This window comes from Glycine soja, chromosome 6 (genome assembly GCF_004193775.1).
Source record: "Glycine soja cultivar W05 chromosome 6, ASM419377v2, whole genome shotgun sequence".
NCBI lineage: Eukaryota > Viridiplantae > Streptophyta > Magnoliopsida > Fabales > Fabaceae > Glycine > Glycine soja.
Window position 1 is genome coordinate 14564526 of NC_041007.1, and position 72089 is coordinate 14636614.

Consider the following 72089-nt stretch of genomic DNA (forward strand, 5'->3'; position numbering starts at 1 on the left):
AAATACCTACTAATAGTCCTTGGGTTTAGTTTCTTCTCTTGTGGGTTATAAACTCTCACTTCAAATGGGCATCCCCAAACGCGTATATGTCGCAAACTCAGTTTCCAACCTTTGAATAACTCGAAAGGTGTCCTTAAGACAGCTTTGGTTGGAACTCGGTTTAATATATACACAACCATCTTTAATGCTTCAATCCACAAGAATTGAGGAAGTTTTTAATTACTTCTCATACTTCTTACCATGTCCATTACAGTTCAGTTTTTTCTTTCTGCCACACCATTCTGATCCGAAGAACCAGACATAGTGTACTGGACAACAATCTCATGTTCCTGAAGAAACTTCGCAAACAAACCAGGTGCTTGTCCATTCTCCATGTATCTACCATAGTACTCTCCACCTCGATCAAATCTCACGATCTTAATTTGCTTTCCACATTGTTTCTTGACTTCAGCCTTGAAAATTTTAAAGGCATCCAAAGCTTCATCCTTAGTACGAAGTAAGTAGAGATACATATATCATGAATAATCATCTATATAGGAGATAAAGTATTTCGGACTACTTGCATCCATATATGGATAACAAATATCGATATGTATGATTTCTAATAGGTTTTAGCTCCTCTTTGCACCCTTTTTAGACTTGTTAGTTTGCTTACCCTTAATGCAATCCACACAAGTCTCAAAATCAGCAAAATCCAAAGTACTAAGTACCCCTTCATTTACCAATCTCTTAACTCTCTCGATAGAGATGTGTCCTAATCTATGGTGCCACAACATAAAGGATTCCTCATTCACAACACATCGTTTAACCCCGACGGTAACATGCATAGAATTATAAGCAGCATCATTTTGCAATTCAATATAGTAAAGATCATCGAGTAATGCACCAGAACCAATAATTCTAGATTTATTAATTAAAGTAAAACCAGAATCCGAAATATTAAAAGAAAAATCCAATGGCGCAAGTCTCAATATAGAAATCAAATTCTTAGAAAAACTTGGAACATAAAAAATCTTTTCTAAACGTAAAATGAAACCGCTACTTAAAACCAAATTGCACGTCCCAATGGACTCCACATGTGAGCTCATCTTGCCTCCTAAATAGATGTGTTGCTCACTTCCCACTAGCTTCCTTAGGTTTTCCATACCCTACAAGGTATTAGAAACATGGATTGTAGAACCAGAATCAATCCACCATGTGTTATGATTAATACTAACCATATTAGATTCATAACAAACAAAATCAAATAGAGTACCTTTCTTGTGCATCCAACTCTTAAACTTTAAGCAATCTTTCTTCATGTGCCATTTCTTCTTGCAAAAGAAACACTTGGACTCTTTCTTTATGATTGGCTGAGCATGAATCTTGCCCTTGTTTTTGGGTTGATCCCTTTTCTTCTTTCCATGAACGGTTAAGTTCACCCTTTTGCCCTCTTTCACAATTAACCTTTCCTCTTCTTGAACACACATGGTCATCAATTCATTAATTGACCATTTGTCTTTATGTGTGTTATAAGAGATTTTGAAGGGAGCATATTGTAAGGGCAGAGAACACAAAATATAGTGTACTAGGAAAGAATCAGACATGGTAACCTCCAAGGCTTTTTGTTGAGCCACTATATCTCTCATGTGCATAATGTGATCACGTACACCCCTTATCCCTTGGAGTTTTAAGGATGAGAACTGCATTATAAGGGTGCTGGCAAGGGCCTTATAAGATGTAATAAACTGATCATCAATGGCCTTCAAAAGATCCTTGACTTTTTCATGCTGATCGACAGAACTATGGATACTAGCAGATATATTAGTCTTTGTGAACATTACAGACAGACAATTAGATCTCTCATACTTTTCATAAAGATTGACAGCGTCTGGAGTGCTAGTTTCAGTAATGCCTAGTGGTTCGTCTTTCCTAATAGTATAGTCAATATCCATCTAGCCTAAATGAAGGAGAATTCTCTCCCTCCAAACCTTATAATTGTCCTCTTTCAATTTGGGAATATCACACTTAATCTCAGAAATGTTTGTAGATTGATTAACTGCAAAGTTCAAGAATACATTCTCATTATTCATAATTTAAGACTCAATAAATTGTCATGTTTTACCAATGTAAAATATGTATTAGTTCATGAACCTAGTGACATACAACTTGCCTGTGAGCCAAAGTCTTACTCAATTAGACTCATACTTATGATAAAACTATCAAATTATGTTCCTTTTTCTCAATTCCTGTGGGTAAATTAAGAAATATAACTTGATGTTTTATCCTAATTAATCATACAAATATAACAAAATTCTTGTGGGTATATTTTATCACATTAAATATGATTAATCGCAACCAATGTTTTTTTTTAAATGTGATTTTTTTACACTTAATATATGAACCTAATCAATTAAAGATGTTGTGACTATTCTTTAATTAATTAAATCATATTAATCACTTAACATTAATTCTTAATAAGAGCTAAATATTTACATAATATTCTAAATAAATTGAATAACATTGCATAAAAATATTCAAGATAACTTCGCATGTATAAAATCATAAAATCATACACACAAAACTTCAAAAGTAAATAAATAATATATGCATACGATTATCCAATATTTGAAACATATAAGCTCTTAACCATTAAATTTAATGTGCATAAATTATTTAACTTAATATTGCATGCTTAAATACCAAAAATAAACATACAATTAATCTTAATAAATAATTCAAACACACTAAAAGGCACTTAATAACTCACATTTAAATCATATTGATTAAGTAGATAAATAATAAATTAATGTCTTTTCCTATAGGTGAAAAATGGCCTTATAAACTATCACAGCTCAATCAAAGTTTCTAAATTTTCGTTGATGCAACAAAATCTCATTTAAAACATTGATAGCCTGGCGTAGTAAAACACCGCTTTACATGATAAATTATTGAGATTTATCAGGACCTCTTATGTTAAAAGTAGGAGAGGATCCATAATCTTCTTTTCTTTTTTTTTTGTTAATTTTAATATATAAAAGTTTATGCTTTCAAACTTCCATGATATTTCTTCCAACGGTGTCATATTATACCTTATTCTAAAATGACCATTAAAGGGTACATCTTTCTTCTCTACTTTTCTTTCCATATTGAATAGAACAGTGTTACTTCATATAATTCTAAAACAGAAGCAAGGCAGAGGCATTTTTAGCTCTAATACCAAATGTAATTAATATATACATACTGATTTAAACATGTAAATGAATTTAAATGTCATATTCAAATCAAACAGCGGAAGCTAAAAAAAGAGCACAAGCATATCTCGAGACATTGCAGATCAAACACGAAGCGGCGCAAACACGAACCCGAAGGCAGCTTTGTTTTTCCAGACCCTTACCCACTCTGAATCGAAGGTATATTTTTCTGAATAGAAAAGTAGACTTGGTGATACAAAACTAGGAACACCCCATCCTATTTATTTATAGAGTCTGTCCATCAGAAAGTTCAACCAATTTGTAAATCAAAACATGGGTTTGAGAGGATAAGGATGTGAGATTGTTAATGAACGTGATAGAGATAAGGGTTGAATATGGGAGAAAAATAGACCAAATTCAAAAAACAAATTCCCAAAAAAACTGTAACGAAAAAAAAAAAACAGGTGGAAGGAGAACGTGGACCCATCCGAAATTCTATCATCCCTGACCAGGTTGTCTAATACACATAAAAACACGATAAAAAATCCACTTGAATAAACATAGAGTGCCACATGTAAAAAAACAATCCAATAAAAATAAATTTGTGGTAAAGAAACAATCGTTTTTTTTAATCAGCAGATTATCGGTTGTGATATTGAAGCATGGCCTCTTTTGATTCATAGATGCTAGATCTAACTAAGATCATGATAAAAAAAACTCCAAAGACTTAGCAAAAGTCTCTTATTTGATTACATTCATATTAAAGATTTAAATAATATGACAAAGAAGTCAAGCATGACCCAGCAATATAACTCAGTCTGTTGTAGTGTTGTGGAAAATACCACAGATATGATCTCAACCCCAAACTAGATGTACAAGTTGTAAATTGTTTTTGATCATGCCGTTCCTTTAATGTGCAGTAGATTTTTTTTTATTCCTTCTTAATACAAACGGGAACGGGGTACACAGTAATGGAGAATACCATAAGAGAATGATTTCAACTCCAAGGCACAGGAAGAAAATGCGGTTCTGCCTTACTCTCTGTTGGGAAGGATCCCTGGTTTAGGGATTTTGTGAGGGATATATATCGTTAATTGAAGACAAAATACACATGGTATAGTTAATGATGTGTCAACATTTTATTGGTGGGGCAGAAATTGAGATTCAAAAGTAAGACCGGTGATTCAAAACTAAGATGGGTTTGACCCACTCAATAGTTTATTAAAAAAATCATTTATATAAAAAATATTTTTTTATATAAATTAAAAAAAAATACTTTTTAGTACTTCTTACATAAAAAAATCGTTACAAGTTGTGTAACAAAATGACCAAAAATTAGTCGAGAGGAACTAAAATAAGCATTTAAAAAATTTAAGAGATTAAAAATACAAATTTATATTAGCAACTAAAAATATATTAAACCAAACATCCCAACAAAGTATCAAACTATCAATGTTGTTTTGTAACAAGTGTGTGCACAAGTAACATGAGAGACAACTTACGCATAGGAGTAATTGTCAGTTACTTCAACTTGATACATGTTCACTTCTTTCCAAATTAATGTGCTAACAAACATCTAAAACATGTTAGTGTCGCTGTTAAATCATGTTCAACACGTCTCGAAAAAACATAATCAAGCTAAAAGAAATACACTTCGTTTATTGAAAGGAAAACAAAGATATTTTACTACTTAATCAGATCAAAGAGTACAAGATGTACCATGACCATTTTCACTCAATTATATTGCATTTGTTGTCTCATGCCTTATGCATAAGAAGAGTGCATACTGTACGGATACTTTTTATCAGTTCATTTATTAATTTTTACTAACATGCTATAGACATGTACTTACAGTGTATAACCAACATTTACTCAGAACCTGATCCTGCGTGCCTCAACTTCACACACATTCTATCTTCCAGCCTTTTTCATGCCATTGGCTCGTAATCGGCAAGTATGCGTGACACCACGCCTAATGCATTGTTGTCTGTAATAAAAGCAATACTCTAATTCCCCGACGTCTTACTTCCTCTCCATGAATCAAACCTTAATGGTTACATGTAAAAATATTTACAAATAGATAAGATAAAAATAGAGATGAAAGGAGTATTTATCCACAAATTTTAACGAGAATGGATGTAAATATATATCTTCTAGTATATACTTGCACATATATAATAATTTTAATAATATATATATATATATATATATATATATATATATTTCAATTTATTGTTAGCTATCCATACATTCTCAGGTTTTAAAAGTAATTTGAATATAATAATATCTTTCTCACTAGAGGAGCTTTTCAATACTAAGTACTTGTAAGAAAAAAAATTATGAATAGTTATTTTTTTGTCTTATCTTTTTCATTATAATTGCTTATAAAGAAACTTATTTAGACTGGATTAAAATTTAGGCGGGTATAAATGGTTAATGTAAATATTGTAATTTTATGTTAAATAAAAATTAATAAATTAACAAAAAGATGTGATAACAAAATATAACATACATTTTGTCATACTTTGCATGTGTAGAATTTTAAAAGAATAAAGATATAAATGTAGCATAAATAAATTTTAAATATTACAGAATTAATAGAATATTTATAATCTTATTGTGATATTTAACAAATAGTAAAAAAAATATTTATAAATGTATAGAAAGATCAAGTAAAGGATATTATAACCATTTTAATCTATTAATTGTTCCCACAAAAAAAAAACTAAAAATAATACATATACAGAGTGTCATGCGATAGATAGTTGTATTGGCTGAAGATTCGAAATGTTGGCTGAAGATTCGAAATATCAATGACATTGTAATGCACTGAAGGAAAAGTTATGTTGAATTATTTGTATGACATGATGATGTTCACTCAAAAAATTTAGACGCTTAGTGCAAGCTTACCGGTTTGTTGTAGGCTAACTAATCATCATTATTATCATAGTTGTCAATACCGGCATAAGGGACCGTCAACCCCAAACAAATTTGGAATAGTGAGATAGCAGATAGTGAAATGACCGTTATTTTAATGCTTTTTTTATATGTTAAATAATTAGCAATATGTATATATAAGTGCAAAAACAGAATTAAATACAAAAAAAGTTCTAGTTATTTTAATCTTTTTTTATCACATTATAAATCCTATCCTACTTATATTTTTCTATTTTTTCTGTTCTATTTTATGAATAAAAACAAGTATCTACATTGCAAAGGTCAAAATAGCACCCCACCTATCTCATAAGGGGAGCAATTAAATCTTCTCTGGAAATTTCTTCTGTGGAGGGCTTCAAACAGTTTAATAAAAAAGATCACTAAAGTTGTGGGAAAGGCTTCAAACAGTTTAATAGAAAAGATCACTAAAGCCGCAGGAGATGGACGGGGAGATGTAATACAAGAAGCAAAATACTAAAAATATCCTCACTTTTCCGCATTAAGTGAGGGCATTTCTGAAATTTCCACAGTGTCAACGTAGCCGCGCAAACATCCGGTTCAGATCCTGCATCACTCCGCCACTCCGACCCCGCCGCGACATCCGCGACATTGAACCGCGCCACTACGACCCTCTTCGTCGCGGATGGGTGCCGCTCCGTCGCGATAGCGGCAACACCCGCTGTTAATAACTATGATTGTTATCAATCAAAGATGCTGTACACATCATGTGTTCCTAAAGATATAACCTTAAGGCTGTTACCATTCATCAGAAGGATTTTTAACTATACTAATCAGTTAAAACGGGGAATCCAATGTACAAATATTATTATTGCCTCCCATTCATAAGTAATTATAATTATTTATTATCCATTCATAAAAAAATTAATTAAATAATCTGATTCATTTTAAAATTGAATAACTGAATAAGACACCTAAATAGACTACTAGAAGAATTAAGAATATCACGTCCATCTAGCATTGGATAAACATCAGAAACCCACCAAATTGACCCGAACTAGGAATAAACAACAGTCTTGACCTTCTTCATGAAATGTGAATGAATGACTGGTCCAACTTGATTTGCTCACTCAAACCAGCTGATTTTTTTCTTTCAAAATGGTACAAAACTATTAAAATAGAATCAAACACCTGAATTAAACAAAACCTAAAATTATAGCAACATGGAGAAAATTAATTGGAATGAAATGTCGATAGTGAAGAGCAAAACTACTTCAAGATAGCTATAAAGGTAACAAGATAAGCAAGATGTCTGCTCACGGAATGCACAGTGAAGAAAAGATCCATAGGGACAGTCATACAGGGAATTTAGAAACTCTGAAATAAATGGATCTTGTCCATTACTATCAAGATATCATGTGCATCCACTACCTCACATGGACAAAGTAAAGTTAACAACATGAAATATGAAACATAGAGGAAAAAGATAAAATAGAGTGAGAACAACCTTCCGCTTCAAAGAAACTCCATCCAACGGTACAATGGTTGTCAAAACAGTGTAAAATATAAAAGTGTCACAAGTGAAAAGTTCATAAAATGTAAAGGTTGAAATAGAATCCAAGAACATTGGCAGCCCTCTTGAAATTTAGAATTGACATGAAGTACAGGCAGGCCGTACTTTCAGCCAATTCTTTCTCTCCCAATCACCACCTTCTTCACACAAACTGTCACCATGACACAAGTTAGAAAACCAAGAGTGATCTACAACACAAGCCAAAGATAAGAGCTACGATTATTTACATGTTTACACCCAATAATTACCTTTCAACTTTCTCATTGCCTTTAGCATTGAGATCAAAATCCATGTCAACAAAACCAAGCTGCAATGTATAAAACAGCAAGGCATCTTCTGTCCAACTACAACGGTCTTGCTTGTCACCTTGAGATGTTCCAAGTCTTTCTCCTAAGCAACAACATCAAAAAAGGAATTAGATTACAACATTTGACAGGAAAAGAACAATAAATTATAATAGGATATACCTTGTCATCAATATGAAAAAAAATAACGATTTTGCCAACCTCTCAAACTTCATTAACTCTCACCTAAATTTTACTCAGCATTAGTAATCCTGAAATAAAGCAACAATATTGATTATTATAAGTACACGGATTACAAAACTTTACAATTATTCAGTTATGAACATATCTGGAAATCACAAAATGGAAAATGCATTCATTATGATCCATCCCACGGCTTTAAAAAGCCCAATATCGTAATTTCTCCTACCGAGATAAGGACACAACTCGATTATACTAAGATTCTAGTGTTGTGTATTGTGTACACATGACATGGTGACATGTTTTGCCGGCAAGCAAACTGATCATATGGCTCTCACGGCCTCTTATGTGATGGTTTCAACTTGTTGTGTTTGGCTTTGATGGAAATGTGGATGTGTTGTGGCTGAGGGTTGACGCTATGATGGGTTCATGGAGGAGGTGGCGAGTGAGTTGTGTTGTGCCAGTATTATTGAGTGAAAATCATGATCTGCACCTGTTGCTTTTTTTCTTCTTCTTATGGTTTTGGTATACATAATATATATAAAAATAAAAAAAATAAAAAAAATAACTTACAAGCGATTATACCATCAAAAAGTGTATAAGCAGCACATGTGTATTGCTTAACCGTTTGACAGTATTAGTCTCAATTTAGATGAAAAGACTTTGAACCAATTTTATAAACTACATACCATCAAATTAAACCATTTAAAAATCAGGGGACCAAATCATATTGTTATTATTAACTAATATTTATTAGAATAAATTACAAGAATTACTATTAAATTAGGAAAAAATTATATTGTTTTAATCAATGATCAAGAATCCAATTAAAAGCTTGTGTCAACAAAGAAATTATAAAGTGCTCTAAAATCACCACATCATCCATGATCCTCACCAGTAATCATGTGACACATAAATAACTTAATATTTTAAATTGATTAAGATCTCTTAAATTAAGGAAAAACACAATATTCTTGTTAGATAGTTATCAAGTGTATCTTTGATTTAGTGAATATATTTTTTCATTGTCCATTTATCACATGATTATTGGTCGGGATCATAAAAGACGTGGTAGTCCTAAACCACCTAATAATTTCTTGTGTCGATGAAATTAACTGTATTGTTAATATTTTTCTTTACCCTGCAATGTGTTTGTGTCCAAATTGTCCCAAGTTGATTCTAATTGAGCTCAAGTTAGATCTTGAATGAGGTAATGCTCCCCTTTTGAGGTCTGAGTTGTATAGTTGTACATGTAATTAGCCTCACATAGTGAGGTAAGGCGATATGTTATCCATATAGTCCGTCACACGTAGTGAGATCACAATGACAAATACTCAACAATTCTCTATAATTATGAAATACAAAACTAACAAAAGAGAAGCATATTGAGAAGATGGTGAAAATAAACTCACCATAATCACTCAAGTCACATGACATTACTTGAAGAAAATCATGTTATTATGAACTACTCCGAAGTAATGAAAAGTTGATGTTTTTCATTATCATGTTTAAGACACCCCCAGTTTTCATTATCATCAATAGCATTATTAGCAATCTGCTAAACTCTACATTTATGCCAAAAATTATCAACCACGCTAACATAAATACTGTTTTTATGAATTTGAACAAGATTTAACAACTGTACAAATAGAAGCAAATTAGTAGTGTAAACATCAATTCCAGAACAGAATATAATTCCAATAGAGTTGAACTACATGCATAGAAGAGAGTACCCTCTCTAATAGAAGAAACTTCTAAGTTATGCTTGCCTCCTATTATCCTATATGAACAAATCCCCCCGTTACCAATACAATATAATCAGTCAACAATAAAGTATGTTAGATCTAATCACTAGTCTGGTCAAGTTTGGGGACATCTAATTCAGTGAACCAAGTCTCTCATAAAACCTATCTAGGTCTTCAAAGGTAAACCAATCTTTTTTCATCTGCAGCATGTCAATGTCAAACATAACTGAATCAAAATGCATGTTTTAATAAATAAATTTCAAGAACAGCAAATGAGATAACTTACAAAGGGTATCCCTCCATGCTAAAGTTATCAGGCGCACACTCCAAAAACAAATTAATGAAATAGAGGATGAAAAATCCACATTCATTACCATCTCTTTGTTGTGGCACCTACAATAATTTGTTTTTTCTTCAATATTTGGTTACACTGGAGATGAAAATAATAGAAAGGGTGATAATTACCTTGGGCACCAAAAAAGGAATTCGAGATATGAGATGCTTAGCCTCAGGCCTGTCCCCTGTTCTATAAATATCTAATACAAATCTGAAAATGAACATAAAAAGTTTGCATGTCTTAAATACTCCACAACTAGACAATAATGTCTGATCAAAATAAAGCGATATTGTTGAGGAATGACACACCTTCTAATCTTAGGTTTGAGCCGTCTTGGATTGGCCATTTCAAGAGAATCCAGCAACAACATGCACCGTGATCTGGTAGTTGATTCCAAGCTTTCACCAAAATGGCACGAGGCTCCAATGACCCCTATAACATGGATTAATATTTGACTAATAAAGAAATGGCTCTTTGGCAATAAACAGGAAATTGAGTGCATTTACCAGCAGACTATAGGAACACAAAAACATATGACTTTGAGAAAATAGGTTCTTTTTTAATCCAAGTCAACACTTTGTCTTTAGATGAAGAGGTCCTGTAGAGACTAAACCATAAGCTGTCAGTATGTACAATGCCTCAACCTATCTTCTGAGAAAATCTTCCATATTTTCCTGCCACAAAAATTATATTTAGAAATAAGGCATCAATTTTGAAGTTGCTCCTTTCACATCATAAATCATTAGACAGTAACTCACTTCAAGTAAATATCAAAATCTCCACTGTTTAGCTTTTCCTTGGATCTAGAAAGTGCTTCCTTCAGTGTAGAAAGCGCTTTCTTGGGTGTAGAAAGTGCTTTATTGGGTCTAGAATGTGCTTTATTGGGTCTAGAATGTGCTTCCTTCGGTTTAGAAAGAGCTTCCTTGGGTGCAGAAAGTGCTTCATTGGATCTAGAAAGTGCTTCCTTCGTTTTAGAAAGCACTGCCTTCGATGTAGAAAGTGCTCCCTTGCCATTGAATTTACTCTTCCTCTTTGTTTGCAATCGCTGGGGAACGTTGCTCCAAAAACCACTTTCCATCACATGTTTTAAAAGCTTTATTTCCTTTCGTTGAGGAGCATCCGTAAAATTGTTTCTTTCTTGCTTCACAGAAACCACTGAGAAGGGCAATGATAGAAATTATCAACTTCTACATTTGGTTCCCAAAGTATATCAGGTCTCAAAACACCATCATGCCATGGTTTTGAAACCCCAATAAACACATTAAACATAAATTTTACTAAAGCTCCCCCACAATTTTTCCAAAAATAAGAAAAGAAAAAAAAACCATATGTTTGCAAATTAAGCCACACATATAACGTATCTAACAAATTTACAAGTTCACAAATAAAACAACTAAGATGATGTAGTTCATAAACCAAAAAACACAAACTAATTACGTCCCTTTTTTACACATTTTATTTGTTACAGAAATAAAGGGCATAATTCTATTATACTAAACTTCTGGTGTTGTGTACACATGACACAGTGACATGTTTTACCAGCAAAACAAACCGATGACATGGCTCGCAACTATGATTATACAAACTGCACCATAATATGCCGTAAAAATGGGGGAAAATAGAAACCCTTACGGATGGAAGTACTGACCTTCGTTGTCACCGAGTTTGCTAGTGTTCAATGATGCTGAGCGCAGTTTCTTCTTCTACTAAAGCAGAGTGTGTTTCCTTTTGAGAATAACGTTCGAGAAGAATAATCAAAGGAGTAACCAGGTAGTAATTTGTAGCGCTCAGAGCACTGTAATAGTGTATGGTTGGAACTGTGTGATGATAATCAGATGGCTCACGGTTTGAGTGAGTTTTTTTAATCTGATTTATCGATATTGAAACTTGGGCCTTTTAATCTTGATCGAACGCTCCGATTTAAGTGATTGCTGAGTGCCTGATCTTGTGACTGCATAGAAACGAAGCCGAATCCATTTGGTTGGGACAAATTCACTTTTTTGTTGTGACAAAAACAAACAGAAAAACAAAATGTGACAAATAAAGCGGTTAAATTTTATTTTTTTGTATTTGTTCATTTTAATTATAATAATATCACTTTTTTTTCTTTTCCCTCTTTGCAAATTAAAAAGAGTCTCTTTCATTTATTTTCTTTGCAAAGTAAGCAAATGGCCCATTTCCTTCACACTTTTTTTAGTGCTCATTTCCTTCAAACATATAATGTACTTAAGCGGCTTAACCTCTCACATTGCAATTGCTAAATGCACCTCCATTGTTTACTAAATGTGCTTCACTTGGGTATTTTTTGACATTTATATCTCTAAATTACCCACTGTTTAGAATGTAAAGTGAAAGAAGAAATCAGGGTGTTTGGATTGCAAGATATGAAGAAGGTTGACGGAGGTGGTAAAAAATGAAGGGTTGGAGTTGACAGTGAGTGGATTGTGATAGCAATCTCAACAACTCCATCATTTGTGATAACGCAAAGTGTAGGAAATCGATCTCTTATTCAATTACGCACACGTCGACAACAAAAAGGAACAGGTGGGCACGGTGGCGTTGTTGACAATGGAGTGATACTCAACAGATGTACTGCAGGGAGGGATTTGTCAGAGATGCAGGCGAAGAGGCAAATCCAGATCTTGGAGGGTCGACGATGCAGACAAGGTTGAGGGCGAAGTAACACGTGCGACAACAAGGGGCATGTAGGGGAGCATTGGCATCAACCTCATCCCCTTGTCAGAATATAGAACCTAAAAAATACAAATTTCTTACAAAAACATGGACCCAATAAAACATTAAATTAATATTGAGTAGCAGAAATAATTAGCAGTTTAGCACGTTTAGAATTTATATTCTGGGCTAGAAGCTATTCACAATAGCTAGAAGCATCACTAATCCCCATTTTAGTAGGGAATTTTAATGGTCACTTTGGATGCATCAGAAGGAAGAACAGGACCTGCCTTGAGTGAACTTCTTACTGACTCCAATGCTCGGGAAGTTTGAAGAGCCATCTCGGCATGGAGTTGTATACATGTCATAGCCATCTACACAACAACAACAACAAAAACCTTAACTTAAACATATCATAGCCATCTATAGTTTAAAAAAATATTTGGAGCAGGAAATTAACAGGAGTTAAACCAAACAATAGAAGGGGGATATAAGGGGACAAGGGGGCTTTGCAAAGCTCTACAACAGAATAAAAAAGGCCAATAGTAAAAATTTCTAGGATAATAACAAGCTATCTGGGTTAATATTTTAAAGGCATATACATTGTCATGAATCATTAAAATAAATATGAAAATAGAAGTGCACAATGAGACCAAGTGATGTACCATGACATACGTTTAAGTAACTGTAACTATATTTGTAACCTTATCACCATTAAATAACTCTAGACCAATGTATAGAAATCTAAACCTTTTTGTAAAGCAGAGATATTTGAAAAGGTTGTAAGAAAAGGGAGACAAAACAAGGATTCTAAACCTCTTTGAAGCTTCAAATTTCTTTTGCTTACCGTATAGCATTCTTTATCTGTGTCTGACTCGGCTATGTCAAGTGCCCATGTGCGAATCCATTCAAGGCCAGTCGAAATTTCAGCATTTCCTTCGAGTAAGGTGGATGAAATGTAAGTAGGATGAAGGGCAACCAATACACATGCAGCTGCAAAAAGCACGGCTCTTCTCACATATGCTTCCTGGTGATGGCATACCTCCCTGCATGAGTTAAAAAGCAAAGTGACAAGTTTTCCTGTATTAGCAGTTAGCACACTAGCAAAAACAACAAAGCACCAACAGGAAATATAAACATATACAACCAATAGGACACCAAATTATCAATTCCATTAGCACACACACTTTGAGGGGGTGATTAAGATTTTAGATTATGTCAATCCTCATAGGGTTTGCAATTAAATAGACAACTAATGTCTTATAACTAGTACCTGGATCTTAACATATTTAGGAGGGAAGGAGCCAGCATAGAAGCTTCTGGATGCATGGCTACAGATTTCATACAGACCCCAAGCATATAAATGAGTTTCCCCAAGACAATAAAATCTCTTCCAAGCAAGTCAACACCTTGCCTTTTTTTATCATATCCCTCCATGGCAGGAAGCATGAATGCAGCAGCATACATGGGTAACTTATTATGAGAATACTCCATCTGGTTTTGTTGTGTGGGAGATTGTAGGCTCCACCGGCGTGTTTTCCCTTTCTTGACCTGATTAGGTTTTGGGGGAAGTTCCCTCTCATAGCTATTTGACCAATTCCTAAAAGAGCCAGTACCTGAGATCTCTTTCCAGGAACCAGCTCCAGGAGTTCCTGTGCTGCTAGGTAGGAACCAAGGTCGGGTATCTGAAACAACTGAAATAAGGGAACTAATCTGATGTTTGGGTTTCATAATTTTTGATTCCGCAAGCTCCTGAGCTGCTTCTGTCATGACATCTAGTATCATAATGCGCTGACTGATATCTACATTAGGTGAATACAAAAGGTTGTTTAGTGACTCAAGTGATTCAAATGGGCAGGTAACTACTAAGGCAACTAATGATCTTTGTCTTTTGTCTTCAGTTGATTCTTCTGCACCTTCTAAAGCTATATCAGAGCACCGAACCTGAACAAGAGTTCTGGTCATATCCCTTGCTGCATGTTTTAGTTCATCGGGGGATGCTCTTATGAGCTTTTCAGCTACATCAATAGCCCTTTCCACCTGCAGAAATTTCAGCAAAATAGCAGGATAGCTCAGTCTAAAGTCTAAACCAATAATATAATACTTGGTAATTGCAGTAATTGTTGAAACACTTAATTCATAACCAATTAATTTTTTTCTCAAAAAACATTAAGCATAGACATGGCAGTTGATCAAAACAAAACTAAAGTGTTTTGAGAGAAAATTACAAACCCCATCGGCATCATTGGATTTTCTAAGAGCTGCAACTACATCAGCCAACTGTGAAATTTTTCTTTTCAAATCTGAGTCATCATCTGACAAATCATATGGCCGTAAAGATGAATCACTTGAAGAATATGAATTCTCACTAGCACCATCGTCAGCATCCTCATCGCTATCGTCTGATTCAAGATTCAGTGATGCTGGATCAATAATCTCATCTGGATCAAGCGCATTAAAGTCCAATAACTTCTTTTTACCCTTTAAACAAATACTTTTCTCTTTATTGGAAGGGGAATCAGAGTCCTTCTCCGGACATGACACAGTAGATATTTTTGTCCCCTCAACACCTTTTCCTCCACAATTTGAGGCAGCCAGATTCCCTTTCTTGGGGATAGTGAATCCAAATTCCCAATCAATTGTCTCCCCACTGCAGCTATCATCAAGGTACAGAGGATTCTTTGGATCAATAATTTTAGACAATGCCAAAGCAACACAGCTAGCCATTTTTCGAACTAAATGATTAGGACTCTCCAGCCTACCTGAAACAATTACACAGAATTGAAAGTCAACAACTCATTCTGCAAGTAGGAACGACAACCCATTTTTAATCAGATTTACAAGACTAATGAGTGGGTGTTAGAGTATATGCACATAAACAGTAGCTTCTGAGCTGAGTTTATTTTCATCCAGCTGTCATTCTTTAATTAACTTCTGTCAGTTATACTTAGTTGTTGATGATCAGAATTAGGATTTTATTTTGTAAAAATTACCATTGAGATTTAATAATATAAAAAATCATTTTCAGTTTTAAGCTCTCTCTATTTTCTCTCTGCTCTCTCACTTTCTCTTTCTACTTTCCTATATTTTCTCGCACTTTCTATTCATAATTGATAGTTGAGATCGCTCTGAGTAGGAGGGGGATGGAGATCGAAATGGACCCTCAGAAAAGGAATTCATCAAAGCAGTGACATTTTTAATGCAAATTATTCTATCTTGTTTCACAATACAAAATATTCTTGATGAATATATAACACAATGATGAAAATCCAGTAACATGCCTTGTTAGCAAATAGGAAAACGTTTTAAGTGATATTTTAAACTATTGATTGTTAAACTGAAAAGGTTGAATCATATAGGAAAACAATCCTGGCAAGTGAATACATTTGTTAAATTCTTATTGGAATTTATTCATGCATACTAGACTACTAGTACCACTTGAATACAGGAGAAAAATCCTTAATTTCTTAAACAGCAAAAAATTGCTAATTGGGTGGTAGCAGGGAAATGAAGGTTTGGGAATGCTGACATATAAACCCTACAATCATTCCAGATCATATGCTTTAAAAAACAACCTAAATTTGATAATGTTGACACATTTGACTTGACTGGAAACAGGATCACAGAATAAAACTGGAAGTTCAAGTGGAACCATTCCCTATCCGGAATACATAAATTGTTTCCAGATGTAACACATCCATTGGGTAGGGCCAGTTATTTAAAGTATTCTGAAGGATTAAGGGTAGGCATCATGCAATAGTTCCACCCACATAATCCATCCTTCCATCCTTATTATCAAGACACCCAACAATTTAGTTAATGATAATTACAGCTAACTCCTTGAAGAATAAAGTGCATGGCATTCTTCATCCCATCCAATTCCTCCTTATACATTGTCTCTAGAGAAAGGCCTAGTGCAGCAGATATATCTGAGATAAGTATAGGAAAAATAAATAAATAAATCACAATAATAAAGATGGCATCAGATCTGGTGAATGCTCAGAGGAGGAAAGTGCATGAGATTGTTATAATTATAATGCAGCAATTTACATCAAATAGGGTGTGAGTCTTGACACGACAGTAAGGTGTCTTGTGACTTGAAGATCATGGGCTGTAGTAGGGGAAATAGCCTTTCCACTTACACGGGTAAAGGCTACACTTGCCCTCCCCCAAACCCCACAATGAAGGTAACTTCATGCACTAAGCCACCATTTTTTAAATTCACATCCAGAAGCTATGTACTCTATTCCACATGTTTTTCACTCAGTATATTAGTACAATTAAAAAGGATACAAGCTTGTTGCTCAATAGGTGCTGTTTGCACAAATTCTTTCTTAGACCATACTGCAAGCAGATGTTGGACAGTATTCAAAAGCTCAGGGCGATTATGTCCTAATAATGAGGTACCAGGTGGGCATTCATGCACAGCAAATTGAAGGATCCATTTCAGGCAGCTAATAGGGAATACTTTCCATAGCAGGAATTTGTCAACAAACATAGACCTGAGTCGCCATGGAACATAGCAAAACAAAGGGGCATAAGCATATATAAAGTAATAGTAATACTTGAATTTCATTACAATTTCTATATAAAAAAATTAAAATAAAAGAGGGCAAAAGTGCTTATGATGGTGATGGTGTAACACCCCAATATTTATCTTCTATTATATTATGTAAACAAGTAGTGAAAATGTGTTTTATATAATTATTTTAATAAATATTTTGGTGTAAAGCGTGTCATAGAAAGTGCATGCCTATATAAACCATGTTGTGTGCACATAGTAGTCAACAATGGGAAATAGTAGCTTGACGGAGGTTTAACCCCCAAGTGTGACAAAAAATCATCGTGTAGTGGTTTTGCGTAGCAGCCACAATTGGACCTGGAAAAAGGTGGTTTCATGTTCGTAGCAGACATGACTATTTTCTAGTGCAAAAACCTCTTTTCTGGCCCTAAAGTGGTGTCATTTTGGTGCTGCTGTTTTTTTTGGGGGGGGGGGGGGGGAGGGAATCTTGAGATTTTGTCCCCCCTTTTAATCAAAACAGAACCAGAAACCCTATTTCCCACTGTAACTTAAATTGCACAAACACTGAACCCCCACTCTTCTCTCCAATGAAGGCACACCTTTCTCCAGCAACAATGCGGCATTGCATTATTTCTGGCCATTTTCAGTAAACTCATCTGTTGAGGTTGTGCAGCCCTGTTCTGACCTGTACAGACATCTCAGTATGAAACAGATCTTTTGCCTCTGTTATAACCTCTGCTCTCTTATTCTTCTGAATTCTACTCTACCCTATATTTTATTTTATTTTTCTAATTGGGTTTTGTCTTCCTACTTGAAGCACAGTAACGACTTCATCCACTCAATCACAGGGATCTACACCAACCACTGCCTCCATCTCTGCATCAGCCTCTTTCTTCTACACTGCATGTGCATTTAGTTGTCAAATTTTGACTTTTGATCATTAATTATGAATGTCTTTAACTTTTTTTTTTCAGCACACACACACATGTATAATGTGTATCTTAAAACTTCAAAACAGTGGTCATCCCACAACCTGCTACAGAATTTTTGGAGTCAGCCACTCCGCACTGCTATTTGGAATTGACTACTGTGTTGTGTGCATCATAGCGCAAAGACGTAATGTCAATAATAACCAACAATGTGGGGAGCTGCAATTTTTATTTCTTTCAAATCAAATAGAGCATTATCTTTAGATCATCCCAGAACAGACGCAAAAATAAGCTAATATTTTCACTCACCTGACAGAAGCCTGAAGCTTAAAAATTCGATGGAATAATAACCACAACACCCAATACGCTTGAACATCATTTGCTTCTTGAGCAGCTAACTTATGCAAAACCAGCTCAGAGATTCTTTCCATGGTATAAGGATCACTGAAGGATTCCATTATTTTCAACCAAAATACCATCTCTGGTTTTGATTCAAACAGTTCCTTAGTCACTGAATCATTATTTGATGATAAGAGGCTGTTGACAAGCCTAAGAACTTCCGGTATTAATTCACTAGTTAGGAGATCTACAAGAAAAGAGATTGTATCAGGAAACAATTTTGATCACACTAAACAGATAGTCCAGACAAAAATCAATTATAATTCACAACACTAATGGCATAGAATTAGAGTCATAACTGCAGGTCACCAACTTCATTATCCCATTATGCAATTTTAGAAGTAGTCTTATTGTATTTTCCATTATACCATAAGAGTTATAAGACAGTTAATTCAACATAATGGTTCCAGTTTCTCAAACCATGGTTCATAATCCCCAAATCACAGTGGGGAGTGGCCAACCCTAAAAATGCTATAGCAAGAAGACCGCTATACCAATGGTTAAAAATACAAAATAATCAACTTATACTATACAAATATAAATGCCCAAAAAATAAAAATACCCAAAATGACATATTCATAATTAATAATCAAACCTTATTGTATAAAGGTGTTGGGAGGAAAAAGAACAGAACCATGAAGTGTGAAGAAAGAACTAACACACAAAAAAAAAAAAAACTGTGAGCTAAGGTCCTCAATCTGAACAGAGACCAAAGCATAAAAGAACAGAGATGTATAAACAGGAACCTAAACACTGCCATAGAGCAGTGAGTCTGTTGAAGAACGTCAGGGTTGCTGAAAATAACAATGATGCAGTGATTTTGTTGCTGGAAACGAAACAGAGTTCACATTCATTCATTCATTGAAACAAGGTCAAACCTCCAATATGTTTTTTGTCAGAACAGAAACCCCATATATTTCTGATGTAAAACAATGACAAATCATGAAAATACCCAAAATAATGGGTTTGATAACTCAGAAAACAGGGGGTAAAGGGACTTAATCACTGCAACTAGATAGAACCCACGACTGCCGTAATTTTCCAACAACTGCAACTGAAAGCAATCCACAGTAGAAAACTTGCAATGGCTTGAGGCTGTGACGTACTGCTCCATCAGAAAACAGTATTTTTACATCTAAGAAATAGTACATCTCTATTCAAATGGAGAAGACCTAAATACATCAAAACAATGAGATACCTAAATCCACGCATTAGCAATTTGGTAAGATATCTAATCTTAAATAGGACACAAACAAAATTAATATATTCTGCTTTCAAAATCCCAGCATCCAATCAGTGTCAAATTACTCATCAAAGATTACAATTGGGGGCTTGGGACTGTATGAGACAAGAGAGTTTTACTTGGGTTACATTTAAGTCAGGACACTACTCACATGTTGGTTTTCAGGCTCTTGGCCAACCGGCATCACGTTATGCCCAAGGAACCTAGATACAACCTCTCGGCAGTATCTTTACTATATAGGTGAGGAATCAAGATGTCAAACAGTTTAATAGGAGGCTACAAGCTTGCAGTAGTCCATAACCACATGTCACTGCACTTACAACAATGCATTTCAAATCTTTACAACCTTGGTATTGATGTCAACTTCACATTCATAATTGATTCACTAGCTTCTTTTCAGTTGTGTCAAACAACCCATGGACAAATGTTGCAAATAAGAAACTAAATAACATGCCTTCTGCAAACTACAACCCATGTGGCACTTATTATCTTCTGAAAGCTATAACCTTTATAACAAGTGACAACATGCCTTTTCTCCACAAAATGGTACGGCAATTGCAACGTATTGTGGCTCTGAAGTTGTTATTTATTTATAAGGAAAAAAGGAGACTGGATTAACAGAAGACAAATATTGATTTGGAGAAAATGTGATCTATTTCACAAAGGATAGTTAATGCAAAGCAATTTAACGATGCTAGCTAAAATATGTAGTTTTAAAAAAAAAAACTAAACTGTTCCAGTGTCAGAATTTCTAGTTACCAGCTGAGCCACGGCGACAAATGCGAGAAAACATTTCCCCTACAAATAACAGTGCACCATTTTTGTCCATTTCATCCATGTCTACATTGTCTAGCAAAATCATCTCTCTTTCTTCTGCCAGGGAGAGTAGTTGGACAACAATCTGCTTGAAGAACACACTGAATACTCTCGGTGAAAACAATACATGAGTGTTTACAAAGGAACTCAGAACCATGATGATATTCAATCAACGGAGCCCATAAACTATCTAAATGAAGAAAGGAAAAAGGAGGATACTGTGATGACAATGAAGTCGTGGAGTTCATCCTTGCTTTGTCAGGAATAGATGCAACAACCTGTGCCACCCTAGATACATCCATCTTGATCTGTACATCTGTAACTCTTTCCAATTTAGAAGAACCACCAAACTCTCTTGCCAGCTGGAGCACCCCATTATTTTCAAGCAAGCACAGTACAAGCAATCTGTAATAAATGCTAGAATCAGAATAAGTTCTTCCCAAGATTAAATTAAATCGGTTTCTTACTTGACTTACTTCACACCAAATTAAGCACAAGCAAGTCGATAACTTTTAAGTCTACTAAAGAAACTGCATTCAAGACATTGCGCAATATGAACATCCATACCTTTCGGAATTAGAGAGGACGGCATTAACATCAAGACCATCACTCGCACTCAGCTGAAGAAAAGGAACCAAAATCTGCAGAACCTCAGTGACCAATCCACGAACAAAGAAAACATCATAAATGTACTTCTGCGCCATAAAGGGAAAACAACCCAACCAGTTCGAGGCAACATCTGCAGGAAGTGCCACATTACATGAAAAAACAGGAAAAGCAAAACGCTAATATTTTTTTATGAGCAAATGTTAGTTTGTTAGTTTTGTTAGATATGCAACATAAAGATAAAGATAAAAAAAAAAAATATAACCTCGTAATAATATTACCAAGTAATAAAAACCTAGCCAGTGTAGGAAAAGCAGCTCCTCGATAAAACGCACGCCACCAAGCATGTCGTTTTTCTGCAGAAGGAACTTCGACCTGAAAAACGGCAAAAGAAGAAACATAAAATCACGAAGGTGCAATTACAACGGTGTATTACTTACGATACAAAAAACGACTACCAACAAACCTGGTCTCGGTAACTCTGGTCAATACTATCTGCCACGTTGGATACAAAATCAAAATCAAAATCAAAATCTTCTTTGGAACAAGTAAAATAGCACATAGTCGTTCCTAGTAAAGAAAAAGGTGAAGAATTTGATTGAAATTAGGGCAAAAGTGAACGAACCTGATAGGAGTGAAGAGTCAAAGGGGAAAAGAAGGGTGACTAAGGAATGAAGCGCGCGAATGACTTGATCGACGTGCTTCGCATTCTTTATAGCCGAAACCACTTCGACAACCTTGGTAACTACTTCGCCTTCCAATTCTCTCTTCTCTAAACCCTCCTCCATCGGCGCCACTCTGCTGCCTTCCGCCGCGAGTTTGCACGCAGCTACTGCCACTTCCGAGATGACTCGACTCGCTTTAAAACTTTGAGGACCGTCGAAACGGCGTCGTTTAATGAGCTAAATGTTACCTTTTGTCTTTATGTTTTAATGTTTTTTCATTTTTGTTAATTAAGTTTTAAAAATCTCATTTTAATCTAAAAAAATATGTCTCCACACCCTTAGGGTAAAACATAAGTAATATATCTCATCACACCATAATTTTTTAATTAAATTAAATGATAAATAATTTGAAAAAGAAAACAAAACAAGAATCAAGAAACAATCAAAATAATCACATGTTTTATTTTCACGTTCACCAAGACTCACATTTCGTTGTGGTATTACACCACTCACGTTCCGTTGTGACATCACATTAATGGTTCTATTCTCCAACACATCTTGTCTTCATCACTCCCTCACACCAATGTTATTGTGGCATCGCACCCACAATTTTGTTCACGCACCCTCTTATTTTTACGATTCTTTCACTTCGATATTGTTGCATTCTTTCACTTCGATATTGTTGCAGCATTGCACCTTCCATTGTTGTCTAGCCTCACACATCAATATTGCATTCATTACAAGGTTGAACAATATTTTCACCTTGTATTTTGTTGTGTTGCTTCTTTATTCGTTTATTTTCTTATTCCGTTGTTGTTGGTGTATGTTCTATTGTACATGGTTTCTATTATCAAGCAAAGGGAGAATTTTGATTGTTTCCTAATTCTTACTTTGTTTCCTTTTTAAAAATTATTATTATTTTCTTTAATTAAAGAATTAATGTGTGATGTGACACATTGTAATTGATTACTTGTGTAAAACATTTTATATCGACGGTGCACATGCATTTTTCTCTTTAATCTTTTTGTTTTTTAATATTTTTATTTTTATCCTCTTTACCTGAAATGTTAATTATGTTCTGTTTTGGTTAATTATGTTTTTCAAATGGTTTCACGTTGACATTTTAAGTTTTTTTTAATGGTATATCATTTTAGCCCATCAAATTTACAAAATGATACCTTTTTGTCCTATCAGTTACACATGATGTTAGGGTTTAGTAAATATAATTAAGGATATTCTACCAAAATTGTCACAAAATGTTTTTTCTTAGATGTTTAGAGAATAACTTCAAGAAATACTTTCCCAAACAAATGTTGTGGATGACTGTGAAATTCACATATTTTGCTTGGAAAGGTAGTGTCTTATCTAGGATAAAAAAAAATATTAAAAAGATTGAATATGCTTCAAAATAACAGTAGTTGATTAGGTTTGTTTTTGTGTTGAATGTGTTTATTGATTTCAAAATTTTTTAACACCACTAATTAACTTATGTGCAAGGATGAGAAAATGGAGACTCAGTCCATATTATTGTGGGTTATAATTTCTTAAGTCTAACCCAATCTTATGTCTAACCGTCAAACTTATTTGGACTAATGTAAAAATGAATAGAAAATTTAAAAAAAACATTCTATTTAAATAAATAAAAAACTCCAACGACAAGATTATTATTTTACGCCACTACTAGACACAAGCTATGAGAAACCTTTTTTTTTTGCTTTGTTATTATAATACACTAATACTTTTTTCTTCATATTCATGACAAAAAAAATATTCTTACAAACATTTTATCACAATTTTAAACTTATAAAATTTTTATTATCAATTGATATTGGTCAATTTTTTTACAACCAACCCAAATGCACTCGGATCCACATTACTATTCCAATTTCCAACAACTTAAAATAAAACCACAATAGAGGGGATAATAAAAATATTAATTAATATTTATTAAGTTATTGTGTTTTATTTAATATTTATTATATTATATATTATTAATCGGTCCAGTCCATGGCTCATCAGGACAACCGGTTTGAGTCCATTTAGCCTGTTGGGCTATATGAGCCAAGTCAAAAAAGCTTGTTTTTATTTGAGTTATCTTTTTTGAAACCCAACCTAATCCTAATTACGAGTCGGACCATCACCCTAGATTCATTTTGCAAGCTCTAGTTATGGGTATTGCATAGGTGTGTGCATGAAAAATATGCTCCAACTTCAAAAATATTTTTCATTTGCACACTACACATAAGTTAATTAGGTAATGCTAAAAAAACTTGAAAACATTAAATGCATTACAACATCCAACTAGAAACAATTTTGATAAAATATTCACAATTATTATTTAAAATGTCGTCATTTCAATTAACATAACCATCATTCCAATTAGTGTTAATCAGCACATCATACTTTTTCGTTAACGTAATCAATGTTTCAGTAAAAAAATGAACAAAACAAATTTTTTGAAAAACATAAAGAACCAAAGTTAGACCTTTAAAACTTAATAGGCCAAAATAGAAAAACATAAAAATATAAAGGAGTGAAAGTGACATTTGACCAATTGTAAAATATAAATCTAAATAAAAAATACATCAAAATGTATTTTAGTGTTTTATGTTTACAATTATATTCAAATTAGTTTGTTGTTTTTTAAAAGTTTAATTTAGACCTTTTAAAGTGAGTTAAAATGATATTTTTAAAATAATAATAATTTTTTATTTTGGAACATCATTTTGAAGCTTTTGTTGATTGATTGAGACATGAAAATTGTCTCATAGATTCACGTAGATGACAATTATAAAATATTTAAAAAAATCATAAATTAATAAAAAGGGTTCATGTTCCAAAATAAAAAATTAATTATTATTTTAAAAGGATGATTTTGATTCACTTAAAAAATGATTAAATTGAAGTTTTAAAAAATGATAGATGAATCGTTTCTAACGAGGACTCACTTAAAAATATAAATGACTAAATTTAATTGTTTAAACATTGGTTTGGTTGCACATTAAGATAAGGAAGCACGGGTGGAAGAACACATAATTGAATGGATATTGGGAAATGTGTGTGGTTTGGTAGGACAGAAGAGGGAAGACGTGTGGAGAAAAAAATGCTACTGTTCATTTCTTCACTAAACATAGTGAATAAGCTCAAAATTGGGGTGCATATTGCAGACCCTTACTAGAGACTAGAGAGCCCGTAAAGGTACAGGTTTTGTGCCTTCCTTTTTTCAATGTTTTCTACTTTTTTTTACAATATAATAATATATTTTGATTCATTTTTTTTTACTTTTAAACTAATTTTAATTTAAATATTTATCTATTATTTTTTATTGATCTTTAACCAAATAACCTCACTTTCACTTTATTTCTTACCTACTTTTTTTCTATTATTTTTTTTATTCTCAATCAAACACACTTTAAAAGATAAAAAATCAAATTAAATATAATAAAAAAATAAAGACTAAATATCATTTTAGCCAAAGTTAATAAATTTGTTTTCTTATTTAAGTCATAAACTTAAATATATTTTTGTTTTTTATATTTAAATTAATGTTACACAACATTTATAAATTTATGAATTAAGTTGATTATTTAAAAATGTGAAGATTTGTTTACAAATACATAATTCAACCACTAAATATTTTATATACCGGTATGATTGACAATTTATAAGATAAGATGACAAGAATATTTTTAAGTATTAAAATTTAATTTAACAACATTAAGGCCCGTTCATTTGCATACAAAAATGATAGAAAATAAAAGAAAGTAACTCCATACGAGACTCATATTTTAAATCAAAACTTTATCATATTTCACTTTTATTTTTTTATTTTCACTTTACTGGACCAACCTAAATGAGATGAAATACTAATAAAAAACCTAATTATTATTTTTGGAAAAAAATATTAGAAACACTGGGGCACACATTCATTGAAGATAATTATTAAATTAACGTATAAAATAAGATAATTATTAAATTTACAAGAGAAAATCTGAAGAAAATAAATTACGATAAATTAACATTTTATTGAGAGTAGTCACACAAGTCACAACACATTCCACATGCAATGTCAATTTCCAGTTGAAAGAGAAGGTTTTGCGAAAGTGTATTCTTTCTTGCGTTGCTAAAACCTTGCAACTGTACTTTCGTTTGGCTTTTTCTCCGTGTCTATGGCGGCGGTAGCGGTGGCAGAGGTGGCAGAGGTTGGGAAGGCCCCACGGCCGGGCAAGGGCGGTTACGAAGCGCACGGCCTGAGCGAGGAGGAGGCTCGTGTACGCGCCATCGCGGAGATCGTGAGTTCCATGGTGGACCTCTCCCACAAAGGCCAGAACGTGGACCTGAACGCGCTCAAGTCCGCGGCGTGCCGCAAGTACCGGCTCTCACGCGCGCCGAAGCTCGTGGAGATGATCGCGGCGCTCCCCGACGCCGAGCGCGAGACGCTCCTCCCCAAGCTCCGCGCCAAGCCCGTCCGCACCGCCTCCGGAATCGCCGTCGTCGCCGTCATGTCGAAGCCGCACCGGTGCCCACACATCGCCACCACCGGGAACATCTGCGTCTACTGCCCCGGGGGACCTGACTCCGACTTCGAGTACAGTACCCAGTCTTACACCGGTTATGAACCAACCAGCATGCGTGCAATTCGTGCGAGGTAGGGTTTATGTTAGTTTTGTCTTTTGTGTTAGGGTAAACGAAACTGTTTTTAAGAGTGAATAGTTGAGTCAAATTAATCCCTATATTCTGTTGATTTTTGTAAGAGTGTATTGTTTTAGGATTTTGTTGTGAATCCTAAATGTTGTCTTTTGCGTTAGGGTTACTAACTAGGCTTGAGGTTCGTAATTCGTAAATTGCTGATTGTGTGTTTCGTTCGGTAAATTGGTTGTTACTTGCGTGTTTCGTCGTGAAGAATAGTTGATAGAAATCAGAATGCACGTTTGGAGACACCAGACGTGGTTTTTGTAGTTAAGTTAGGTCGTGACTCGTGAGTGTGGATTTCGTTGCTCAAATAATTAGTAAGTGACCTGTAGATTATTTTGACCAACAGTATACACATTTAGGGGTGTCAGACATGAATTTTATCAGTCAATTGGATTTTTGTTGTGAAAACTATTGGCCATGCTTAAGTGGCATTAAACCTATTTTTCATGTCATTAGGGATTAATTTGACTATTTACTAAGATATTAATTACAATAAGTACCAACTTAGTGTGACATGATTGACAAATAACTTTTCCTTAAAGCATGTGGTCAAGGGTTCCATCTTTAGGTTCCTGTGTATCAAAAAACATCTAACAGGAAAGGTTGGCCACTTAAATGAATCCTATTACTTTAAGAGATTAGTCTTTGGCTCTCCGCTTGGGATGTCCTGGATTTAACAAAAAAAAAATACAATAAGTGATGATTATGCTAGTAGGTTTGTAAACTAGTGACCACATCACTGTTAGTCTTGTTTTATTTCATGTACAAACATTCTTTGAAGGATTTACATTGTGCCTTGTGCTATTTTTTTTTGAATGATATGATTGTGGAACTGGATTTAGGTATAATCCATATGTCCAAGCGAGGAGCAGGATAGATCAGCTTAAGCGTTTGGGTCATAGTGTAGACAAGGTTTGGAGCTCATTTTACATCTCTTGAATATTCCAATCCAAGTGCATGAAATAAGAGTAGATTTACTGTGTAAAGTACTTATAATTATGGTTGTTATTTTCAGGTTGAATTTATCTTAATGGGCGGTACCTTCATGTCACTTCTGGCTGATTACCGTGATTACTTTATAAGAAATCTTCATGATGCTTTGTCTGGACACACATCTGCCAATGTGGAAGAGGCAGTGGCTTACTCTGAGCATGGGGCAACCAAGTGTATTGGCATGACAATTGAAACGTAAGTTGCTGTTTAGGTATATACATTTGCAATATTTGTGAAAGTTTGGAGCCTTGGTCTGCTGGTCATGTACAGTTATGTGTCTTTTTCTTTTTTGGTTAATAAAAATAATTCATGGTAGATCAACAGCTTTTTCTAGTGATTAAAACAATATACTTTATATAATGTAAAAAATTATAACTCTGACATAGATTGGTTTAGTTATGGAATCTATTGGGTGTTTCTGCATTTTTTGGTTTGAGCTTATCTATAATTAATTGATTTAGTGAAAACGTTCTGGGAAATTTACATGGCAATAGTGTGGTGTAACACATCTATGATGAGCTTTTATCAAATTCTGCACTTTTTAAATTTAACAGGAGGCCAGATTATTGTCTTGGGCCTCACTTGCGCCAAATGCTTTCTTATGGTTGTACACGATTGGAGATTGGAGTCCAAAGCACCTATGAAGATGTTGCTCGAGACACAAATAGAGGACACACTGTTGCTGCTGTAGCTGATTGTTTTTGCCTGGCTAAAGATGCTGGTTTCAAGGTTTTTTACTCTTAATCTCAATCTGCACACTCAGTAGAAAACAGAACTTTGTCCTGATCAACCATTATCCTATGTGTCCCTCCTGCTGCATTTTTTGGATAGAAATTTATTTATACATATTCCTGCACATATATTTTCAATGAACTTTTTGTCATGTTTACTGTCTCATCATATTTGTATAGATTAGAACTGTTGCAAGCTTTAGATAGATTTATCAGTATATAAGCCAACTTTTTGTATGTTTAAATGTATTGCTCGTAATATTTTACATTTCTCTAGTTTTATTTCCTTTAGAATATGGACTAGGTTAGTAATGTCCCATCTCATGAATGTTATCCCACTTGCTCTTTCTTTTCATTTAGTTTATGCTTATTTTTTTGGGCTTTTGCTTTAGGTTGTTGCTCATATGATGCCTGATCTTCCAAATGTTGGTGTTGAGAGGGACATGGAAAGTTTCCGGGAGTTTTTTGAGAGTCCCTTGTTTAGAGCAGATGGGCTTAAAATATATCCTACACTTGTAATTCGTGGAACTGGGCTTTATGAGCTCTGGAAAACTGGCAGGTATATATCAAATTTTTTTTTTATTGGACTGCTTTTTCCTCAAACTTCTCAATTTTCATCTTAGTATTTATTAGTTTTTTTAAATGGTCTGTAGAAAGTAAAAAAACATTAATATAATTGTAGGTATAGAAACTATCCACCAGAGCAACTTGTGGACATTATAGCAAGGATCCTTGCAATGGTACCCCCATGGACACGTGTTTATAGAGTTCAGCGGGATATTCCCATGCCTCTGGTTACCTCTGGGGTTGAGAAAGGAAATCTGAGGGAGCTGGCATTAGCTCGAATGGAAGACCTGGGATTGAAATGTCGTGATGTTCGGACCAGAGAAGCTGGAATCCAGGTTATTATATAGAACTGGTTCTGTTTGGAAAATTTCTGTAGCAAAGATTGCAAATGCTTTGAAATTCTGCTGACACAATTTGTTCACTAGATACCTTTTTGGGGCACCAACAAACATTTTGTATTTCTCTGCAGGATATTCACCACCAAATTAAGCCAGAAGAGGTGGAGCTTGTTCGGCGTGATTATATGGCAAATCAGGGTTGGGAAACATTTCTATCATATGAAGATACACGGCAGGTAATTTGATCTTTCTTTCGTTTTTCTCTATTACTAGTGCCTATTCCTATGTTTACTCAATCACATTCTCCAAAATTTTCCAGCTTCTACAGTAGTCTTTTTTTTTTATATAGAAAAAATGAGTGATGTAGGACAGCATTCAAGAGTGTTCCTCTTGGCAGGACACTTGTAAGATAAACAAACCAGGATTGTTCCTGTACTCTCTTGATAAAAACTAAGTTGCTCTGCTAGGGTACTGTGCCCCTCCTACTCAGAGGTTTCAAATGCTCTCAGAACAAAGGAAATGCCAATTATGCTAAAGTGTAAATTACATTAGCCACCTAAAGGAGATTTATAACCCAAATACAATAAAAGGCATAGATAAAATCTAATTAGATTCATAATCTTAATAAATATAAATTACTTTAAACTAAACATCTTATCGAAGATAAAATCCCCAAAAATAAGGAAAGATATCTATATCTTAACCAACAAATTTACCTATTCATCTCCAAAATCCATATATAAAAAATAAAATAAATAATCCTAATTAAAAATTGTGACTTGTAAATGTAGTTCATAACTGGCCTTGTTCCTCTTGTTCATATTTTTCCTTCTTTAATTGTAAATCAAGAGGGACGTGTCTCAACCCGTTGCTCAAACACAGCAATGACCTTGTCTGAACTCTCTGCTTGTAAACAGGATATCCTTGTTGGTTTGTTGCGGCTGCGAAAATGTGGCCGCAACACAACTTGTCCGGAGCTTATGGGGAAGTGTTCTATTGTTCGTGAACTCCATGTTTATGGAACTGCTGTACCAGTTCATGGACGGGATGCTGACAAGCTACAACACCAGGTAATACTGAGCCAGTTTGTTTAAACTTATTTATTGAAATAAACGCTTATTTTAATAAAATAAGAAAATTTCTGTTTTTTTAGTGTGTTTGTCTCAACTGCTTCTACTTATAAAAAACAGTTTTTTGTTTATTTTAAGAAGCAAATCTTATTTGCTTATTAAAAAAGCACTTATATAAAAAACACTTATTTTAAAGTTGTTTTTTTAAGTTTAAACAAACTTGCTAATATGGAAATGGCATGGAACATGAATAGAAGTTTTCAAATGATTTCATTGGGTTAAATAACTAAACAGTCTGATTAAATTCGTTGCCTTTTTTTTTTTGGATTCTGTAAGCTGCCAAGTTTGTGTATATAAAATTCTTTGGACATGTATAATAACCGAGAAAAAATTGCATGCTGATATTCATACTGTGGCCTTCGTCTATTCTACTTGACCTGCTTTGGACCAAAATTACTGTTAACAGGGTTATGGCACACTTTTAATGGAGGAGGCAGAGCGCATTGCTTGCAGAGAACACAGATCAACAAAAATAGCTGTAATTTCAGGGGTTGGCACACGCCATTATTACAGGAAACTGGGATATGAGCTTGAAGGACCTTACATGGTGAAATATCTAGTGAAATAACATACTAGATATTTCTTATGTAATTTTGTAGCACTAGTTAATTAAATGTTGTATATGTCAATCACAACATTCGTTTGTGCTGAAGATCCCTAACGCCCCCTCCCCCAACGCTCTCGGCTAGATTGATTTTCATAATTATCTAGCTTTATTTTGAGATTTAGTAGATATATTTTTGGCAGGTTCCTCTTAAAGTTGCATCATCGATTGCACTCATATGTTTGACTTGCATTCACTTTCTTACACGTTGCTCGTATGAGTTATGCGAGTTTGTCAATATTGAAATGTTTCCACGTGCTATCAATTCATCTCTCTTTGGGTGAATGAACAAGGCTCAATAGTTTTTTTTTTTTTTTTAAATAGTCTAAGACTCAATAGTTTAATAACGAGGAGGCTGTATATATTTCGTTAGAGGGAAAATAATTTGTATCCTCTCAAGCAGCTCCCCAACCCCCTTTTGCCAAAAAAGTTAACCATTTTAACTTATATTTACCAATCTCAATGTCATTAATCAATCTTATCAAATTTAATCAACTCCATATTGTCATTGACCAATCTTGTATTTGTGACTAACCAAGCTTTAAATTGATCGTTTATATTTTATTGTTGTTACCTTAATTGATGTGGATCATTTATAGTTAAGATGTTGCCTAGAGAGAAAATGGAAAATTATTTGAGAGGATCTAAATTTAGAGGGAAAAAAAATGATGATGCGATCTATCTGAAAAGGTTAACACGTGCCATTCAGACATTAATAATTATATGGGTTAATTGTTACAAAATATAACTAGGACTCACGTTGCTTATCAAGCACATAGTATTTAGGATAAAATTAATTTTAAAAAAAATTATTTTATACATTGGGATTTAAGAGAGAAATTGGTTACGAGCATTAAATTATTATTTTTTACAATATTACTTATAGTTTATGAAAAATAAGAAAAAGAGCAAAATATACTGATAATTAGATGAGGTTTGTGCAAGAAAAAGAGAGAGAAGTATTTTTTGTAATTTAACGAAATCTTAAGAGATATCAGTTAGAAAAAATATCTTGTCAAATAATTAGACAATAGATAAAGTGAGGCAGGAAAAAAAATTGTGAAAATAGAAAGATAAAACAACATCCTCGTCATTTTTGGAGCCCAGCACTCGGTGTTGTCGACTTGTCGTGCGTAACTAGTTACAACTCACAACGTACCTTGTCTCTCCTATTCATTTCCTTTATCAACATTTACGTGCTCCCCGTCCCGCCATGCTGAAATCAACCTTCACTCCAATTTTCTGGGTACTCACACCCAAACCCAAACCTCCAAAACTCCCTTCCCATGCAATCACAAACACCTTCTTCACAAGAAGCATGCCACATGTTCGACATAATGCCCCTGTCAACCCCATCACCCCACCACCCGCATCTTCAGCCTACATCCACCTCCCATTCTGCCGCAAACGCTGCCACTACTGCGACTTCCCCATCGTCGCCCTCGGCTCCACCTCCGCCCAAATCGAGGACGACCCACGAGTCTCAAACTACATCCACTGGCTCTGCAGAGAAATCAATGCCACCAATGTGGACCAACCTGATGATGCCAACACCATCACACCCCTTCAAACTGTCTACTTTGGAGGTGGGACGCCCTCGCTGGTGCCTCCTAGGATGGTTTCCTCAGTGTTGGACACACTGAGGACGAAGTTTGGGCTGCGCGAGGACGTGGAAATATCGATGGAGATGGACCCGGGCACGTTTGATGCTGAGAAGATGCGAGGGATGGTGGTGCTGGGAGTGAATAGAGTGTCCTTGGGAGTTCAGGCGTTTCGGGAGGAGCTGTTGAGAGCTTGTGGGAGGGCACATGGGCTGAAAGAGGTTCATGAGGCTATTGATGTTGTCAAGTTATGTGAAGTTGAGAATTGGAGTATTGATCTTATAGCTTCATTGCCTCATCAGACTAGTGACATGTGGGAGGAAAGTCTAAGGCTTGCCATTGAAGCACAACCAACTCATGTTTCGGTTTATGACTTGCAAATTGAGCAAGGCACGAAATTTGGGCGATTGTAAGTGCCAGTTATGACTAGCAGAAGCCAAGTTTTAAATTGCGGTTGTGGTTGCAGTTTCATTGTGATCTTTGATATAGTGGAAACTGCAAAATCACAGTCTGCCACCGCAATTTCAGCTTCAATGTCAAGGTTTTTGGGCTCTTTTGTATCATAGAGAGAGTCTTTGAGGAAGAGTGTCAGAGAAAATGTCACTAGCATTCCTCTTCTCTTTTCCGCAATGTCAAGAATTGTGATACAACTGCAATTTAAAACCTTGACATCAGATGCAGCTGCAACTACGGTTGTAGAGAGATCCCAAAAACCTTGACATTGCAGCAGCAATCTCCGTTGCTGAGACCCTAAAAATCTTGAAGTTGCAGTCACAATTGTGGTCTTTATGACCCTAAAGACCTTGATGTTGCCGTCACTAAACATTTTTTAAAACCTTGACTAGCATTGATGGCTTTTTCTTTTTTCTTTCTTTTAAAGCATTAAAATGATTTGGAACCTGAAGGTGAAAATGTTTACAGGTACTCACTAGGGGAATTCCCAATGCCTTCTGAAACACAATCAGCTGAGTTCTATAAGATGGCTTCAAGAATGCTTTCTGATGCGAATTACAATCATTACGAAATCAGCAGCTACTGCAAGAGTGGATATGAGTGCAAACACAACTTTATCTATTGGAAGAACAAGCCTTTCTATGGCTTTGGCCTTGGCTCTGCTAGCTTTGTTGGTGGGTTGAGGTTTTCAAGACCAAGGAAAGTGAACGATTATATTAATTTTGTGCAGAATCTGGAAAATGGATTCGTAAATAGCTCTGTTGAAGGCCACATTCATGGCAAGGACACAGTCATGGATGTGGTGATGCTGTCCCTAAGAACTGCACAAGGCATAGACCTAATGAGTCTCCAAGAATCGTTTGGCAGCTCTATTGTTTTGTCTTTGCTTGAGGCTTATAAACCTTATGTTGAGAGTGGACATGTGGTTTGCTTGGACGAGCATAGGAGAACCGTTAGAATAGATGACCTTAATTCTTTTTTGAACAAAACTAATGCAGAAGGAAGGGTGGCTTATATAAGGCTAAGTGATCCAGAAGGTTTCCTCTTATCAAATGAGTTGATAGCCATAGCTTTTGGGGTTATCGACTCTTGGAAGGATATGCCTCCATACCAAGAAGCCGAAGCTACTTGAAAGCATGAATGAATCTGTTAAAGCAACACATAAGTTATAGATGATATTATCTAACAATTATTTTATGTTTATTTATATAGAGCAAATATTTGTTGAAAGGAGGGGATGCATTTTCAAACACTAATGATGGTCATCTTTACATTCTATTGACACAGGTCACATGATCTTCATAACAAATTAATAGTTCATGAAATGAGATAAATCAGGATTAGGCTTAATTGCAATTTTTATTTTTAACTTTTTTTTGACAAATTTGACTTCCAACAAATTAATTTGTTGAATTTTATTTCTAACTTTTTTAAGAGCTTACATATTTTATTTTTCGTCATTGAGGTAACGTGATATTTTAAAATAATTATACTTTTTACATCTAATTTTTTATTTTTTGACAAATTTTACCGTCATTTTTTTATTTTCTGGTAAATTTTACTCCAAAAATAAGAAGATTATAGGTAAAAATACCCCAAAAATCTGAATGTTCAGGTAGAAAACCCACAATCTTGAGATTAAAAGCTCTGAAGTTTTTTTTTTTTAAATGGAGCACAAATGAACACCAAAAAGATATATCTCACATCTAGTAAAGTTTCTCCTACCAAATATACAATTGCAATACCATTGCTCACACAAGGAAAAACGTTGCACGCCAAACAAAAGGCGTTTGGTGATCTCACCTTGTTGCACACTGATAGACCCTTTTATAAGTGTGCATGAAATCGACTTAGTGATGTGGATTATATTCAAATACTCTCTTTATCCCCATATAACATCTATTGATTGTGGACATGTTTCATTTGAATGTGAAAACAAAAATCTTTTAAGTGTTTTTTCTACAATGATCTTATAAGTGTTATTCTTTTATTTTAAAACTAAAGAGCTATTTGGGCAACACTTTGTGAAGGGCATAGACTTGTGTCAAGGAAGGAAAAAAAAGCACTAACAATCACATATTAAGACTTTTTACAAGAAACCATACTACGAGGAAACAATCTTACATGATTTTTGGATGCCTATAAGCTTATTTAAAACCTGAAAAAAGAGATAAAAGAGAAAACAGGAAATAGGAAGAAAAAGAGTGAAGAGTACACAAGTGAGGTGTTTAAAAAAGTAGAGTGCAAAAAATCATTCTCTTTATTTTATTGTGAGAAAAATAGAAAAATACATATTTAGACTAAATTATGATTTAATTTCTCATTTGAACTTTATATCTATACAAACTTTAAGTTATAGTTTCTACACTTAGCAATTATTCATTTTAATATCTACACATATTTTTTTTATTTGTTTCAATTATTACACGTACACTTTTTAATCCATTTTAATTTTTATAATTTTGGAATAAAGTCTCCAAAACGAATTAAAAAGTACATATGTATAAAAACTAAAACAAATAGTTTTTAAATTTAAAAACTAAAATGTAACAAAAAAAATTTAAAATTAAGACTTAAATATATATTTTTTTTTGTTTTTGTAAGTTAGTATTTTTTTGTCGTGTAAGTTTATTTTTTTATTTTTAATCTTTGTAAGTTGACTTTTTCCAATTTTAGTTCCTTTAAAATTATATATTTTTTATTTATATATTAAAAAAGCACAAACTTATAAGTAAAATATTTTATATGGATTAAAATTTAAAATAATATAATAAGAAAATAAACTTACCAGACCTAAAAGTAAAAAAGCACTAACTTACTTAAACCAAAAATATATTCTAACCAAACTAAAATGTTAAGCTCGTGCATGAATGAAATGGGTAATTAAACCATAAATTATTAATAGTGTTGAACAATGCTAAACTAAACCAAAATGAGTAACTCAAATAAGAATTTGAACCCCAAAAAAGAAAAATTAATTAATCCATATATGATGTGAGTAGTATTTGCGACGCAGGGTCTAAGCAATTTGATGCGGCGCGGGGTTTAGACTTGAGTGTGCATTCTGAGAGGAGAGAAGAGAAGATGGGGAAGAAGACGAAGAAACCCGGCAAAGGCAAAGAGAAAACCGAGAGAAAAACCGCGAGAGCCGAAGAGAAGAAAGCTCGCAGGGAAACCAAGAAGCTCTCTCCCGAAGACGACATCGACGCCATTTTGGTATGCTTTTGCTATTCTCTAGTTTATCTTCGATCACATTTCCATTTCACTTTCACGAAGTAATAAGTAAGCAAAAACCTAAAAACAAAACAATGAAACTTGTATTTGACACAGTTGAGCATTCAAAAAGAGGAAGCTAAGAAGAAGGATGTCCAAGTCGACGACAACGTTCCCGCGCCTTCTCCTCGCTCCAACTGCTCGGTAACTAACGCCGTTAACTTCACTCACTCACTTATTCACTCACATCTCACCGTTGCGTTGCGTTTTCCGTTTTCCGTTTTTTCTTTTATCGGCAAATGTTAGTTGTTAGTATTGCGTTTTCCGTTTCTTGACGCATCGTTTTGCAGCTCACTGTCAATCCATTGAAGGAGACCGAGTTGATTCTCTACGGCGGCGAATTCTACAACGGAAACAAGGTTACAAGTTTGAACTTTCAACTCAAACGCGATTGCGTTTATTTGTTGATTGAGTGCCGTGATGTGAATGAATTGTTGTTGCCGCAATGTGAATTTGTGCAGACATTCGTGTATGGCGATCTCTTCCGGTATGATGTGGAGAAGCTGGAATGGAAATTGGTTTCCAGTCCTAACAGTCCTCCTCCTCGCAGTGCTCATCAAGCCGTTGCATGGAAGAATTATGTTTATATTTTTGGTAATTCACTTTACTTTGGTGTTCAAGTTTAGCTGAGACGAATGGCGATGTGTGAACCATGTAACCAATCTCAATTAGCGGGATAAGGGCTTTAGGTATGTTTGAATTTCCGTTCAAAACATCGTTGAATGCCAATTCAATCTTTTTGTTCAGTCATGTTCGGGGGCCTTGGAACGTGCCAAAACATAAAAACAAACACACACCTTGTTTTTTTCGTTGTTGATAGCTGAGTTTACTAGCTTTTGCTTGCTGCCCACAGTTGAAAAATTTGTGTGGTGATTGCTATTTTACTTTTGTTTGGGCTTTAGGTGGTGAGTTTACATCTCCAAACCAAGAGCGGTTTCATCACTACAAGGTTAAGCTCACATTGCCTTGCTTTTGATATGCGACGAGATTACAAGAATGTGGTTTGGTGTATTGGATTTTGACTATTTGGTTATGTTATTTTTTGGATTTTGATTTGTTTAGGATTTTTGGATGTTGGACCTGAAAACAAATCAGTGGGAGCAGCTTAATTTGAAAGGGTGCCCCAGTCCACGTTCAGGACATCGAATGGTATATTCAGGTTCATGAGAAGTGATACACTCATTCATTTACTAGTAAGGGTGTCAGATTATTGAATCTTTTATCAAACAGGTTTTTGGTATGTTTGCTACTGAAAATGCATGCTATTGTCTGGATTGCATTGCAAATGTGAAAATAGAATCACTACTTATAACATAGCATGTTTACAATTCTGTTAGAACATCAACCTTAGATGATCCACATCACAGCTTGATTTGGTTCATTTCATTGTAATATTCCCATTTTGAGAGTGCAGTACAGTCATGTCAGAAATTAAATAACAAGAACAATTTATTATCTTGTTGCTGAAGCTGATTTAATTACTAATATTCTTGTTGTTGAAGTAACAATTACCTAATAAATTTGGCAAGATACTGCTATTGGGAATACAAATCTTTTGTGCTGTTTGGTCTTAAACAGCTGCAAGGTTGGATTACTTGCATATCTCAATTCTTGGATGACAGAACACATTAATTAATTGACTTTTTTGAATCATCAATTATCATATTGTTTGCACTTGTTACTAGATTGCATGCTCCTGACATATAGAATATCTGTTCTTTCTGTGTCTGACTGCAGTAGCTAAGAGCCTATTTCATGCATCTTATTTTGCATACTTTAAGGATGGTTGCTTTGCTCATTCTAATTGCTAAAATCCTGAAACCTTGCAATATTCTCCCTTCCTCTTTTTTTCATTTAAATCTCTTAGTTTTTTTACAGAGAAATCCATGGCATGTCCACTCCAACTTGTTTGTGATTATCTGAAATTTTGTTCTTGTTGGTATGTTTAGGAACCTGTTTGTGATATCATAGTTACGAATCTTTATTTTAGTAGTTAATCACTGTGTGCCCCCCCCAATATCATATGGCATATTAATCCAGTTTTTTTTTGTCTTCATCATATAGTTGTTTGTTCTAATGCTTTATTTTGGTTAATTAACAGGTATTGTACAAGCACAAGATTATTCTTTTTGGTGGCTTCTATGACACTCTTAGAGAAGTGAGGTTGTTAATGCTGCTTACTTTTTTTTGTTGATAATTTTTTATTGTCCATAATTGTGTTAATTATATGTATGTGATTTTCTTTCCCATATTAAAAAAATAAAAAACTCTGCAGCAGATGAGCTTTCCGTAGCTAATAGTTAAATTAAAATGTTCTGGTTTTGAAAAATGAGTTCTAGTATATAATATCCATGATTCAACATAAATCTAATTAAGTCTACCGGCAATTGAATTCAGGGAGAAGCAGAATTTGAGCTTCTAATAAACTCAAGTTACAGGATTTCTTTGGATTTTTTCTCTGCTTGTAAATGCATTATTAGTATATACTATATTGCATGTCAACATCAATTTCTTTGTGAAAAGGGTCAAGATGGTAATTCCACTTGTAACCCCCTTGCCCGTGAAACAAGTAGAAATGAGGAAGGTGTAAGGTATCATTTCTGGTAGAGGAAATATTTAAAAGCAGTGTAAAGGAGGGAAGAGTGGCAGAAATGGAGAATAGTTGGTTATGAGTGGGGTAGGTCTCTCAGGCTGGGGGCTCAATCTCTGGTTTAGTCTAATTTTTTCCTCATAAATTTCATTTCTATTCCAAGAAAATCCTTAATCACTGTTCTGGAGATAGCAAGACGGATTATACCCAACCAGATGCTCTGTTTTATTACCATTTTTATTCATTTCTTTAGTTCTGTTTACTGATTCTTATCAGGTTACTTTCTTTGCTTGATATAACTTCAAAGTTTTGTCTTGAACACTTTAATATTAATATACTAATGTGGTAATTTTCAAATATTTAAACTATTTTTTGCCTTTTCGGTGGCCTGTGAGTAATGTAATGAAGAGTTACACCATACACAGTATCATTGAATAGTCGCATGAAGTTGTTTTGTGAAATCACATGTATTAAGCCTTCTGAAATTTATCCACATTAGTTGATTTTATGGAATTTTGAGAAAATTAAATTGACGTTTTGTGTTTTAATCATGACATAGAGGATGAATCAGTTATTCAGAAACTTATGGTATCATAGTTGTGTAAATATTGAATGTTATTGACCCTATAAATTTTAAATTTTGCATTTGATGTTTTTTGTGTATAAACATAAACGAAGTTCTTTAGATTATTTACCAAGAGAGACCAGTCATTGGTATTGATTCACTTAATAGCATTTCTTTGCCAGGTTAAGACCTTTTAATTGATTATGCAGGTACTACAATGATCTATTTGTATTTGACCTTGATCAATTTAAGGTAAATATATCTAAATAGCTGGGTTATTATGTTAATATGCTATTTACTATTTAAGTTCAGCACCAAAACATCAGGCTGTTTGATTTAATGTAATAATGTTGATTTTGTGTTCATTAATTTTGATTAATGCCAATGTGATTTTGTGTTATAGTGGCAAGAAATAAAGCCTAAGCCTGCAGCAATGTGGCCAACTGCACGTAGTGGTTTTCAATTATTTGTTTACCAAGATGACGTGAGTAAAATACTGATCCCCTTTACATGATGCTAGTTTTTGTTTTAAATTACTTGTATTTATGTGTTAGAACTGGTATCAAAAACAGCAAGAAAGATTGAATTTTATTAACTGAAAAATAGGGAAAATTTCCCTAGAAAAGTCTATATCCACTTTATGCAACTCTACATTCACCAAAAGTCCCTAAATTGCTGAACTTCGAGGGTCTGCACCTCCCAATGCCCAAAGGCTCCAATTCTCTCAAATTTTGACACGAGATCTCTCTTTCCACCTCCCCTCTTATTTATAGGCAATATGCCTTATTTCATTGACCGACTATCCTAACTATCTAATGTAACTAACTAATGGGTATCTTTCATTATGTTTATTACTATAGTAAAGTTTTCCCCTATGTACTGTATGATTAATTTGTGTGGCTCTACAAAGTAGTTTTGAAGTTCCTTTCACCTTGCAGATTTTTTTGTATGGTGGCTATTCGAAAGAAGTTTCATCTGATAAGAGCAACTCTGAGAAAGGAATTGTTCATTCAGATATGTGGTCCCTTGATCCTAAGTCTTGGGAATGGAACAAGGTACTTTGGAGTTAAGTTTAATATTGAGTGAATTTGTATATTTCTCTTCTTAGGCAAGTTTGAGCTTTGTTATATATTATAGTTTTGCCTTGCCCACTGAATAAAATGATTCTAGTCAGTGTTCAATAGCAGTACAAACTTCTTTGTTTATGCTTCAATTTGATTATGAAATATTTTTCTCTTATATTTGCTTCTCTGTCCCTTCCCCTCATTAGGCTCATACACACCCGATGACTCACTGAAAACAGTGCATTTTGTTATCTTTTTGTACAACTGATTTTTTTTTCATCATCTTTTCCCCCTTCATGACAGGTTAAGAAAAGTGGAATGCCTCCTGGTCCTCGTGCTGGGTTTTCCATGTGTGTTCATAAGAGGAGGGCTCTGCTATTTGGTGGCGTTGTGGATATAGAAGTTGAAGGTTAGCTTTTGTTTTACATGATTATTATTTTTGCTATTTGTGAAACAGCTTATATTTTTAAAGCAAGTGATTGGGAAGTCATCTCTATGACCTAATGCTTGTAAACAATTAATAAGATGAGACAGTCAGCTCAAATTCTCTTTTGAAGGGGTGTATTTCATTGTTTATGCTTGTTGTGAGGTTAGTATCCTAATTGCAGCAACACTGTGCAGTTGATGTAATGATGAGCTTGTTTTTGAATGAGCTTTATGGCTTTCAGTTAGACACCAATCGCTGGTGAGTCCCACATTCCATTGGTGCTTTTATGTCATATTCTAAAGTTGCCATTTATGAACTGAATTCTTCCATTGACTTTTGATTCTAAGTCATTGTAATTTTGCATTTTGCTCTGTAATTGATTGTTTTCTGCGTATACTGGTTAGAGCATAGGTGTGCTATCATATTTAATGCTTTTTTTTTTTTATCAGCAAAGATAATTATATTAATATGAAATAAAGTACCAGAGGTACTAATTACAGAGAGTATGGAATATTACATGTAGTGCAGAAGTAGTCAAATAGATCTACTTGTGTGGTGTACATCTATTGCTGTTTTGTGTGTACTACCCTCTACATAAACAAAAAACCTTGTCTAATATTGCTTGACCACTGATTAAAGTGGATTGTGAAATCCTTCTCAAATTGTCTAAAGCCAAGTCCAGACTATAAAAATAGCATCTTCAAAAAGCCGATTAGCATCAAATTTTGCATTTGCAAACAAAATTCTGTTTCTGAGCTTCCAAATAGACCATGTTACCGCCAACCACCAGTACCTCCATCGCTTAGCCCTTATTCCTTCGATTTGGATAGAAATGTGCTGGATGAAGTGCTGTTTCAGGCTGAAAGGGAAAACACCTTTGATCTTGATTTACTTATTTAATCTTGTTTTGGTAATAGGTATCCTCTGGAGTTAAGAAAGGAGAAGTCGACTAAAGATAAGGTAGATTGGATGTCATGCAAACATACTTTGGATCTCATGAAAATTTTCCCCATTTTAAAACACATCCTATGGACTATTCTGCATGTTATATTTCTTCTTAATTAAATGGCTTTTGTAGTTAAAAAAAATAGAACAAAATTGTCCTGATGATGTTGACAAGAAGATAAATCCAGCATGTGCAACAAGAGAAGAAACTGAGGAGTCAGATGATGAAGAAAACAGCATTGATTATATATCCAAGAATATAGCGTCAAACATGTCTATTGATGATGGTGAAACACTTACCAAATCCGAAGGAAAGCCTAAGGAATCCAGTGCTAAATTGGACCTTCAAAGTTCTTTGCCTGAGGTTGTCTTTTTAGACCATCTTATGATACTACTCCTATTTTTACCCAGATATTGATTAATTAGTTTTTTTTCTCTCCAAATTTTTAGGTAGTGAAGCCCTGTGGACGTATTAATGCCTGCATGGCCGTTGGAAGAGATACATTATATATATATGGTGGCATGATGGAGATTAAAGATCAAGAAATCACTCTTGATGATTTGTATTCTTTGAACCTTAGCAAACTTGATGAATGGAAGTGCATTATACCGGTTTGTTATTTTTTCTCTAGTTAACTAGCTTTTTACCAATACATGCATATGTTCTATACCATAGTTATCAATCATAGATAGCTGTGTGTAGCAGCTAACTCCAAAAATGCTATAGCGGTGTAGCCCATAGTGGGATGACCGCTATTTTCATACATTTTATACAGTTTATATAATTTATACTAAATACATATAAATGCTCAAAAATTAAAAAAAAATCAATACTAAAAAATATTGACATGTTTATAATTAACAAAAAAAGGTTATAGATCTTAGCTCTTAAGCAAACATACAAGTAAATAGTAACAAAGTAACTAAAGGGACAGAAACAAAATTAGTGAATGAGTTTGGGTCTTTGGGAGATAGATAACCAAGAAAAGACATCAGAGACTTGGACTAGAGAGACAATAAACAGATAACATAGACTGATGGAGCAGAGAGAACAAAAAAAAATAGAAAGGAAAAAAATCACATTAGAGAGACAATAACACAGAACTCAGGTTAATAGAAAACAGAGAGCATAAGAGAACACTGATAACAAGAAAAAAAACTGAGAATGAGAACGGGAGAAGTAAAAAGGCTGCTAGATAGGTTGTCGGAGAGTCTCCGGAGGGTCACAAAATGGTTGCTAGAGAGTCCCACAAGGGTTGTGTAGTAATCGCAAGGTAGGAGAGGAGACAATTGAGCCATGATAGTTATGAACTTTGAAACGGTTTTCTACAAGCTGAAACCCTTTTTACCCAAAATTACCTCCATAAAATTAACTAAGGATTTTGGGAGGCTATTCTCAGGATTTTGGACACCACCAGCATAGTGGTGCTATAGCACCATGAATGCTGCTATGCTATTACTACCACTACGACCCGCTACAGTGAAGTGTGATGCTATGGCAGTGCATATAGTGGTCAGGGGCCGCTATAGCGTGCTATAAAGCAGCGCTTTTGACAACCTGCTCTATACTATAGATTCAAAGTAATAATATTATACATCTAGGAAATCAGATGTACCCCAATATTAACACTCTCTAAAAGTGCTGTTAGTTGTAGGACATGGACCTAGTATTCCTTGAGTTGGTAATCGTAGCATTGGGCAGATTTTGTGCTTGTTGTTGAGGCTGATATTGCTGAAACTGCTGAGGAAATTGCCCTTGCTTTGAATCCATTCCCCATGAGTTGACAGAGGAGAAATTGTTAGGCTGATAAGCTCCATAATTTTGTGGTACTGAATTCCAATTGCCGGGGTTTGAAGAAGGCTGAAACCCTTGAAAGTTGGGAGGCACTTGAGTCGGAAGCAGGATGTCCAAGTTTGTAACAAACTTGACATTGCACATTGGGATAACGACCACCATTAGACATGGCAACGGAGCGAGGCAGGGATAGGTATTGCCTCCTCAGTCCTCGACCTCGACTCCCCAACATATCTTCATACCCGTCCCAGATACCTGACAGGTTGAAATTTGTTATCCCTTCCCCATACCAGCTGGGTATTGGATATTCCTGTCCCTGCCTTGTCCCCAGTTCAAATTTGTAAAATAAGTTTTTTTTTCGTCAAAAAATTATATTAAAAATCCGATTTTAGAAAAAATAAATTGATTGTTACGCATTTATTTTTAACTACTTATATATCAATAAATTCATTGCAGCACATTTGTCTACAAAAATTATCAAGAAAGGAATCTTAAATTATGTAAAAATTATAAAATAAAATTAAAAAGTAATAAATAAAATTAAGACTAACTCATTTGTCTTCCGTGATTCCATTGTTTTTTAAGGTAAACAAAATACACCAAATATTAAATAACATAACTCAAAGTCATAGTGCCCAATGTTCATCATTTCAAATTACACCAAATTAGAAATAACTAAAAAATGAAAACAATGTTCATCATCAAAATAACCACCAACTTCACCAAAGATGTCATCAACATTGCTTCCTCAACCAGGTATTTTTATGTAACAAAAGGGCATTTTAATAATTTCATCATCGGGACGGGTACGGGTATGAGACAAGTAGTGGCATTCCCATCCTCGATCCTGATTAAAAAAGTCGGGTAGTCCCTGAACCCGAACCCATAACCGTACCCGGTCAACTTGGGTATTCTTTGTCAAAGTCGGGATGGGTTCGAGCGGGTATCCACGTGTACGGGTTTCATTGTCATGCCTAACCACCATGACCGTGGCTACAACCATTTCGACCGCCGAGACCATGTCCAAAGCCGCGATACCCAAAATATGAGTTGTAGTTCGAATTCGCATTTTTAGATGCAACATTCGCTTGAGCAGAAGACGACTGTTGCTGTGAAGGAAATTTCTATTAGATTGAGTGAAACGGTTTTTGAGGCAAGCTTCTTTTGCGGTAGTCCCTGAACTCGAACCCATACTCGGTTAACTTGGGTATTCCTCGTCAAAGCCGGGACGGGTTTGAGCGGATATCCACGGGTATGGGTTTCATTTTCATGCCTAACCACCATGACCGTGGCCACGACCATTCCGACCGTCAAGACCACATCCAGAGCCGCGATACCCAGAATATGAGTTGTAGTTCGAATTCGCATTTTTAGATGCAACATTTGCTTGAGCAGAAGACGACTGTTGCAGTGAAGGGAATTTCTGTTAGATTGAGTGAAGCGGTTTCTGAGGCAAGCTTCTTTTGCGATTTTTCCAATTGCATCTCATGCGCAAGAAGAGCTTCCACTTCCTCAATTTGCATCGGTTGAAATTTGCTCTCGATAATGGAAATCACAGAATTGTTGCCAGAAGGAAAACCTTCAAGGATGATATCAACATGTTGCTCTGGTGTAATTGGATCTTCGGCAGAAGCTAGCGTATCTGCTAGGGCTTTGATGCGCAAGAGAAATTCTGAAACAGTTTTGCTATCAAGAGTAGTGGACCGCAATTCTGCACGAAGTTGATGAGCTCTTGCTCGAGTTAGCTTCTGAAAGTGATCATGAATCTTTTCCCAAAGTTGAAAGGAGTGAACAGATCCTAGAACGCGCAACAGAATCGAGCTGGAGAGAGTTGATTGTAGCCATGTTAGGTGCATCTGATCTTGTATTTCCCACACAGTGTACACAGTGCCAGAGTTCTGATCGGCTTCATTTGCATATCGAAGAGGAATATTCGGACACACCAAGTAATAGTGTAGTTGATGCGCTTTGATCACTGGTTCTACTTGTTGCTTCCACAGCAAGAAGTTTGAATCAGTGAGCTTCTCAGAAATCGAGTGCGAGAACGCTGAAGATGAAGAGAAAGAAGGAGTAGCGGAAGGAGGAGTAGGAGATTCTGTCATTGAAGGATCTTTTTGGCTCTGGATACCAAATTAGAAAGGGATATCGAAAAGAGAAAGAGAGAGAGAATTTGTAAGACTTATGCATTCTGATATTATTATTCCCAACTGTTTTCAGTTACACTGTAGTTTATAAAGAACTGTGAGACTTGCAGAGCAAGCTACACAAACTTGTAGAAGAAGATTTTAAGGCTTGCATTGCAAGCTTCTAGTTAGTTAGGTGCCAGCTGTCGAGGACAGCTGGATAACTAACTTACATACTCTGAACCGAGTACAATACTCATATCTTCTGACTAAATATCAAATTGTTCTATTTTAGGAGCTGTGTCTCTGTATATCTCTCTCTCACGAGAAATGGTTAAGCAAGAAATAATTAATTTGTCTCATTCACAATATAACTACTGAAGGAAGAGATGCTTTTTCGGTTGTCCCCCTCAAATAATTAGAGAATATATCTCAGGATTTAATTGCAAATCATAATGTGAACTGGGTGACTTATCTTCTGATTACAATGTGGAATGTACAAAGACTAGGTCCCTGAATATGAGCTATGCTGAATCGCTGATGCTGTTAATATAGCTTTTGTTGATTCAATTTCAGCTTATTTAATCTAAGAATATATTGTGATTGTAATTTCCTAATTATAAATACATTTTTACTTTATTTGCTACAATCTGATTTAGCTTTTCTTCAACCCAGGCGTCAGAATCTGAATGGGTGGAAGCTTCAGATGATGATGAAGAAAATGAAGATGATGATGAAGATGAATCTGACAGTGATGGTTCAACTGATGAGGATGAAGATGATGAGGAAGAGGAGGAGGAAGAGGTATAGATTCTAACTTTGTAATTCAAACAAGAAAAAAATGAATGAATTATTCCCGCCTCTCCTATGTTTTACTGTTATGTCTCATATTGAGAACCTAGTCAAAACCCTCAGTTTGGCTACAATCAACCTCAAAATAGTGTTAGGCCTTGCTACCTTGTGTATGTTATGGTCAAATGTCATTCCCGTATTTAGATTACAGAAAAGGACGGAAACCATTTATTTGGTGTAGTGAAATACTGAAATTAAGGCTCAAATGGCTAGGAAACAAATTGAATCTTTAGTGCAAGTGTGCAACTTCTGCAAATGAAGTGTTCTCCCCCTTTTTTCAATATTACAAGGTTGAACAAGGGTAAAACTGACATTTGACCACACAACATCCATGATCCAACATCTTTTGTTAATGACTATATAAGTGTGATAGCATTGAGTTAGTTGTAGTGTAGTAACTAGTTTTATAAGAAGATTTTAGGTTTAATAAGAAAGGGGACATCTGTGTAGTAAATGCAAAATTCATGTGAAGGGAAAATAGTTTATTAAATCTAACACGGGGAGAAAACAACAGAATAAACTATCTTTTTGGAATTCTGCTTCTTTACTTTTCCTTTCATTATTTCAATTCACTTGTGAGTTGTTGATTTCTTTCTCATTTTTTTTGGATATTTTAAAGTCAACCTATTTTCCATGAAAAGATGTGTAATGGGAACAAAAGGGGTTCTCTCTAAGAAACTTTGTTTTTTGCTACATGTTACTATATCCTTAACAGTAAATAATATTTTGATGGACAAAAATAAACTTGTTGAACCAGTAACCTGTGACATGATCTTTGCCCTTGCTAAAAGTTGTAATCCGTGATAAACATTAAGCATTTCTTAGGTATTTTTCCTAAACATGCAATTGCTATTCCACACAGATAATGTTGAAACATATATGGGTGATCAACTCTCCATAACCAGAAAGTTTATTTTTCTCCAAAGCAAGGTTTCCTACATTATTAAATTGGCTTTACCTTTTGGTCACTAGGCTCAGAATGCATCAGTTCAGGTGGTAGATGCCGTTGCTTTAATCAAAGGGGTGGGAAAGAATCTGCGGAGGAAAGAAAGGAGGTCACGGATAGAGCAGATTAGAGCTAGTCTTGGCTTGTCAGATTCACAGAGAACACCATTGGTAATATATTGATATTTATTAAAAACATTTTTGACTGTTGATAAAACATTACAACTAGTGAATATATTAAAAAAAAATTAGCTTATGATTTCTTGTACTAGTACCTTTGTTGATTGATTTTATCTGGTTGTCATTGTGCCTTTAAAAGCATCTCTGGGCTTTCAATTAGTATTTTTTCTATCCCACTGTTTTCTTAATTTGATTCTTGTTGCATCCCAAGCCAGGAGAATCCTTGAGGGATTTCTACAGGCGTACAAATATGTATTGGCAAATGGCAGCCCATGAACATACTCAACACACTGGAAAAGTAGGTTTTCTCTTTTCTTTCTCTAGTTATATGATTCTCTTATAACTTCCCGTGTAAAATCATATTATCTTTGGTAATTTGATTTGTTTTATGAACCTAGGAAAGAGACTTGAAAAATTTATAGAAACAAGCAGCGAAAATGAACAATTTTATTGAACGCATGAGAAGAGGAGAAAGACTTTTTCTTCAAGTTACCCCTTAATGGAGTTGACAGAAAACAAGAGAAAACTGAGATAGAGAAATCTTATATTATTCAACCCAACTGAAAAGTTGTTTCAAGACAGTTTATATAGACAGTTATGCTAACTGTCAACTAACTCTAACAAACTTGAGCTAGTTAACATACAATAGAAAGAGAACTTACTACTATCTATAGTGAGGATCCAGAATACAACAGAAAGAGTAAAAAACACGAGTGAAGTATACTCTTATACTCCCCTGCAAGCTCAAGAGGGGTTGGAAGAAGGTCTTTCAACCACTTTGAGCTTGGACCTAAAAGAAATAAAGGAAGAAGGAGACAAAGCTTTGGTCGCAACATCTGCAATCTGATCCATAGCAGGAACATGAACAACATCTAGCTTCTTGTTCAAAACTTTCTCTCTGACAAAAAACAAATCCAGCTCCATATGCTTGGTTCTAGAGTGTAAAACAGGATTGTGAGCTAATGAGACAGTGCTGGTGTTGTCACAGAGAATGAGAGGTTTAGAGTGAGCAACTTGAAGTTCAGACAGCAAGGACTGAATCCAAGTGACCTCTGCTACAATAAGAGCCATGCTTCTGTATTCTGCCTCAGTACTGGATCTGGCCACCACAGACTGTTTCTTGTACCACCAAGAAATGAGATTGGGTCCAAGAAAAATAGCAGCACCAGAGGTGGACCTCCTTTCATCAGGATCAGACGCCCAGTCAGCGTCACAGTAAGCACGAAGAGGAAAGGGACGGAGAGAAGCTGCCTGAAGACGTAATCCCCAAGAGATAGTACCCTTGAGGTTCCTCAGAATACGCTTAACAGCCAGCCAGTGCTATTCAGAAGGCTTGGACATGAACTGGCTGACCTTGTTAACAGAGAAACAAATCTCAGGTCTTGTAATAGTAACATACTGCTAAGCCCCAACTATTGACCTGTATAAGGTAGGATCAGAGAAATCTGGAGAGCCAAGCTTGGTTAACTTGCAGCCTCCAACCCAAGGAGAAGAAATGGGATTAGACTCATCCTTTTTAGTCTTGGCCAAGAGATCTCTAATCAGTACAAGCTTGGTTAACTGACAGAATTATGGTTTCCTAATTCACTTTAGATACTCTGTATAAGGGAACCATAGTCCTGCTAAAATTGGCCCAATGTGTAATTTCAGCAGTACAACTTGTACTGATTAAGATATAATACAATATTATTTTTGCTGAGTAAAAAAAAAATCTGGTTGCCTTTGCACTTCTATTCCCAAAAAATAATCTAAATCACCAAGATCTGAGAGAGAAGACAGAATTGAGTTGAGCAACAAGTGAGTGAATGAGTTTTGTATTATTTCCAGTGATGATAATGTCATCTACATAGACTAATATATAGACAACAGGAGCATTTTCTGAAAAAACAAAGAGTGAAGGATGACACTTGCTGGAAGAAAAATTGAAGTTGAGAAGATTAGCTTTAAGTTTGTCAAACCAGGCCCTAGGTGCTTAAGACCATAAATAGCTTTGTGTAACCTGCACACTTGATGCTTGTTAGAAGCACAAATCCTGGGGGTTGGGACATGTATACCTCTTCTTCAAGAATGCCATTGAGGAAGGCATTGTTGACATCAAGCTGCTGAAGGAGCTAGTTGTTAGAAATGGCAAGAGAGAGTACAAGTCTGACAGTTACTGGCTTTATTACAGGGGGAAAGGTCTCCTTGTAATCAAAGCCTAACTGCTGGTGGAAGCCCTTGGCAGCAAGCCTGACTTTGTACTTGTTGACTGAACCATCAGGATTCTCCTTCACTCTAAACACCCACTTACATCCTATAGTAGTTCTAGAGGGCGGGAGATCAACCAGAGACCAAGTGGCATTCTTGATTAAAGCTGCATATTCAGTTTGCATGGCTGAGAGCCAGGAGGGATCATTCAAAGCTGCTTTAGTGGACTTAGGTTCAAGATGGGCAAGGAGAAAGGTAGGGTTAATTCTAGGTTTGACAATTCTAGATTTTGCACAAGTGCACATGGGATAGGTATTTGTGGGTCTGACTAAGGCATGAACAGTGTCAGGTGGGGGAAGTTTATAAGTTTGAAGCTGGTCAGTATTGGTAGTGAGGGACTGAGTATCAGGATTAGTGGATGAAGTGGTTGGTTGCGGGTTGGACAAATCTGGAGAAGTGGATGGTGAAGATGTAGTATGGCTAGTGACATTAGTAGCAGATGCAGGTTGGGTGGTAGACAAAACAGTGAGGATTGAGGTAGGGTCAGGAACCTCAAAGGTAATTAAAGAAGGTTCAGGAAGAAGGTTACAGTAAGGAAAACTGTTTTCATTGAAAGTTACATCTTTAGAGATATAGAGTCTACCATCAGCAACAAGACATTTGTAACCTTTGTGTGAAGGAAAATATCCTAAAAACACACATTCTTGAGATCTGAACTGTAGCTTGTGCTTGTTGTAGGGCCTTAGAAAGGGAAACGAGCAACTAAATACCCTTTAAAAGGAGTAATCTGGCTGTTTGTTCAACAACTTTTGATAAGGAACCTCATTACCAATAGCAGATGAAGGCAATCTGTTGATGAGATAGACACTGGAAATAAAAGCATAGTGAAGAGGCAGCTTAGCTTGAGACACCAAAGTAAGGCCAAGCTCCACTATGTGTCTGTGTTTGCGTTCCACTACTCCATTTTGATGATGAGTGTGGGGACAGATGAGTCTATATATGCGATGTTCCTCCAAAAATCTAGTAAAGGGTCTGAACTCCCCTCCCCAATTTGACTGAACAGCCTTGATAGAAGAATTAAATTGATTTGAAACCATAGTTTTAAACAGTTTAAAAGTTTCTAAGTTAACAGATTTATTTTTAAGTAAAACCAAGTGAATCTGGTGTTAGCATTCACAAAAGTAACATAATACCTAAAACCCAAAGGAGATGAAAATGGTGCTGGACCCCAAAGATCAGTAAAAATAAGATCAAAAGGTTTGTCGTAGACTGTGAGAGAACTAGAGGAAGGGAGTCTATGAGACTTCCCAATACAGTTATTACAAAAATCTGAAGAATTTTTATTAAGATTGGGAAGATTACAAAGTCTAAACACAGTTTTCATGGCATCAACACTAGGTTGACCAAGCCTAGAATGTCAAATAGCAAAAGAAACAGAATTACAAGATGTTGTATTAACAACAGGAACAACAACAGCAGTACTATTTGAAGACACAACAGGAAACTCAGTACTACAAGTAGCTTTATTTACAACAGAAATTTTTACAGCAGTATGGTTTGAAAGGGATGAATGAAAACTTTTTGAGGAAGACTTATACTGAGGCATGGAAGCAAAGGGCTGAGGAAACTGATAGAGGCCATCACTTCCCACAAATCTTTCTAGCAGAAACAACTTAGTATCATGTGATTTAACAAGACAGACAGATGAGTGGAACTCAAAATAAACATTATTGTCTTTACAAAATTGACTGTCACTGATGAGATTTTTTGTAATGGAGGGAACAAACCAAAGATTACTTGGAACAAGAGAAAACTGAGGGTTAATAGGAGAGGAAAAGGTTGATAGACCTGAGGAATTGATATTGAGGCCCTGACCATTTCCAATAGTTATTTGATCAGGTCCTTCAAAAGGTGTTACTTGCTGAATGTTCTGTGACATATTGGTCACATGGTGAGAAGCACCAAAATCAGGATACAAACTCTAAGAAGGTGTGACAACAGAACTAGTTAGAAAAATCTGAGGAGAGTTGGTTTGTTGTTTTGGAGCTTGAATAGCTTGTGGTGGAGGTTGAATGTAAGCATACTGGGGTTGAGCAACATACTGAACAGGTTTAGGATATTGAGAGGATGGAACCACATATTGAACAGGTTGTGCATCCTGAATCTGCTGTGAGGGAAGAGCAGAAGAAGTCAATTGAACAGTGGACGCGGGTGGAGGAAGACTTGGCACATAGTTCTCATCAAGACAATGATAACAGAATGATGCACCATGTCCAGTCTTGTAACATTTGGCATTAAACATCGGAGAAACGACCTCTGCCGCCACCACTGCGTTCTAGACTGCAACCACCACAGCCACGATGGCCAAAGTTTCAACCACCATGACCATCGAAAAATCGATTTCCGGTGGAATTGCCACCAGAAGAAGTCCGAGAAGTCAAATTGACCTGTACCTGAGAATTAGGGTTCGCTATTTGGGCAGAATTAGGAGTAGAGGAATTCTCTAGAGACGAACTGCCAGAGGTACCTTCAATAAGATTAATGGAACCTAGGGTTCGCTTGTGAGATCTTTCAATGTGCGACTCATGCTCTAGCAAAATAGTTCCAACTTCATCAATTGAGAGGATCAAATCTTGTACTAATCACTGAGATGGATGAGTCATACTCATCCAGAAGACCGTCAAGAATCATATTCAGATGTTCAAATGAAGACATCGATTCACCAATCGAAGTGAGTTCATTAACCAGATTCTGAACATAAAGAAGATAATCAGTGATGGAGCAATTACCAAGGGAGGACATCGGAGTTCATTGCGAAGCTGACGAACATGAGCCTAAGTAAGAGATTGAAGATGGTCCCATAGCTGCCACAACAATTTGCAACCAATAACACGTGTAACCATATCAGCATAAATGGTCGATTGGGGCCAAGCAAGAAGGAATTGGTTTTATTCTTCCAAAACGCGATATGCATCAGTAGTTGTATTAGAATCGCGATCTTCGACAGAGGCATATTTCTGCGGAATCAATGGATTAACAAGAAAATGACAAAGATGATGACTCTTGATCTCAGGCTCAACTTGTTGAAGCCATAGAAGATAATTTGTCGCATGTAGTTTCTGAGAAATCGAATGCGAAAGCTGCTTCGTAGAAGTCGCCGACGAGGAAGACGGTGGAGGGGAGGGAGGAGGAGAAGAAGCGGAAGCCATGAATGAAGGCTAGGTTTCGACCTAAGCTCTGAATACCATAATGGAGTTGAGAGAAAAGAAGAGAAAACTGAGATAGAAAAATCTTGTATTATTCAACCCAGCTGAAAAGTTGTTACAAGACAATTTATATAGACAATTATGCTAACTGTCAACTGACTCTAACAAACTTGAGTTGGTTAACATACAATAGAAAGAGAACTTAGTACTAACTATAGTGAGGATCCAGAATACAACAAAAACAGTAAAAAACATGAGTAAAGTATACTCTTATACCCCTTTAATATGAATTTTCTAATTCTCTAAATGAATCCTTCCATTTTTTTTCCCTGTTGATCTAACTGATCCCCTCTAGGGGAGGCCAAATTTTGTGATACGGAACGTAAATGAGTTATACCCTAGAACTGTCCTTTGTAAAGTTCCATCCCCCAACACCTTTCTTTTTTCATATATACAAATACATGTGTTCATATAGTTACACACTAATGAGTGCCTCATGTCTTTGGTAAAATTCTGCTGGGTTATAGGAACTCCGCAAGGATGGTTTTGATCTTGCTGAAGCTCGGTACAGGGAGCTAAAGCCTATTCTTGACGAGGTGATATTTTGTTACACTCATTTGTAGAGTATTTCTTCAATTTTGCACCATCGGTGTTTTAAGTAAGTTCCGAGTTATTTTCTTTGGACACTGCAGCTAGCTCTATTAGAAGCTGAGCAGAAAGCGGAGGAGGCCGAAGCACCAGAAACTAGTGCAAAGAAAAGAGGAAAGAAAAAAACTAGAAATTGATAATTTATTTAGCGCACATTTGGGTGTCGCCAAGAATGTAACATGCAATTTTGATTTAGTTTGATGTCATTATCTGCGAAAATTGTGCCAAGAATTTTGTGCACATAATGTGTCGCATGGTCGCGTTACATGTAATCAGTAACCGGCACACACCCAAAATTCAGTTACACTACATGAATTCCCTCCCCGAATGTGCAATAGAAAAGAGAAGAGTTAAAAGAGTTTGTATGGCGCCGAATTTATCTGTGCCTGAGTGTATTTAAATTTTTTTGTAGTTGTTTAATGGTCTTTTAAATCTGTGATACATTACATTTGTTCTCCCTCTATCTCGAATATATGTAATATTTCTATTGAAATAGAGTATTAGCTGCTGTTCATTTTTGTGTTTATCATCAAATCATGATTAGTATGGAACCCGACTTAATCTAATGATAAAATGCTGATTGGATGCTTTATCGATGCTCGAAAAATGTATGCTGAAGACGGGAATGTACGGTTGAGTATAAACGAAGTTATTGATATTAAATATTGCAAAGTTTAGTTGTTTTAGGAAAAATAAAGTGTTACAGTATTTTATAATAAAAAAATTAAATATTAATTATCTTTAGTAACTTCACTTCATGAAGCGAGAAAAAAAAATAGCTCAATTGAATAGAATTATTTCTTAAAAGGAATCAATGATTTAATATTTTAAAATGGTGAAATTTATTAAAAAAAAGTTGCTGATTTCTAAATGTTGGAACAGACTGCATTGCCAAGTTCACGACCTAGCTCGCCACTGCTTTTATTTATGTGAATATTAGCATGTGCAACATGAAGAGAGAATTTATCAAAAAATAAATAAAGTATGAAGAGGGAAGGAAACTAATCACGTAAAAAGAAGAGCCTAACAAGGCCATTGCTTTCTGCTACATAACTGTATTTCATATATTCTTTCACAAGTACTGACAAAAACAAAAGCTCTTTGAAAAAAAAATTCCTTGGATTACCGTATCTTAAAAGAAGAACCCACCGCAGTCTCTACACTCTCCAAGGGTCAAGACCAGACACATCATATAAGAACCTATCTATATGCGTAAAAGTATATGGTTTAAATATTTGTTTCCTGTATTTTAGCATTTTTTTTATTTTTAAAAAAATTGTTTTAATACTTATAACATGTGTTTATTATTTTTTTCATCATTAAAATATTTTAGATAGTATTTCTCACTGCTCAAAGTATACTTTTACTGTTTAAAGTGTTATTTAAAAGTACTTTAAGAATATAAAATAAAATAAATACATTTTGCAAGAGTTAAAATGAAAAAAAATACACAAATGAAAATGAAAAAAAAATCAATTGAAGGAAAAAAATATTTAAACCAAAGTATAAATACAAATTTCTTTGCGCATGCTAGGATTATAATTTTATATAATGCCTTTTGAAAATTAAAGCTGCCTTGTGTTTACAAAGATAAAAATCCAAAAAGGGTATTTTGGTATCAGCTGCACGCGTGGCTATGTTCTGCCTCTCTATTAGCAGTAGCCAGAAGCCAGTCCCCAAGTTGGAACAAAATTTAAGGCAAAAATTAGCGTACACATTCTTAAAAGTTGAAGCTTTATTTGCCGAAATGGAATCTCACAAGTAACGAGAAAGAAGGATACTCCTAACTTTTTCACATAAACTATAAAAAATCTTATTAATCAGTGTCTTGAGAGGTTATTTAAAGAATTAATAATAAATAAAGATTATTAGTAAAGTTTGAAATTTATTAAAAATCATAATAAAATATATTAATATACGGGAAATTCCACTTTTAATCAATTAGAAATGGAATTTAAGAAAATAAAAAAAGTGGGATGTTAAAACTTGTAAGTGTCATCTAGTGGTTAGGATCATGAAATTATGAATAAGAATAACTTAATTTACGAAAAAAAAAATATTTATTTACCATAGATACTTACTTAGAGTTTTGTTTTTTACTTAATTGCTCATCCAAATTACAGAATTTGAACTCTTTCATTTGTTCTTTTAATTGTGATTGATTATCATTGGGTAGGTCTCCTAAAAAAAATTATTGGTGGCTAAAATTGATTTAGTTATGTTAGATTTTATCTTAAAATTAATTAGTGAAGTTGTTCAACAAATATATAAGCTGCATTCTAACAATTGAGACAACCAACTTGGATATTTCCTAATAAATTATACAATAAAAAAATGATTTAATTATGTGAACTGAAATTGATGGCCGGGGAAAGAAGAAAAAAGTATTTTAGATAACCCAGAACCAATTGAAATAAGCAATTTTAATGACCAAGGGTTTAAAGGCTGAAAATACCCAGTATTTTTTAATATTGTATGTAACTTTGAGTAGAGGATTATTATATTGATGAATATTAACGATACTTTTTCTGACTTTTTTCTAACCCTCTCTTTCTAATATTTATTTTTTAATGGATTAAAATTTATTAAATATCATCAATTTTAGTGAATCTATTTTCAAATCAGAAGAAAAATTATTAAATAAAAAATATTTTTAAAATTAATAATTTTCAACAAATTTTAACGAGCTATAAAGCTAGTATTAAGAAGAGAGTGTTTGTGACCAGCATTTCTCATATTTGTTTTCATGCATCATGCGTCTTGCTAAATTACTTCATTCTTCTAAACACGCATGATAACCGTTTGAACTTGAGAGCATTTTCCTCCATCCCCTCTTTCCTCTTGAATTCTATATCACTCTCTTGTCATTTCCCGTGTATGTTGCCTCAACTAGATATATTTATGAATAAATCTTCACTTAAAATTATATGAATTGATTATTTTAGTTCCCAAGTATATTAAAATTTTATTTAATATATGATTTTATAGAATGTTATTCATGATAATTATTTTTTTAAAGGCCAAAAGCAATTTGAGAGTATAATAAAATATTTGTAAATTATCTTTAAAATTAATTTTAATTCATTCAAATATTTTTTATATTCTTATAATAAAAAATTCTAAACATATTCATTAAATGAAATAAAATAACATTACTAAAACAAGTAAATATTATATATTAATAAAATCGAGATAGTTTAAAATATTTTAAAGTTTTATTCTTTAAATTTAATTTAGATTTCATAGTTTTTATTAAATTTTATTTTTATTTAATTTCTTAAGTTTTAATTAAAATAGTGTATTTATTAAATATTATTTAATATATAATGATATTACTAAATTCAGTTTAAATAAATTATTTTTTATTTTCTAAAAATGTAATTCAACAATAGTAAAGAAGATTTAAAATATTTTATCTTTTGTAATTAATGCTTAAATTTATTTAATTGATTATATATATATATATATATATTAAAAGTTTATTCATAAATAATATTTACATTTATTAATTAAAATTTATATATTTAATACTATTATGTATTTTTGTTATAATTAAAATAAATTTATGTTGATTAAGTTACTTTTACATAATTGTAACAAAAAACTAATTTATATTTTTTTTTATCAATATATTCTTCTATTGAATGAGGTTTTTAGTTTAATTTAATTTAATTCCTTAAAAAAAAATTAGCAACTTTTATCTTTAAAGGAGTTTTAAGACTAAAAAAATGAAAATGATCAAATTGCTTTTACTTTAGGCTTAATTATAGAATTAGTTCCTTAATTATATTTTAAGATTTAATTTAGTTTCTTAATTATTAAAAAGGTTTAATTTGATCCCTGAATTGTTTAAAACAAAACAATTACACCATTTTCATCACATCTGTTATGACAAAAATAGATCCTTCATGTATCAGTTGAAATATTTCTAATCATTTTTTTTACGGTCTATATAAAAGAACATCCTCAAATTTCTCCAATTTTATCTAAACTGAACTCTTTAAAAAATATAATATTTTATATTAGTTATGTTGATTGACCAATGTAAAAAATATCATTTTTCTTCACATAATTAATACATCTAATGGAATTATTTTATTTAAAATAATTGAGAAACAAAAATACACCTTTTTAATAATTGATTAAACAAATTAAACTTTAAAATATAATTAAGAGATTAATTATATAATTAATCCTTTACTTTATTTTAAAGTTGTTAGGTTTAACATCTTGTCCTGCTGACGACTATGATAATAATAATATATGGAGTAAGGAATGAAATTTATGAAAATATTGAAAGAGAGAATCTAATAATATAATTAAAATGGACATGGTTGTGTTGCGGAGTGCACGCGGATTGAAGTTATTTTAGATTTTTAGTTTATCAAGTAATTTTAAGCTCAAGTCCATATATATAATTTATAACAAAAAAAATACAGATTTTCTATAAAAAAATACAGAAATGAATCTATTAGAAAATAGTATTTGTTTTAGATTTGGATATAATTCTAAACAAAATCAAAGAAGAGCACGGGCATTTCATTTCCTTTTTCTAATTTCATTATTTTGACATATCTATTATTTTATACTAGATTGATTCTAAGAATTTCACACACTATATATGTATGAGGCTCATAAGATTCCCAGATGTGTATTGCCAAAATAGTCTTTGATTTGTCAAAGATTTTAATTTTGGATTTTTAAATGTATCTTCTTGTCTTGCATGTTAATAATTGGAAACAAAATCAAAGAAGAATCGAGCACCAGTATTTTATTTCGTTTTTCTAATATCGTGGGACTTCGTGATTTTAAAGTACAAGCTATATTATATTGGAAGTGGATTGATTCTAACAATTTGACCCAAAGTTTGAATTTAAACGACCGACTGCATCATTAGTTCATCATCCGGAGTCAAATCCATATCTTATGCTATCAGTTAAATCAATATCATATAATACCTTAAAAAAAATGTCATATCTGAAGTATTTTGCCTAGCTAGGTACAATGGCCCCAAAATTGTAAAACTTTAACAAATAAATATCATAGGAGAAGAACAAGAGTTGTAAAAAAAAAAGTCTATTTAATGAGAGTTATTTTTTTAGAGAAATTTAACGAGAGTTTTTTTCTTTTTTTTTTTTAAGGAAAAAATTTAATGAGTTTTAAGAATACTAAAATTCTAGTTAAAATGCTGTAAGTAGTTAAGAAATACTTAAAGCATTTATTGAATATTTTTAATTACATGTGAATAAATATTAAATGGCTTCATGTCTTTTATGTAATTATTTTTATTAAATGTTTTTTAATTTATATTCCCAATACTCAGTAGTTAGTCCTTTAAAAAAATAAAAAAGGAAAAAAATAATTAATTTTAATAGGTAAATAATTATTAAGGTACAATGACCCCAAAATTGTACAACTTTAACAAATTAACATTATAGGCGAAGGACACGAGTTGCAAAAAAAAAAGTCTAATTAATGAGAGTTTTAAAAAATACTAAAATTGAAGTTAAAAATGTTGTAAAAATTATTTAATGAATTTATTATACATTTTTAATTAGACAAAAATAAATATAAAATGACTTTCATGTTTTTTATGTTATTAATTTTATTATTTTTATGTTTTTTAATTAATATTCCCAATACCTTTAGTCCTTTTAAAAAAAGGAAAAAAGTAGTTAACTTTACTAAGCAAATAATTACTTTTTTCAAGGTACAAGCAAACAATCACCCCAAAATTGTAAAACTTTAACAAATTAGGTCTTTCGTTCCAGATTATATCATGTTTTATAGGGGAAAAAATTGTTTTAAAATAGATGTTATTATACAACACCAATGTTATATTAAATATTCTTTCCAACATTACCCTTAATTATTACCTCGTAGGAGTAGTGTATAAGAAGAGCAAATGAGTTGTTAATTAGAAAGATAAATAATATATTAAGAAATTGTCTTTATATTATTACATGTTTGGGTCTACTTCAAAGATTCACGTTTTCCTCTTGTCAAAACGTTCAAATTGACACAAAAACAAGGAAACAGTTACATTAACCACTATTTCAGGTAAATGCTGATTAATCGTAACCCAACGGTACATCTCTCATAAAAGGAACTAGAAACACATTATGTTAATTGCAACTTAATATGCAGATATGATTTCTAATTACTCCTATATACAAAAACACAAATGACGATTATTATTTGGTGGGAAGAGAGATAATATATTAAGGTGATTTCATAAAATAAATAAGAGAGAGAAAATTGTTTTTCTTAAAGAATCACAATTAATTAGTTAATGAAAAATTGATTGAAAGTGAATATTTAATGATCGTTAACCTGTGCAAAGTTGCACAGGATAGAAAAATCCTTCTCTTTTAAATGTTTCGGATAAAATTCATGATAAGAAAGCCAGAGGACAAAAAACAAGGAAAAAGAAAATATAAAAAATTGGCATCATAAAAACCTATCAATATTATTACTATCTCTACTTCTCTTCTATTTATAAGATTCAACTTTTTAAACTTATTTGTTCAAGATTAAATTCAATTCATATTATCTTATGTATTAATTATTTTTAGATTAAAAATATTCTTAATTAAATAAGAAAAAAGTTATATTAGCGTGTATTTAGAGGGAAAAAACACAATGATATTTTTAAATATATATATATATATATATATATATATATATATTTAGAATAAATTTATATCAATTTCATTAATTAATTTTTTTAATCTTGATAATTTAGATATTTAAGATTTATAAATACTAAAGGATGTATTATTTCCATGTATATTTAGGTTATATTCTTAGTTAACTTCTCTTTTCTTTTACTAGTTGAAATTTTTTTAAAAATATTAGTTTTTAATTTCTAATTTTTTTATATTTTTTCACACTTTTATCTCAATATATTTAATCATTTACCTTGTTATGTTTTTAAATAAATAATAATTTTTTTGTTATTTAACATTTTTAAAATATTTTAACAACTAATTTTATCAAATACTTTTAATTTAATAAATTATTTTTTCAGTTTTCAATTAATTTTTTTTAGCTTCCAACTATTTTTACAGTTAATTTGTTAGCTTCTAAATACCTTTACTGTTATTTTTATCAAACATAATATTATTTTAATTGATAACGAGGTACCACTTGGCATTTAGTGTATACATTTTTTAAACGAAAAGAACAAACCATTTATAAATAACTAGCAGGTAAGCTAGGAATGATGAAACCAACCACCCTCAAAGTTGAACAATTTCTTCTCTTCTTCTTCATAACATAACGCTCTTATTTGGCTATTTCCACACGTTAACATCAGTATATTCACTCCTGCATGATATCCACTTGCCCAGAGAATAAGAAGAAAAAAAAATCTCATACTTTTAAGCGTTACCCAGATATACCGTAACTTCATTCACATATTTCTCACGCAAACCCACCAAAAACAACAACATAAAAGCTTGAGAAAAAGTGTGTGAGAGATGGGAAGAGATCTTTGTGCAAATGGAAAAATGGAAGGGTTGAGAAGCTCATGGTCCCAAATGGAAAAGGCCTTGAACGATGTCGTTTCAAAGAGCTTTGTTGGGAGGTACTTCAAGTTGGAAGCAAGGAAGAGCTGCTTCACCAGGGAGCTTCGTGCCGCCATGGCCACTTTTCTGACCATGGTATACATCATCACCGTAAACGCCACCATCATCGCGGTCTCCGGTGGAACCTGCTCCGTCGAAGATTGCTCGTCTCCGACGAGGCCGGACTGTAAGGTGAAGCCCGACGTTGGGTACGAGAGTTGTCTTGCAAAGACGAAGAGTGACCTGGTTGTGGCCACCGCTGTTTCTGGCCTTATTGGGTCTGTTGCCATGGGCCTGTTTGCCAACCTCCCTTTGGGCCTGGCCCCTGGCATGGGGCCCAACGCATACTTCGCTTTTAACTTGGTTGGTTTTCATGGTACTGGGCCGCTCTCTTACCAGACTGCACTGGCTGTGATCTGTGTTGAGGGAATTGTTTTTCTTTTGGTCTCTGCTGTTGGGCTGAGGGGGAAGCTTGCAAAGCTCATTCCCCATTCAGTCAGGCTTGGTTGTGCTGCTGGGATTGGGCTTTTCATTGCCTTCACGGGCCTGCAGGTCGGCCTTGGTGTTGGACTTATTGGGCCTGATGCTGCTAATCTGGTTACCATAACTGCCTGTAAAGTTGTGGACCCAGAAACTGGGGCTTGCTTGGGTGGGAAACTGCAAAGCCCAAAATTCTGGTTGGGTCTTGTAGGTTTTCTAATCACAAGTTATGGGTTGATGAAAAATGTCAAAGGGAGTATGATTTATGGTATTCTTTTTGTGACTTTGGTGTCTTGGTTTAGGCACACTGAAGTCACTTATTTTCCTGACACCCCGCTTGGTGATGCAAATTATAACTATTTCAAGAAAGTGGTTGATTTTCACAACATGGATTCCACTGCTGGGGTTCTTAGGTATGTTATTATATCCATATATTTATATTCACTTTGATTCTAATTTTTATTTCTTTATTTTCAATCACATTTATAAGATTTTAAATTGCGATTACAATCATAGTTGCATCTCTATTGCATTTCTTGATATTACAGAAAATTGTAAACAAATGTGACCAATGATACCACAATTTGTCACAAACACTCAAAAATCTTGACATTATTGTCAAAATTGTCATTGCACATCATTTGTTAAAACCTTTCATATCTATTAGTTTCTCTTTCTTTCATTATATTTTTTTTATCTCTCCTAATTTTTCATATTTACAATGTTTTAAATTATAGTCAGCACTTACATTTTCATTGTGTTTCTTAATGTTGTGGGAAATTACAAATAAATGTGGCTGATGCAGTCACAAATATAATTGCAAATACTCCAAAAATCTTTACATTGTATTTCACAAACTGTTTTTTAAAACCTTTTATATCTATCATTTTCTTGCTCTTCCTTTATATTATTTTTTTGTGTATATCTCCTAATTCCACCTTACAATTGGGGTGTATGTTTACCTTTTTCTCTTTTCAGCTTTAGAGGTTTCAACAAAAGGGAAGTTTGGGTGGCCTTGGCTACTTTGTTATACGTTGATGTGCTTGCCATCACTGGCACTATGTACACCATGGCAGAGATGGGAGGGTATGTGGACGAAAAAGGACATTTTGAAGGTGAATACGTGGCATACTTGGTTGATGCAGGTAGCACCATTGTGGGTTCTGCATTGGGTGTGTCAACCACAGCAACATTTGTGGAGTCATCAGCCGGTATGAGAGAAGGTGGTCGCACAGGACTAACAGCAGTTTTCATAGGATTCTTCTTCTTTCTGTCACTATTCTTCACTCCACTCTTGGCTAGTGTTCCTCCTTGGGCTATAGGACCCTCACTTGTGATGGTTGGGGTGATGATGATGAAGGTGGTGAAGGACATAGATTGGACCAACACAAAGGATGCAGTGACTGCTTTTGCCACCATGCTCCTCATGCCTCTCACTTACTCCATTGCAAATGGTATCATTGGTGGGGTTGGGCTCTACATTGCTCTTAGCCTCTATGACTATGCTGCAAGCATTGTAAATTGGTCGAGGAAGATGAGGAGAATGGTGGCCAAGGAACAAAACCAAGTTTCTGTTGACTCAGCAGTGGAAATGATATGAGATGCTATAATTTTGGTTATCAAAAGTGGACTTATGGTCTTTAGTTTTAGAAGTTTTTGTTTATAGATTTTAGTTGGTAATATATAGGTCGATCCTAGTCTAGAGTCAGAAGATGAAATGCATTCACAGTGTCATCCTACATACTATTTTAGCATAGTAGTAGCTTCATGAGTGGGAACTTGACGCTTGTGAGGGTTGTTTGCATTTATTTTAAGTTGGAGAGTAAAATTTGTGGGTTCAAATTTGCTGCCTTATAAGTGTTTTTTGCTTTTTGTTTTTTTACAATGAGGGCTAATGACTAAAGGCCCGGCCCCAAAGAAAACAAAATTAGCTTAGAATAGCATGTTTGGATTAGATTCAGTTTTTGGAGAAATAATTCTAAAATTACGTTGAAAGCTAAAACAATAAATAATTACTTTTATTTTTAAAAAATTTCATCATAATTTTAAGTCCTGGAATCAATTCTATTAGGTTGTAGTTGGTCACGATCAAAGTGTTTCCCTTTATGCATTCTCTATGCATAGAGGAAAACAAATACTATGACCGACTAACGTTTACAGGCTTGAATGTTTTGAAGTTTGAACCATAGACCAATACAAATGTGCTTTGCGGCACTCATGCATTCCAAGCCCAGTCATGACTCATGAGTACTGTATTATTGCAGTATTGCCTAGTTTTCTTTGAAAACATGACTAGTTCTATCTTATAAAGCATATTTAACTCATAATTTCTCTTTGTTACTTGGTCACATTTTTATTTTTTTTCACAGAAAGGAGATTAACTCATATATCTTTGATAATCAACTCAGCAATACAATGTGAAAAATGCTGAAAATTATGGAGACCAGGTAGTAATGGAGCCACCCTAGCAAGAACATCGCAATATCATTTACTTGCCTCCTTACAAATTGAACATGAAATATTTCATTTCTCAAGTATCAAACAACCACAAAATTACTTTATCACATTTTAAGTAGATTCTACACGACTCTTTTTTCCTTTTTGCAACTTAAGTAACTCTTCTCTCCAACTCAATAATTTTAAACATTTTAATAAATAATTCTGATATCATATTCTTAATTATGAATGGAAAAAAATATTAGAAGAAATTCAGTCTTTTAAAATTATATATAGACAATCATGATGACTTTTTTTAGAGACAATATTTTTTTTAAAACATTTAAGAGACAATCATGATACCTTTAAAATCGAAGTTCACATATTTATTGATATTTATCGGTCAAAATTTAACCATATTCAAACTATTTTAATGATTAGAAAACTATTTAAATATTTGTCAAAAGAAAAACAGTTTAAAAATTATACTACTAAAAAAACATAATTACTATCTTTTGTTTACACCCGTAAATGCAAAGAATGACTAAATCTTTTTTTATGCGTGTACACAATTAAAAATAGTAATGAAATATATTTTTGAAATGATCAGAGCACCGTATACTGTCAATTAATTTATATTTTTATTAAAATAAATGACAAATAATAAAAAATAACAATCATAATAATAATTAAATAATAAATATAACAAATATTTTAAATGAGCTATAAATAAGCAATACTTACAACTTAATTTATTATTTTTATGTTTGAAATGAGCTACAAAATATATTTATGATTTGTTTATTTATAATCATAAATGAATATACCTACTAAAACAAGGACAAGAATAATAGATATTTCAAAACGGAAGCCAGTTTTTTATTGACGAGAAGCCATTGTGGATTTGTTGTACAGGATAATCTACGATGTACTGTACCAAAAATGATCTCAAACACTGCAGATGCTTCTCTGTACGGCTAACTAACATCATGACTTGTGGACTATACTTACAGCTAAGATACGTTGATACCTGCTCTCAGGATCAGCTCAACCTCAAAAATACACTCATCTTCTGGTTGAATGCTATTAGCTCTGCTAAAATCTAACCATCCATGTGTCGTGGTTGCATGGTAAAAGACCGGCCACAGTCTCATCAAGTGGATCCCGAAGGAACACTACCATCTTCTTATCCTGGAATGGTTTTACATAGCGAGTCAAAGGCAGGTATTCGGACAATTTCAGCAGTAAATACAAAATACAAGTGGTCATCAAAACAAACAAGATTGAGAAACCACATGTGATAAGCTAATTGAGAGTAGTAAAATTTGGCACTCAAAATACAAAGTGGTTCTAGGACTTGTGTAGCTATCCTATCATTAAGAGGCTGTAACCATCACGATAAAATACTTTTAGTGTTAATCTCCAATCAAAATTAAAGTTTCATATCGATAATCCTGACAATAGAAGTTGGCATCAAAGGCCGCACAGGCTACACTCTTCCATTGGAGAACAACACTAAAACTTAGAGTATTGTACCTAAGTTTTGTGCTAAACATAATCCTAGTCTGTAATGCAAAATCAGTTTACAGCATAAACTATATAATATAACAACTTAACAAGACATCGAGACAAGGTCAATCAGGGTCAGTTAATATCGCACAAGGGAAACATTATAATTGATCACCACTCAGGAGAGGGTGCAGTTTTAAAGTGAATCTCATTATCTTGATTAGATATGTCAGAGTCCATCTCTTCCTCAATCTCCTTTGGCAACCCTACAATGAGAGAAATTATCCATGAGAAAGAATTTGGTGATGCAAGTATAGAGAAGTGCATACACAAAGTGAGTACAAAGTTTAAAACAGAATTTGGGGGGGTGGGAGAATTCAACTCCTGTTGCTCATAAACTGAGAACCTGTTAATGTACATTATTGCAGCAAGTGCATGTACCCATGAATAATGACTAATGAGATATAAAGTGATAACAATTTCCACAGAAGTAATGGGAAAGAAAATCCCCGTTTCATTCAATTTATCCATGGAACCGCACAATTTGGGAGTCATGTCCATAGGCAATTTCTTCACTTCACCTGTAATCATAATAACTGATTAATAACCTGGGAAAATTAAAGTGCTTGTTTGAGAAAATAAATATAAACTGAGAAGATGCCCCATTGTGAATATGAGCGTCTAAGTGATTTGAGATCTCATTGAACTTCTGTTTGGTCTCACAAGAACCATCAATATGCAAAGCAGGTTCCTTTTTGGATATTGGAGCCTGATCACTTTCTGAAAATAAGCCAATGTGGAGTAAAAATAATAAAATCCGAATCTTGGATATCACCACATGTATTACAAGAGATAAACGTAGAAGCTTGAAGCACTAGAAGTGTGAAAAATAAGGAAGATTTACCAGGACAGTTTTTATCTGATCCTGTAACAAATTTAAGTCTAGAAATGAAAATGAAGCTACTATGTTAACTATAGAACCTAAGCCCTTGGAAAATTGGCACTCTTGAGCTTCCCCGCTGGACATGATGGTTTTGTTCTCTTTGTTTTCTTCAATATTCAAAGTAGAAGTCTTGTCATGTGTGCTTTGTATGCCTCATCTAGATTAGTACTTCTTCCAGACATTTCAAGTTCAGATATATCTAAGGCAGCTGCCATACTGAATATCCCTTCAAACATAGTATATTTACAATGTACGATTGCATCATTTTCAAATATATGGGATCCATAATCAAAAACTTTTAAATCTCCGTTCACAATTTTCATGGTCCCATCAACACCATGGCTCTGGTCAAATTCTAGACTTGTCGAATAACATGGGTCTTCACGGTGTTTTGATATGCACATAAGTTGGCCACTCTCCACACTATTTTGTGGTACTACTGAGTCAACCTCGCTGCACTGGCTTTTCATTTTCGGCACACGATGCTTGGAGACAAATAAGGCATTGGATTCTTCTCTAACTGGAGAGCCACTTCTGGCCCTACTTCTTCTGCTTTCTTGCTTTAGGAAAGTCAAGCTTTTCACATGCAGATGGATCATAGATCTTGACATCCAAGTGCAAATCCTTAACGTAATTGAATACCAGAAGATATCCAACTTTAAGTCCATGATTCAATGAAAAAGCACTCCATCCTTACTTTTACATTCCATTGCCATTGACTTGAACCATTGATAGCAATTTTCTTATTAACCAAGTCTGACACAATACTACTAAAAGAAGGAGGAATATACTGCAGTTCAAAAAGATGTTGAGAAATAATATACAAGATCAAAACCCATGGTCAACATAGAGGGAAATAAGCCAAAGAAAAAAGTAGTATGCAGATAAATGGATGGACCAGGCCAAAATGCAGGCTGCAGTATCTGCTTCAGGCAACACAAATAATATGAATGAATGTGTGATGTACCAAGCTCTATAAAAAGAAAAAATCACTTGTATATTGTTACAAAAGTAGAAAAGGTAAGCACAATAGAAATGAAGATCAAGTATATATTGGGAAGTGTTCAAACCAAAATCTTATTTGATCAGAAGGGATCAATTGTTTTTGGTCTATATATACATATTTCCTCAGCTAATAATGAGAATTCTGCGGGTCAGGAATTTTGGAACCTTTGGAAGAATCAGTATAAGCACCTTAATGATAGATCACAAGCAATACTTTATCAAGTTAAATATATGTATGTGTGTTACATGCAATACTTTATTAAGTTAAATAGATACGTGTAGAATAAGAAGCTCTTCTCTAGTAGTAATGTCATAGTAGTGTGCGCACCATCGTGTATGCCTCAACACTCAAATAGAAATGGGACTGAATTTTGCACTTTGGTTGCAATGTATTCAATCCCTCATCGCTGGAAAAAATGTATAGAGACAAGTTTTAAATATCAGTCACGGTCGCATTGCAACGAGTGCATTGCGTTTGTTGATATTGCAGCAAATCACAGACAAATGCAGTGTCAATTGCGGTTGCAGATAGTAAAAAAGACCTTGATCTTGCGGCCCAAATCACTGCCGCACACCTTTTTCAAAACCTTAACCTTCTGTTTGGATCAAGAATTTCAAAATTTCAAGGAATTTAAAATGCTTAGAATTTGAATTGCTTTGATTTTAATTTCCTTTATTTTTCAAATGCTTTGTTTATATAAATCAATTCAAATTTCTTTCATTTTAAATTTTTTGTTTGGATAGGATAATTCAATTTTCTTCATATGTAAAATTTCAATTTTATATTTTAAATAGATGAAATTTTAATATTAAACTTTATACAAAATAAACGCAATCTAATTTTGAAATATTAATTAAAAAATATTTTCAATTTTTAATAATTTATAAATACAAAATATTGATAATTTTAACTAGGGTTGTTTTGTCTAACCACAACCAGTGATGTTTTTTAACCGACATCAATCAAGACTATTTTTCGGTCGACATCAAATAAGGTTTTTTTGTCAAAGTATATTGGGAATATTTGTCAGCTGACGTCAGTTGAGGCTATTTTTTGGATAACGTTGGTTGAGTCTATTTTTCAGTCGATGTTGGTTAGATTTTTTTACCAATGTTGGCTAGGGTTTGTTTGGCCAACACTGGCTAAGGTCTTTTCGAACGACATTGACTAAGGCTATTTTTAGCCAACGTTGGCCTAAAAAATCCTAGCAGGCGTTGACGAAAAAATCTACCCAATATCAACTAAAAAATAGCTTGGTTGATGCCGACCAATAGAACCTACCCGATGTCGGCTGAAAATCATCATTGGTCAACATTGATGGAAAAATCCCTAGTCGAAGTTGGCTAAAAAATATCTCTGACCAATGTCGGACAAAAAACCCTACCCAACATCGACTATAAAATAGTCTTGGCTGATGTTGGCCAAAACCGATGTCGACCGAAAAAAATCTAGCGGATGTCGACTGTAAGAACCTAGTCGATGTCGACTAAAAACAATCATGCCTGATGTCGATCAAAAATACCTAGTTGGTGTTAGCAGAAAAAACCCTAGTCAACATCAACCAAAAAAACGTAGTTAATGTGGTTAAGAAATAGCTATGGTTTATGTTAGCCATAAAACCCTAGTCGATGTCAATAAAAAAATCCTAACCAACATTGACTAAGAAAATCTAGTTGACATCAGCCAAAATACCCTAGCTAAAATTAGCTAAAAAATAACCCTAGTCGATATTGGCTAAAAAATAATTTTGGCTAATGTTGGCTGGAAAAACTTAGTTGATGTCAGTTGAAAAACCCTAATAGATGTCTACTCAAAAGTTAATCATGATCAATGTCAGCAGAAAAAATCTAGCCAACATTGGTAAAAAAAATCATTAGTCAACATCAATTGAAAGAACCTAGATGACAACGGCAAAAAAAAATCCCATGACTGGCATTAGTGAGAAAATTTCCCATGACTGACGTTAGTGAGAAAATAACCCTAACCAACATCATCTAAAAAAAATCTTAGTCGATATCAGCAAAAAATAGCTTTGGTTGACATTATACAAAAAAAATTTGATCGAAAAAACCTCGATCAACGTCAATGAAAAATAACTTATATCGATATCGATCGTAAAAACTTTGGTCACCTGTAGTTGTGAGTGTTGAGCGAGAAAGAGTCGCGAGCAAGAACATGAGTTAGAGTGAACATCTCCGAAAAAAGAATTTCAAATTCTATGTTTTTTGAGAGAGTTTGAAATCCAAGTGTTTTAGTCAATCAAAATAATTCATAAAAATATCAAAAATTAAATTTCCTTTCAAATACTTTATCCAAACAAGCTATTTTATTATGAATCATTTTAAATTCCTTGAAAAAATGAATTTCTATGTTAAATTTCTTCATCCAAACACACCAAGAGATTTCAAAATATGAAAAATCCCCAACTGTAACAACGGCGTCATGTCTCAAGTGCAATTTACTGAAAAACAAATGTTTTTTCTTTGAAGAGTGCTTAACACATTCTACTATTAGCTAAATTTTATTGAAATGAACAAAATCACAAGAAAACGGTAAATAAAAAAGATGTAAGTGTTGGTATTTTAGGGGATCCTTATAAAATACCAATATAACCACCAGAAACACATTACGTTAAATTATCAAGAAGAGTTTTAGGAATACCTGAATTCATAATAATTGATCAAACAAACGCAATGGAATTTGAATCCGTAGGTGATTTCTGATCTATGTACTCTTCTTAGAATCTGTTACGGAACGGATAACCGGTTAACAGCATAACCGGTGGCTTCATGATTCTTCTTCAACTGGAACTTCTTTATTCCTTAATAAGACTTTCGTAACTCTTTAGATGGAGATAAGAGAAACTATATGTGACGGCTCGATATATTGAGGACCATAACCTTCTTATAGTGTATTAACCTAATAGGGTTCCCATTATTTTTCAATGGACCAACATTGACATCTATTCATTTAAGTTCATATCCTCTTATTTATTTGTCTAATGAGCTCATTTAATTTGATCACATAAAATAAAATCCAATAATGATAAATAGCTAGTATAATTGTCATATAATATTAACCCATGTTAATTATTTAAATAGAAAAGTCCAACAGTGAGACCTACTATGTTTTTTGTAATTTCCAAACAAATTCAATAGAAAAGGAAAAAACTGTGTTCAAAATAGTTATGTGTTGTTAACATTTCTCTTTTTCTATCAAAGGAAGAGAAGCCTTGTGGCTGACTAGATGTTAAAGTTAAACAACAAAGAAACCAAATTTGCATGTAAACACAAAATAATAAGTAAAAGATATGGAAGACTAAGAATGTTTGGAAAAAAGAAAGTAAAAAATGTAGGAGAAGATGAATATGATATGATACAAACCAAAGTTGTTAAATGTTCTCGTTTAGTGATGAGCTTGAAGAAAGAGATGGGTGAAGGTGGTGAGGTTTGTTTTGTTTTGTGGAACAGTAGACAGTTGTCGGTGTAGGCAACACAAGCATAAACTCATTATCCCTCGCCACACATTTTTTTCTCTTCTCTCAACTCGATGTTCAAGTTTCTCTACTTCAAAACACACAAAAGCAAAAGCAAAACCCCAACTTAACATTTCATCTTTATTATTATTATTATTTTATTTGCAAGAGGAACAACAACAAGCTAGTGAAGCTAGTAGCTAAATCATGAGAGAAGTTAGCACTAACAAAATATTAGAACACGTGGCGCGGACAAGATATCACAGGATAGATACTAATTTTTTTTAGGGTTTAATAAGTTTTTAATCCTCAATTTTTTTGAAATTTCAAATTTTAACCCTTAAATAAATTTTTGACTTATCAACCGTTCTTAATTTTTCACTCCATTATATATTGTTGTCCTTTTCATCTATCTCTCTATTAACGGTTGGTGTGAATATATAATTGTCAATTATTCATATATCACGCCAATGTTTATGTTGATATGATATTTTTGTAAATAAAAATATATTTTTTTAATTTTCTTGTGATTGAAAAATAAATATCATTTAGTTATATAGAATGGAAATTGAATCGGTCCTTTATTTTTTGCCTAATATTTTTGTCATTTAAAATGAAAATTAAATCTTGTACTTTATTTTGTTAATTCTAATTAAAAAAATAATAAAATGAAAAATGTATATTTACTTTAATTCTTTC

At 33.9% G+C, this 72089-nt stretch overlaps 5 protein-coding genes and 1 pseudogene across 7 annotated transcripts; 4 read left to right on the forward strand and 2 right to left on the reverse strand.

Annotated features, from left to right (window-relative positions):
- Window positions 1-9784: 9784 nt before the first annotated feature.
- LOC114416278 lies at window positions 9785-12864 on the reverse strand (annotated as a pseudogene).
- A 126-nt stretch (window positions 12865-12990) lies between these two features.
- LOC114416277 (telomere length regulation protein TEL2 homolog) lies at window positions 12991-22240 on the reverse strand. 2 transcript variants are annotated; one of them, XM_028381150.1, is made up of 13 exons: window positions 22022-22240; window positions 21863-21891; window positions 21678-21771; window positions 21358-21529; window positions 21010-21195; window positions 20734-20891; window positions 18642-18918; window positions 17175-17383; window positions 16712-16792; window positions 15114-15643; window positions 14155-14921; window positions 13729-13927; window positions 12991-13255 (listed from the first exon to the last, which is right to left on the reverse strand). In XM_028381150.1, the coding sequence occupies exons 1-13, from the start codon at window positions 22182-22184 to the stop codon at window positions 13115-13117; spliced, it is 3006 nt and encodes a 1001-aa protein (XP_028236951.1). In that variant the 5' UTR covers window positions 22185-22240; the 3' UTR covers window positions 12991-13114. The 2 variants fall into 2 exon arrangements, with proteins under 2 accessions (XP_028236951.1, XP_028236950.1); XM_028381149.1 differs by having other exon boundaries at window positions 16712-16810.
- Window positions 22241-26096: 3856 nt separating this feature from the next.
- LOC114416282 (elongator complex protein 3-like) lies at window positions 26097-31296 on the forward strand. The gene is made up of 9 exons (XM_028381153.1): window positions 26097-26709; window positions 27599-27668; window positions 27772-27944; window positions 28304-28478; window positions 28873-29039; window positions 29163-29382; window positions 29517-29621; window positions 30303-30455; window positions 30922-31296. Exons 1-9 carry the CDS (start codon window positions 26231-26233, stop codon window positions 31081-31083), a joined length of 1704 nt encoding a protein of 567 aa, XP_028236954.1. The 5' UTR covers window positions 26097-26230; the 3' UTR covers window positions 31084-31296.
- An 814-nt stretch (window positions 31297-32110) lies between these two features.
- LOC114416285 (oxygen-independent coproporphyrinogen-III oxidase-like protein sll1917) lies at window positions 32111-34403 on the forward strand. Its single transcript, XM_028381156.1, has 2 exons — window positions 32111-33129; window positions 33642-34403. Exons 1-2 carry the CDS (start codon window positions 32333-32335, stop codon window positions 34303-34305), a joined length of 1461 nt encoding a protein of 486 aa, XP_028236957.1. The 5' UTR covers window positions 32111-32332; the 3' UTR covers window positions 34306-34403.
- A 1758-nt stretch (window positions 34404-36161) lies between these two features.
- LOC114416289 (kelch domain-containing protein 4-like) lies at window positions 36162-54487 on the forward strand. 2 transcript variants are annotated; one of them, XR_003667446.1, is made up of 20 exons: window positions 36162-36389; window positions 36504-36590; window positions 36737-36805; window positions 36908-37040; window positions 37349-37395; window positions 37509-37595; window positions 38548-38609; window positions 39811-39853; window positions 40005-40085; window positions 40540-40656; window positions 40969-41074; window positions 41287-41350; window positions 42010-42052; window positions 42171-42401; window positions 42488-42649; window positions 46631-46759; window positions 47780-47923; window positions 48148-48230; window positions 53853-53921; window positions 54018-54487. XR_003667446.1 is itself a non-coding variant. In XM_028381157.1 (20 exons), exons 1-20 carry the CDS (start codon window positions 36258-36260, stop codon window positions 54108-54110), a joined length of 1986 nt encoding a protein of 661 aa, XP_028236958.1. In that variant the 5' UTR covers window positions 36164-36257; the 3' UTR covers window positions 54111-54487. The 2 variants fall into 2 exon arrangements, 1 of the variants encoding a protein (XP_028236958.1); XM_028381157.1 differs by having other exon boundaries at window positions 36164-36389; window positions 48144-48230.
- Window positions 54488-61187: 6700 nt separating this feature from the next.
- Window positions 61188-63873, forward strand: LOC114416292 (adenine/guanine permease AZG2-like). The gene is made up of 2 exons (XM_028381158.1): window positions 61188-62434; window positions 63000-63873. The coding sequence occupies exons 1-2, from the start codon at window positions 61455-61457 to the stop codon at window positions 63619-63621; spliced, it is 1602 nt and encodes a 533-aa protein (XP_028236959.1). The 5' UTR covers window positions 61188-61454; the 3' UTR covers window positions 63622-63873.
- The last annotated feature ends 8216 nt before the right edge of the window (window positions 63874-72089 follow it).

What these genes read in the sequence shown, in the direction of transcription:
- LOC114416277 (XM_028381149.1), bottom strand. Translation starts at nt 22,184, where the DNA reads ATGGAGGAGGGTTTAGAGAAGAGAGAATTGGAAGGCGAAGTAGTTACC. An exon ending in TTGTCGCCGTGGCTCAGCTG is followed by an intron (nt 18,919 to 20,733) that starts GTAACTAGAAAT and finishes CTTTTCTTGTAG; the next exon opens with ATCTCCTAACTAGTGAATTA. An exon ending in CAGATAAAGAATGCTATACG is followed by an intron (nt 13,256 to 13,728) that starts GTAAGCAAAAGA and finishes GTTGTTGTGTAG; the next exon opens with ATGGCTATGACATGTATACA.
- LOC114416282 (XM_028381153.1), top strand. Translation starts at nt 26,231, where the DNA reads ATGGCGGCGGTAGCGGTGGCAGAGGTGGCAGAGGTTGGGAAGGCCCCA. An exon ending in TGGGTCATAGTGTAGACAAG is followed by an intron (nt 27,669 to 27,771) that starts GTTTGGAGCTCA and finishes TGTTATTTTCAG; the next exon opens with GTTGAATTTATCTTAATGGG. An exon ending in CCAGAGAAGCTGGAATCCAG is followed by an intron (nt 29,383 to 29,516) that starts GTTATTATATAG and finishes ATTTCTCTGCAG; the next exon opens with GATATTCACCACCAAATTAA.
- LOC114416285 (XM_028381156.1), top strand. Translation starts at nt 32,333, where the DNA reads ATGCTGAAATCAACCTTCACTCCAATTTTCTGGGTACTCACACCCAAA. An exon ending in GGCACGAAATTTGGGCGATT is followed by an intron (nt 33,130 to 33,641) that starts GTAAGTGCCAGT and finishes AAATGTTTACAG; the next exon opens with GTACTCACTAGGGGAATTCC.
- LOC114416289 (XM_028381157.1), top strand. Translation starts at nt 36,258, where the DNA reads ATGGGGAAGAAGACGAAGAAACCCGGCAAAGGCAAAGAGAAAACCGAG. An exon ending in GACACTCTTAGAGAAGTGAG is followed by an intron (nt 38,610 to 39,810) that starts GTTGTTAATGCT and finishes TTGATTATGCAG; the next exon opens with GTACTACAATGATCTATTTG. An exon ending in AGTCTTGGGAATGGAACAAG is followed by an intron (nt 40,657 to 40,968) that starts GTACTTTGGAGT and finishes CCTTCATGACAG; the next exon opens with GTTAAGAAAAGTGGAATGCC.
- LOC114416292 (XM_028381158.1), top strand. Translation starts at nt 61,455, where the DNA reads ATGGGAAGAGATCTTTGTGCAAATGGAAAAATGGAAGGGTTGAGAAGC. An exon ending in TCCACTGCTGGGGTTCTTAG is followed by an intron (nt 62,435 to 62,999) that starts GTATGTTATTAT and finishes TTCTCTTTTCAG; the next exon opens with CTTTAGAGGTTTCAACAAAA.